The 72089-nt window shown below is 37.1% G+C and overlaps 1 protein-coding gene across 1 annotated transcript; it reads left to right on the top strand.

Moving 5' to 3' along the window:
* Positions 1-54375: 54375 nt before the first annotated feature.
* On the top strand, positions 54376-68863 carry LOC118572625 (vomeronasal type-2 receptor 116-like). Its single transcript, XM_036172350.1, has 6 exons — positions 54376-54575; positions 61853-62141; positions 62508-63314; positions 64058-64285; positions 65383-65506; positions 67935-68863. Exons 1-6 carry the CDS (start codon positions 54376-54378, stop codon positions 68861-68863), a joined length of 2577 nt encoding a protein of 858 aa, XP_036028243.1.
* Positions 68864-72089: the final 3226 nt, after the last annotated feature.

Genomic DNA, 72089 nt, shown 5'->3' with positions numbered 1-72089 from the left:
CCCTATATTTTAAGCTAAGGTACTTCTTTAATAAGCAACTTTCTAGGTCAAGTATTCCAATATTCTGACAGAGTCAAACATATATATCAGTTCATATAAACAAGGACTGCAGTAACTTATAAACCAATGATTATTCATCATTTTTATTAGTTACTTCTAACTTCCCTAAGAAAAATTGACCTGAAACAAAAGTGGAATGGAAGATGAACTTATTTTGTTTCCTGGTATTTACAAGATATTATTATTATTAAATGAAAGACAGAGTAGGATTCAGGTGAGCTGCAGGTGGTGAGATTTGGGTGTCTCAACATTTCATAGTAGAGTACAAGGAACTTGAGACTGAAGGTCAGAGCTTGAGGTAGGTAGAACCTTTAAAAGTCTATGAATAATGACCTACTTTCAGTATATAGGCTCAAATGTTTTGCAATCCTACTTCTCCCTCTATTACCAGAAATCAGTATCATAAAAGAATGAAATACAGAAAGAACAGCATTCATCATTAAAATATTCAAAATTTAAAACCCACACCCAATATCTAAGTATAATATTGAGATACTTTGGGACATGCTGTAACATCCCATAAGATCAGGTCAGCTAGCTGTAACACACATTACCTCTGTGTGGGTTCAATTCTACAGCAGGCATATTACTGTCCTAAGCAAAAGTCACTCCAGATGCAAAATGGTCTTAGTCCTTCCCTCTTTACATGACTCTGGTCTTCCTTTAGACCATTGTCAGTGAATTCTGAAAATTTGATGGAACCTACCATGGACTACTCATGTTTAAAACTCTTATAACTTCCTGCTACAAAGAACCATTTTTTAAATGCCCCAATCCTGTAACATCTTAAACTGTATCTTGATTGCTTGGGTTATAGCTACAACATTCTTCTTGTGATAACCCTCAGCAATAAGTCTGTATTTTATCAGTTTATGTCGGATCCATTTGACCAGCATTTTCAATCAAATACATATCCAAAGACTCTCATTTGGAGTCTTCTATGGGTGCTGTTTTAAAGTGAGGGGAACCTAATTATTTTCACTGTACACAGCATAAGTGTTCTGTGTAGTGGTATTGGTGGTATTCCTCTCTTTGCCAATTCTAGGAGCTTTGTCACAAACTGAGCACAAATTTAAGTCACTGGGTTGGAACCAAGATTAAGGAGTTGATTATCCCTCTCTACTAGTTCTTTGAGAATTGTGTTCAGTGGTTACCATAGATTTTCTTCCCCTTTTCCACTTATATTAGATCTAACACTTATCTGTAGACCAAGAACTTTCCGCCATACTTTTTCTACAATCAAGGAAAATAAGTCCTATGCTTATAGTTTTGGATTGTATTCCACTGAAACATAATTGACTAACCCAGGGTACTACTCTGGAAAAATTATCATTTCTTCTCCCCATGGATGTGTCAAACTCCAGTAATTACTCAGCTAGTGATAGGTCTTCATAGCTACCACTAATCTCAATTGAGGGATTTGATCCTCTGTGTGGTTGCACAAGGTTTGTGCATGTTGTCACACTTAATGTTTTCTAGTATTAATTAACTATGTTTCTTACAAAATTACCACTCCGTTACAATGATTCCTGAGGCTGGTGAGGAGTGGATATGATGTTCCAAAGGCCTGAAAATTATCCACTCTTATTTCCTGTATGTTGGCCAATGTTTTGTCACCGTGTTAGTCACTATCTGCTCCAAATAGAAACATCTTTTTGAGTTAGTTAACTTTGAGTTCATTCTTTTCACAGTTTATAATATAAAACCCTTTTCATTGGAAATTAAATACGGAATTGTGACTTTGATCAAAATGTAAAAAGGACTCTGCAGATCAGCAGCCTAAAGACAATGGACAATAATGTTGGACTCACCTTTGTAGACTTAAGAAAATGAGAATAGAAAACAAGAGGTCTCAGGGTGAGATGGATGTGTAGACAGTATTTCCATGGTTCACTATGAGTAGAAAGTGTCAGAGTAACAAAGGAGAGAGTTCATTCCTTGCAGAGAATGAAAGGGCAGACACTGGAATACATAAAGAGGTGTCAAGACCCACATAATCAGAGAAACAGAAAGGCAAAGTAATGAGCTGAAGGAAACAGGCCACACTTCCAACAAGGAAACCAGGTAAGAGGAGAATGGAGGACCCATACAGGGTAAGGGATCTGGGCAAAGAGCTCTGTTTCTGAAAGACTGGCATTCCTTTACAAAAGAGAGATACATGATGCTGGTGTTAATCTAGTCAGATAATTTTCTGATATAGTATTTCTTTCTTCATGGCACACTAGATCTCTGAACACAGGGACTTCATTTTTTCACTATTAATGGAATACTATAATCAGGGGACCACTGAAACATGATCCTAATCAGTCAAAAATAAAGACGGCTGGGGGTCTCACTGAGTGAGCTTGTGTATGTCATGTGGCCACAATACGCAGTGATGGACAGTGGCCTTTTCAGATGAAGATATTCTGATTAAAGTCAAGGAGAAAGAGGCTTGAATTTTTTTATTTTTATGTCTCTTCCTCTGTGATGAGAAGTGAGCCTATTATTTTTAGCAATTGTGACAGTATAGGTATACTAAGCCTATAGTCAACAATTTTATTTTATTTTATTTTATTTTATTTTATTTTATTTTATTTTATTTTATTTTATTTATTGTTTTGGGTTTTTCAAGACAGGGTTTCTCTGTGTAACATTATACCTTTCCTGGAACTCACTTTGGATATCAGGCTGGCCTCAAAGTCGCAGAGATCCGCCTGCCTCTGCCTCCTGAGTGCTGGGATTAAAAGTGTGCACCACCACCACCCAGCAACAATTTTTATATTATCCATATTTTTTCTTTCTATACTTGGTCCACTGCACCATGGGACTAAGAATTCTAGGCTACCAGCTTCCTCCTAAAGTGGGCTCACTGCTCAATGGGCTATGAAAACACTGAGGTACTCATACTGAGGCTAATTTCCCAGTGAGGTACTCATACTGAGGCTAATTTCCCATAGTCCCACAACAAAAAGACTCCATTTGTCTTAGATTTCTGCCTTCCATCAGTGCAAAAATCTAGTGTGGTTTTTCTAGTGAGTATTGTGATGTATAACTCACAGCCTCTTAATGTTATTGAAGTCATCAATAGTACCTGTTATATAAACAAGTATGGTTTAATATTGAATGCTTCCTTGCTGATGATGAAAATTCCTGCATGAGCTCAGTCCATATCTAGCATAGAGCACATACCTGAAAGTATGGTGAGAACAGAGGACACTATTAGACATGACTTATACCACCAAACAAACCCAGATCATGCTAGGAGATTCCAGTATTAGTGGTTATTGATGGGAAAAAAAACTCCTGTTGTTTATTTTCTTTTTATGCAATGTTACTTCATTTTAAGTATGTTTTTACCATTGACACCAGCATGGTGTAGAATGCCCCAGCCAGCAGGGTTTCAAGGGGGCAACCCACCTGTGGGAGCGAATGAAAGGAACAAGGGACATGAGAGACGACAGCAAGACAGGATTCTGATCAAGCTGCAAACTTTATTTTCCTCAGCAAGGCTTATATAGCACAAGAGGGGAGGGGGCAGGAAGGAGGGAAGGGGAAGGGGTGCAAGACATGGGAGACGTGCAGAACGTGCAGCTGCAGGATATTAGCTAAGGTCATTGGTCAGGGCCCATTTGTTCTGTTGCTAGGCTACCTGACCATGGAATGGTCTTTATGTTTGGTTGTCATGGCACCTGACTGCGGAATGTTCTTATCTTTGGGAGCCTCTGGTTAGTAAATAGGTGTTACTGCTCTGGGAAAGGGCAGTGGTCATATGACTTGTTCTCTGGCATAGCTAGTACTTTTCCATGGTTCATGTTTGATTCCTGACATCTTGTTCCCTGACAGTAGAGGTTTCCAAAAGCCACCTGAGCAACAGGCACAGGCCTGATCTTATTGTAAGGAGGAGCTTTGCAAAGATACCAAGCTATACAACTGTCTCATACATTGAGAGAGCCTAGGTTTCCCAAGCCTATGTCCTAACTGTTGGTTGTGTCCATGAGCTCCCAAGGACTCAATTCAGCTTTCTCTGTATTTTATTCCATCATGAACTTCCAGCTTGTACAATCCCTGTACTCTTTCATCATAAGTGCATGGGGAGAGGATTAGATGGGAAGCTGGGAGTGGGGACAGGAGGAGAGGAGGGAAGGGAACTGCTGTCAATATATAAAATAAATGTAAAAATGGTATTTAAATTCATTAAAAAAGTGAGAATGTTTTCACTTTATTTAATATTTTGAAATATGGGGGAGGGGGCGACCCACCACCCACACTTCCCCTGGTGCTCTTGAGTGAGAGCAGCAGGAAATATTAGATAGAAGGATTTAGAGTGTTAAGATAAACAGAAGGAAAATATAGGATGGCCTCTAGAGGGCCTGGAACCTATTCCAACAGTCCCTGACCTTCTCTGCCTTAGGGTATCCATAGAAATGCCAAGGGGTGGAACAAAAGACCTTGCCCACAGCAAAGCCTAGTGCAAACCATCTCAGACACCTGCACTCAGGCCCATAGTCCAACAAGCCTCTCTATGCAGACCTGCTGTTTAAAGCCACTAGGAACCTGAAAATGGGCTTCCACAGGTCCATTTCTCTTAACATGTAAAAAATAACTCATTATTAAGAGCTCACAGAGATCTCCATAGATGTTACACCTCCCAGTATGGGAGCAGAGGATGATAAAGATGGCATTTCTTTTTTGAATTGGGTCCAAGTTGACTACAGCAGTCTTGAGCTGCATCCACCCTTTATAAACTAAAAACACTTAATCAATTGCAAACGTAAAGCATCCCTTAGCTTCAGATGTATACAGAAACTTAAATACTTTCTTAACTTCAAACCACAGTGCATTAGTATCAATAGGTTAGTATAATAATTTATACAAACATATTTTCAACCTTAATTCACACATAACTCTCCCTTTTCTTTATAAATCCTTATAAACAAAATATAAAACCTAGTTAGAAAAAGCCCAAACTTATACAATTCCTACAAATCCTTATTTAAAAGCAATATTCTCAATCTAACTATTAACAGTTTGAAAATCTTTAGCAAAACATCCAAAATCAGTTTCTTAATGAAAATTTACACTTTCAAGTAATCTCTTAGTATACCCATTTGCATTTCTTACTAACAGCACATAACATTAATGCACTCAAATAATGAGAAAATATCTTTTAAATTAAATAGACTAAGGAATATTGCTTCTCCCTTTTGTTTATAATTTTTTTATACAAAACCTCAAGCCTAGTTAGAAAACCCAAACTTTTCTGTTTAAACAGTTCCATTTGTAACATAAAACCAGTTCCATTAGTAATTTTATTTTTATATAAGGAGTTTCATAAAACAATTGCATTTTTCACACAAACAATTCATGAATCACCAGTTAATAAAGCATATATGCATACATAAAACTGCATCTTGAGTCTTGGTATAAACAATAAATTTCTTCATTTAAACAGTTCAATTTTTAACACAAATAATTTCAGAAATCAGTTCCTAGGTCATTACTATAAGTAAATTCAAAATTGTCCCATTTTAATGAATCCCTATTGTTCATTTCATTTCTTAAGTCTCAAAATTCAAGTAATAAATTCTGGTATCAGCCATCCAAATATAAAGGAATCCTTTACCAATCCTTTTTGTAGTTCTTGATCTCATTTTTTTTTCAATTTCAGAAAGTTCAAAAAATTCTGGTACTAGACTTCCATTTCCAAATATGAAGAAATGTTTTACAGCCAAAAACTTTTTGCAAGCATCTCTACAGCTTTTACTCTCAGGCCAAGGACATTTTTAGTTTCAGTAATATTTTACACTGGAATGATTTTGCTGCTGTCTCAGGCTTTTCTGTGTTGTGCTGATTTTCCAATGGGTATCAGTTGTGGATGCCTGTCTGTGGTTATTGTACTGGTTTTGGAATCCACAATTCTTAGCTAATTAGCAGCTTTTGGTGCTTTTGAAAACACCCATACTGCCTGCTTTGCAGTCTACTAGGACACTACCTTCTGTGTCTCAGGGTTCCTTAACCATATTCATTATTTATAGACTCACACTCACAATTACACTTTTTTACAAACTCACATATAACATATTAACATACACTTATATTTTTTTACTCTTAATTATTATCACTGTCTCTACTAGAAAGATTCTCTTAACAAGAAAAGAAGTACACAAATCATTTCTAAACTTCAGAGCTTATCATTCTGAAATTTCTTGAGCATTTGAAACAAGAGTCTGTTTTCTTAAACAAATCTCTCAATTCTGGGACTTAGAGAGTTCCTTTGCTAAACAATATTTTATGCATTCCAGATCTTCTACCAAAAACTCTATTAAGAGCTATCTCGGTTTACAGCAAAACCAAAAAGAAAAAAAAAATAGATGAGAAGAAAAATAATGTAAGGAACATTCTGTCTCTGAATTGCTTAGCTGGCAACTCAACAATTTTCCACTAGGAGAAGATAATTGTCTAAGATGGAATGGAGTTCCAGACATGCAGCTTTCAGGAGGTTTCCCTGGGTACCAAAAACATTGCTGAAACATTTTAAACTCCTCAGCAATCTGGAGGCCTCCTCATGCTCCTACTATCTCCAGAATTCAAGATAGAACCTCAATATCATGAAAATTGATTTAGCTGCTCTTCACACTCAGATTTTTATTAACCCAATATTTCTTAGCATGATTCAAGAACATGGATGTTCTGTCATGAAACATATCCTTCATTAACTTACCCTGAGGAAGAACATTTTCATGATTTAGTATTTTCACTTCATTACCTTTAACCCCTGATATTATTATTGTTAGTGGCTGTGATACTTAGCATTGCTTTCTCATAAGGAACTTTCATGTGAAGCAACTCTATTTTTCAAGACAGCTAGATTTTCTGAAGTTTTTTTTCCCAACAATTAAGCAGTCATTTATTTTTGTATGACTGTTTTCTTGTCTCCTTATTAGATTTCCAAAGGAACCATTCATTGTAGCCTTTTTGTCCAAGAGGTAAAGAACTTTTTAAATTTCTGATATGTTTATTCTAAAACAATGTTCAGTGTATGGACTGCTTTCCCTTGCTTTGTAAAAAGATTTTAAAATTGCATGTTAACAAATGGTTTCTAGTTAGAAGCTGTCCCTGTATCCAAATTCATAACATCTTCTCTGTGCCATAATTCAGACAAACTTTTCCATTGTAGCAGAACTTTCAGTTTGCTCTACAAAAAGCTTCACTTCAGGATGAGGGTGAAATTCCCATTGAACTAACTTAAAGAACTTAGAAAAATAATTGCACAGCTATTGGAGAAATTACGGTAATTTCTCAAGAAACCAAAAACCGTGAAATTTGGAGTTCCCATATTCTTACAATTTTTCCTTGGAACTGACATTCAAAAAATTCTGAGACAATATTGCTCCTTCTAAATCTTTTTAAAGCTGCATTTAACATTTACTATGAACATCTTTTCAAGCAGATAAGCTTTTCAGGGCAATGTTGCCATTTTTACGGGAATAAAAACTGCATTTCCCAGAATGCATTTCTCTCATATTAGTCTGTTGTTAACAAGCTACCTTATGGACTTCATTCCCCAAAGTTCTTTTCGGGTCTGAATGTCAAAATTTGGTTCTCTTTTACAGAGCTTTCTTTCTTATTGAAAGGTCAACTTTCTGCTTTCAGCCTGGGATATTTGAACCAAGCATTTTATGTTTTCAACTATGAGACATCAGGAGATTTCTGTTCTCTTTTCCTGGGTTTGTTTGCAAAGTTTTTGTCTAGGAGGTTTGAACAAAGTGTTTTATGTTTTCAATTAAGGGACATCAGGAGATTTCTGTTCTCCAGAGCTGGCCTTAACAAGTGTATCTCCTTCATCTGACACTGGCCCAAATCAGAATTGCACCTGCATCAAATGTGGCATTTTAGGTAGTCACTCCTGATCCTCGGGGCACTGTGCATTTTCCTTAGCCAGTCAATGAAAAAGGCACTTAAGACAGAGCTCTCCCACAGTTATTTCAGAGAGTCTTTCTCCCAGACAGTTCCCACTTTGGTCTCAGTTTATTCCCTCTGCCCCAGAAACAGTTTCCAAGGCTGCAATGGCAGCTTTCTCTCCTACTGAAATTAGGGGCTTTTTCTCCATTTCTGTTTTCATGTTCTGTGAGGTTTGTGTTCATAAATCAAGCTTAGCAAAGAAGGTTTTTGTTCCCTAAGCTCCCATTAGGACAGATGTTTTGCCTTATCAAGTCTTTACATGACCCAGTCCCCCACTGGGTTGCATTCCTTTGTCCAGGCCCTCAGACAAAGCTTATAGCCTGAGGCAACTTTTTATGGATTCACACCCTATCTTACCAGGAGTCAGAAAGCTTTCCCAGAAAGGTACTTTCTTTGATAGGAAAGAGCTCTTCTCAGAGAGATTTCTTTTTGCAGCAGTGGACACTCTGTAGCTCCACCTATACAACCGGGACTTGCAAGAAGCCTGGCAACTGTGCCTTTCCAACTGGCTCTGGACTTACTTTTATGACAGTAATTTTCTCCAAGGTCCTGCACCTTTCTGTCTCAGTGCCAAGCTTGAGAAAGCTGTTCACAACTGTAGGAACTCTAGTATCATGGAATGCACTCAAACTTGGAGATACTGGCTAGTTGCTTGTCAGTTGTTAGTTAGAAGCAAGGATATAATGTAGACAGAGGGGGTTTGCATTGCTTCAGGTGATTTTGCACTAGGGTGATTAGGATCACCTTTTAATTCTGATTGACCCACACTTAGAAACAAAACCCTTGATGCCTCAGCTCAGCTGCAGCTAAAAGGCTTGACTTTTTGCTTTTCCCACATAGTATCCTGCCCTATTGGGCTGTTTGTGGCTCTTTACTTGCACTCTCCCAAGCATTTCCTCAGGGGACTCTGACCTGCTGCCTTTTACTACCTTGAAGAGACAGAGCTTAGAAGGGAGGTTTTTGGGAACTGAAACACTGCCTCCCTCAATGCCAGGAGGATTTCTAAAGCTTAATAAAGGTTTTGCTATTCTGCGAGGTTTGTTGTTTTCCCTTAGAGTGAATCACAGGTGATTCTAATACTTGTGGTGATATTTTAATTGTGCTAAAAAATGATTTTATTTGTATGTTAATAAATGCAGTTTGCCTGGATATCAGAAGTCATAGTGAGCCAGGAACAGAAGTCATGTTGTTGTAGCCCATACACTTAATCTGAGCACATGGCAGGCAGAGTCTCTGTGTGGTCAAGGACACAGCCAAGTGTGGTGACTTGAGATTTTCATCCCAGTACCAACCATAGAGACCTGGAGGTCTATATAGACAGGCAGTGATGAGGAAGTCATGTGGCTGGGCTTATGAGAGCCAATGAGAAGGAAGAACAAGAAAGCAATAAAAGCACAGGTTAGGCAGGAAGAAGCTCTCTCTTGTGTGAAACTATGGCTTGGTGGTAAGCAAAAGGGTAATTAGTGGCTCTTCACTAATTCTCTGATCTCAGCTAATACCACTGTATTTGACTCTGTGTATCTTATTTACTAATACTGTTTAGAATTTCATCTACATTTGACACCGATGTGTCAAGAATCCATTAAAAAATTGGTGACCTTACAGGACAGGGGTTGCAGACCCTAGGCCTGGCTGGAGCTACAGTGGTCCAGCTGCAAGCAGTCAGACCTACACTGGACCTTAGCTATAAATGGTTACAAGGAACTTGTGGCCAACTCACATGGTTGGAGCTTAAAGAAGGTGGAGCTATAAGTGGCTCAGGCCTGAAATGTTTCAAGCTGGAGCATGTGGCTGGACTTTAGCATTTAGCTTTTGTCTCTTCTCTTCCCTTCCCTTCCCTTCCCTTCCCTTCCCTTCTCTTCTCTTCTCTTCTCTCTCTCTCTCTCTCTCTCTCTCTCTCTCTCTCTCTCTCTTTCTCTTTGGATTTCCATCTCAGACTGCAACCACACTAGGTAGCTGTGTGGAAATTCCCATGGACTTCTACTGTTCTATGCAGACTTGGTAAGTCAATTAACATATCAGATATCATAGAGGGAGAATCTACTTAAAAGAGAAAATTTTTCCCACATTGAAAAATGGGAAATATCTTTACAATGGAAGGAAATTGTCTTTGTTTGATAAAACATTAGGCAGTCTGAAAACAGAACAATTACACAAGAGAATTAATGTTGACATGATGTATGTGACATCAATTATACATATTTGTTTATCCTTCTTTTACTATTTAAAAAGAGTCTATATTAGTGCCAAGATAAAAGCTTTAGAAAAACCTGTTAAAATGAATTATAGAGAAATTCAGACTCAGAAGAATTTAAGGGTGGAATTATTTCAACATTGGATTATAAGGTTACAGAAAGACAGCCTGTTTTCAAACAATCAAAATTAATTTATCTGGTAACCCTACAGAAACTACCTGATCAAGGGTGTGTATAAAATAATTGAACTCCAGTTGAAATGTTAGACTTAAGGAGGTTTAATGAAGCTATAATATCCAATGCACACATTCTGCATTTGTGAAACAAATGTTAGACTCTGGGTCAACTTATAATAGGATTACTCCTCAGGACTGGACAGAATTAGTAAACTGCTGTCCTGGAACCTGGAGCACAATTGCAGTGGTGCATGTGGTACAGAGATGAGGCTAAGCCCATAGAAAGTCAATGGAGAGCTAGAGGTATGGAAATTTCCCAGGATCAGCTGATTGGAGAAGGCCAATATGCTGAAATACAAAGACAATATTTATATGACAACCAAACCTTAATTCTATGCTGCATGGCAGCCATGAATGCATGGGGCCAAATTGAGGAAGCAAAAAAGAAGGTTGAGTCATTTATGAACGTTGTACAGGGCTCCAAAGAATCCTTCACACATTTCTTACAAAGGCTTTCTTCAGCAATAAATCAAATGGTCCCAAATTCAGAAGCTAGACTGATAACTATTGAATCTTTGGCTTTTGTGAATGCAAATGCTACATTCAAAAGAATAATCAGGCTGTTAAAGGCAAAATGTGCACACTTGGAGGCCTGGATCAGAGACAAAATTAATGTTGAGTCTCACGACCATGATGACATGTTGATAGGGGAAGCAAATTCAAAAGGTTTGAGAAATATCAGATGTTTTGGGTGTGGAAAGCAAGGTCATTTGAAAAGGGAATGTAAACAGGGAATTTCTAGAAAGGATTTTTTTTTTTCAGGAACAAGGGCTACAAAATGCCCCTCCATTCTTGAGTATGCTGAATATGTGGAAAGGGTAAACACTGAAACAATGAATATAGATCAAGAAGGGACAAAGTAATCCTTTGCCTCTGGCCACAGGAAACATCCAGAGAGGCCTCATGCAGGCTCCCACACCAAATCCAGTTCAGACCTTTCCTGCCCTCATGGAAAATACCCCTACTCAGAGCAACTAAATAATCAAATGCCTATTGGAATAAACCAGGCTGCTCAGAGTAATCTGAGGCAGAGAGAATAGAGAATTCAGGAGAAGCCATAAATCAAAAAATTTTTGGCAAACTTCCATAAATGAACAAAGACCATAATTAACAATACAAATAAATATTGTTTTGTTGTATGGTTTAGTAGACACAGGTGCAGATGTGACAATAATTTCACCAGAATTTTGGGATCCAAATTGACCTCTTTAGGAAGTAAATGTTCAGCTGTTAGAGATTGGAGCATTATCTCAAGTGAAACAGAGTGCAAGATGGTGCAAATGTATAGGACCAGAAGGACAGAGAGGAAAATTAAAGCCATATTTGACTAACATGACTATGAACTTATGTTGCCATGATCTTTTACAACAGAAGAACAGTTAAATGCTCAGCATATTGAAGAATCAACCAGCCCTTGGAATTATCCTGTAATTGATATTAAAAAGAAATCTGTTAAATGGGGAATGTTAATGGACCTAAGAGTAATTAACCAAGTAATTCAGCCAATGGGCTCTCTACAATCTGGAAGTCATTTGCCTACTCTATTACCTAAAGGATTGCCTCTTATATTATTGACTTAAAAGGCTGTTTCTTTTCAACACCTCTACAAGAAAAAGATGGGGAAAGATTTCCCTTCATGGTACTTATTTATAATAATTCTCAAGCAGTTAAGAGATATCAATGGAGGGTTCTTCCAAAGGGAATGTTGAATAGCCCAACCCTGTAGAAATATTTCATAAATCACCATTGGAAGTGATACATAAAAATTTCCTAAATCTATAAACTATATCATTATATGGATGATATTTAACTATCTGACTCAAATGCACATGCTTTAGAAAGAATGTTTGAAGAAGTAAAGGAAATTGGATATTACACATTGATCCTGAAATGATATGAAGAGGAGATTCTATTTATTATTTAGGATATAAAATAGGTCTGCAAAAAATTTGACCCCAAAAGGTGCAAATTAGGAGAGATTAATCATGGACTCTTAATGACTTTCAAAGATTATTTGGAGATATTTCCCATCTATGAACTATTGCTGGGGTGAAAAAAAATAATGAACTGAGTAACTTGTTCAAAACCTTACAAGGTGGCAAGGATTTAAATAGCCCAAGAGAATTATCAGCTGAAGCTTAGAAAGAATTGGCCTTGGTAGAAAAGAAAGCACAAGAAGGAAATGTGGATTGTGTAGATTGAAAGCTTTTTTGCATTTTGGTTAGTTTACGCTCTAGGCAATCTCCTACAGGATTTTAATGCAGAGGGAAAATCTTATATTGGAATGGATATTTCTACCAAGTAAACAGAGCAAAAAATTAAAACTAGTGTAGAAAAGTTCTATGATTTAATTTAAAAGCGAAAATTGAAATTTTGTCAGAGGGCAGAAATAGGCCCAAGAAAAACTGCCATACCTTTAACTAAGGAGGATATGAAAAATTGTGGGCAGAAAGTGAACCTTGGCAAAGAGCTTGAAGTAATTCTTTAGGAGAGATTAACAGCAAATATCTCAAAAGCAATAGAATTGTTCTTATAAAGAGAGCTGATTGGATTTTGCCTCAAATTGTTTGGGAAGCCCCCATATCTGGAGCTCATACATTTTATACATATGCAAACAAACAAGGAAAGCAGGTTACAAATCAGAAAATTTAAGTAAAGTGGCCCAAAGTCCTTATAATTCAGTTCAAACATCAAAATTGTATGCTATTCTGTTGGTATTAATGCATTTTTCAGAACCTCTCAACATTGTTTCTGACTCTCAGTATGCTGAAAGTGAGGTATTACATATTGAGACTGCAGAATTTATCCCTGATGAGTCAGAATTAACTTCACTATTTATTCAGTTACAAGATACAATCAGGAATGGAAAGCATCCCTTATATGTAACTCACATCCAATCCCATATGGGTCTGCCAGGCCCTCTAGCACAAGGTAATGTTGAGATTGATAAATTATTGATAGGAAATGTGCTGGAGCCCTCAGAATTTCATAAAAATAATCATGTCAATATGAAAATAGGATTTTTTAATAATGTGACAACAAGTCAAGGAAACTGTAAGGAAATGTTCTTCTTGTTCCTTTTACAACCAAACTCCATTAACAGCAGGATGTAACCCAAAGAGTAATCATAGGAATGAAATCTGGCAGATGGATGTGTTTCACTTTGTAGAATTTGGAAAATTGAAATATGTATACCATACTATTGATATTTATTCAGGATTTCAATGGGTAACTGCTTTAAGTTCTGAAAAAGCTGATTCTGTAATCACACATCTGCTATAAGTTATGGCCATCACGGGTATACCTGCACAAATTAAAACTGACAATATTCCAGCATATGTCTCTGGTAATATGAAACAATTCTTTGCTTATTACAATATAAAGCATATTGCAGATATGCCTCATAATCCTACAGGCCAAGCAGTTTTATAAAGATCAAACAGAACTCTAAAGGATATGCTAAATAAACAGAAAGGGTAACAACCCCCCCCAGAAACAGATTACATAATGCTCTATTAAATTTGCATTTTCTCAATGCTAATGAGAAAGGAACAACATCTTCTGTGAGACATTAGATTGTAGAAAAAACTACAGACTTAAATCAGCCAATGTACTTTAAAGATGTGCTGACCTCAGAATGCAAACCAGAATATGTGTGACATTGGGGACCATGTTTTGCTTTGTTTCTACAGGAGAAGATAAGCTGGGGATACCATCAAATTTGATAAAGGTTAAATTTGAACAAGAGAGTCCTCTTAATTAGAAGACGTGATAGTTCATCAATCAGAATGACCATCCAATCTAAACTAACTTATACCACTAATGAATGTTTTTCATTTTAATCAGATATAATTTGCCAAAAGGGGACCTCCCCAAAGTTAGTCTTGTAGAAAGGTTTTTGTTTTTGTCTTTCAGGAGAATGAAGACTAAAAAATCTGAAGAACACTGGTCAAATTAGACATCTGAAGAAAAAGGACAAATCATCTAGAAAAAAATGTTCCCAAAAAAGAGTAAAATGGCCTATTGGTATATCATCTATACAATTTTATGTCTTCTAAATGTTTGTTTCTGCTTTTCTCTACAGACACTTAACACAAATGGTCTTCTTGTATCCCCAGTTCAATTAAACATTAAAGCTAGCTTTGGCGATGGAGCATGGCTCTCTTCTTCTTAAATCCAAGCATGTTGTTAAAAGGAAAATGCAAAGTCTCTGTATCTTGTCAGAAAAAAAGAGCCATTTCCTGATATGGGGCAGAAGAAAACAAAGCAAAAAATAAGGGACTGTTCTATTGCTACTAACGTAAGTTCTTTGATTCTATTCTGAATCTTTAAACTTTTCTTAAGGTATAAATTTTATATCAAAATTTATAAGATACATATATATTAAACTGTTGTTATGATATTTATGGTCATATAGAGTATTAACTAATTCTAGAAAATAAAAAAGCCTTCAATTAGCTGCCTGTGCATGTGATTATTTTTGAGTTTCTATCAGTTTTCTACAGGGAATCATGACCAGGCCTAATATCAAATTTGAAGTCTCCAGAAGGATGATGGGGCCTCACAACAAGAATTCCACATGGGCAGTAATAATGACACTAAGCAGACAAAAATTACCCACAGATCAGCTTTGAACTATAGACTGCTCAGAACAATTTCAAGATGGCTAGCTGAGATGATCTAGTTTCACAGACTACTTGAACAAGAACTTGAGATAAGCCCTAAATCTTGGCATTATGCAGAGACTGGACAACAAATGATAAGGCTACCTATCTTAGAACTTGACAATTAACCCCACAATTTTTTTTTCAGAATCCCCTAAGATACCTTCGCCCACAAGCAGCAGGTGTTATGGAGCAGATGGATTTTGGTCTTTTAATGGGTTTGAGGTCTGGGATAATTTTCATTATTTAGGAGTTGTGTTGTTTGGAAAAGGGCTAAACAAATGAGATTAGATTTAAGGTTCTTGTTTGGAAAAAACATATAAAAATGATAGATTATAGAGTATCGAATCTACTCTGAAAAGAAAGGAGAAGATATAGATATATTATAGTTAAACAGGTAGCTTATTGAATCTACTTTTAAAAGACAATTACCAGTTTTAAATACTTTACATTGAATTGGACTTTTATATATTGTATTTATATATTATTAGAAAATGCTGTATGTAGTTTTTCCAATCTTTTTCAGGATATTGTACTTATACAGTTCATTTAACACTGTTATTCAATTTGCTAATCCTTGAATGTTATTAACACTATTAGGATATAACAACATGAAAGTTAGCAGTTAGACATTGCATTCAAACTTGTAGTCACATTAGGTATGTTTTCAAGGCTAAGCAGAGATATATGTCAGATAGACAGGCCATCTTCAAACTTTTCAGAGAATATGGCATTTAAAATGTGTTAGTTACTTAATTTTTTTTCTTTTTTTTTTAATGACTATGAGACATGTTGGCTCCTGGCAGTAGCAATCTACTTCAGAGAAGATATGGCCATTAAAGAAAACTGCATATGAAGTTAACTTTCATTGTGGCAAAAGTTAGCCACTGAGCATCAAAATGCCCTCACAACCACTACTGAAACACAGGACAAAAATGAACATACAGGATGTAAAACAAGACTACTGATTCTTGCCAAGACAAATATGGTTGTAGCTTTAGCAACAGACATCCTCTGAGGCCAGGACAATATAGCACCAACACAGAAGTGCCATTTTCATTCCAGAAAAGTCACAATACCACTTTCTTTGCAGGCAGGTGAACAAGCAATGGACTGATGGCATCTGGTGTGCAGTGGAACAGTATCTGAAACAGTTATTCATAAAAGAGTAACTAGGTTGATGGAGTCTAAACTCTCAATTGTAGACAAGCATTTAGTAAAAGAGATTGAGCCACCCACAAGCCAAAAAAATGGACAGCTGAATTATAAAAACATCAATAATTTCCAGAATTTAATATCCTGAATCATGACAGGACACTGGTGGAATTCAGTTGTTTCTGATACAAGGACTACTATAACTGAATGTGAGGTCAACCTGTAGGCCTTGTGTACATCCTACTTCACAAATGAGTTTGTCAAATATGATAAGCCTATAGGCTGAAGATGATGCCCCAACGATGCAGAGAAACTTTAGGTGACTGTTCAGGCAGCTGGCTGTTTCTATTAATTCACATTTTTTTTGGAAGTTGCATGTTTCCACTTTCTATTTTATTAGATAATTCTTCTTGGGTCTCAGAGGGAGTTGAAGATTAGATATTTATATTTAGTTGAATGCTAGTTAGTTAGTTGAATATTCAATATTTATATTCATATTTAGTTGAATATTAGATAGTTATAGATATATTTTTCCTTGTTAAAAATTTCAGAAAAGCAACTCACTAAAGAGGTATAAACTGTATAAATTTGAAAGATATTATAAGATAATTTACTGTTGGTAATACAAGTTAGGATAAAGAGTGAATCAGGTACATTTGGACCTACCAAAATAAGATAGATAATGGAATATTTTTAATGAGTTTGTCAAATGTAAATGGACTAGACATTGTAGAGGTATTTATTGCTTGTATATATTGTCTTTTTAAAGGTCTATTTATTTATTATTTATAAAGTATTCTGTCTGTATATGTCCTTGTAGGCCAGAGGATGGCACAAGATCTTAATACAGGTGGTTGTAAGCCGCCATGTGGTTGCTGGGAATTGAACTCAGGACCTCTGGAAGAGTATTATATGCTCTTAACCGCTGAGCCATCTCTTCAGCCTGTATATATTGTATATAGTTATTGTACTTATTGTATATAGTTTTTCTTATATTAGGTATAACTTTTTCTTTCATTTTTCTTTTTATTAGTATAAAAGGGGAAATGTGTCGTGCCCGCCTCAACCAGCAAGGATGACATAACACCAGAGCTCTTCTTTAAGCAGTTTATTCAGGACCTTGTTACAAGCGATGTCTCTCTCCCAGCGAGCCTCTCCCTGCCCTTAAGTAGGCATGGGCTGCCAACCCTGAGCAGCCATGTGGGCGCTGTCCATTGGTCCATGCAAACGCAAGCAACACTCGATTCCAGCCACAGCCAAATAAGGATTTGTTTACCACTTCAAGCACTCACTGTCAGGAGGGCGGAGGGCGGAAGCCAGCACCATCTTTAAGGTGCGGCTGCACACAGCTCTCTACAGAAATGTGGTGATATATTAATTGTGCTGAAAATGATTTTATTTGTATGTTAATAAATACAGTTTACCTGGACATCAGAGGTCATACCAAGCCAGGAACAGAAGTCAGGTGGTGGTCGTTCATGCTCTTAATGCCATCACATGACAGGCAGAGTCTCAGTGTGGGCAATGACACAGACAATCATGGTGACACATGCCTTTAATCACAGTACCAACACTAGATTCCTGACCTTTTAAATTTTTCCTTCACTTCAACTTCACTTCCCCCTGGAAGCATCTCACTTTCATTTTCTCCAAACACTCTGTAATAAATCTAAATATTACTACTAATTAGTATTATTTTCCTTTGCCTTTGGTCCCTGTTCAGGTGCCAACCCTCCACTCCCACATTTCTTCAGAGTGCTCTTGAGTGAGAGCAGCAAAAAATATTAGATAGAAAATTTTAGAGTGTGGCAATAAAGAGATAGAAAACATAGGATTGCCTTAAGAGGTCCTTGAACCTATTACAACAGGCCCTGATTGTCTTTGCCCTAGGGTATTATAGAAATGCTCAGATGTAGAAAAAAGGACCTCCCCCAAGCAAAACCAAGTGCAGGCCATCACAGACACCTGCACTCACCCTCATATTCCAATAATCCTCTGTATGTAGAGCTTCTGGATAAAGACACAAGGAAACCTCAAAATGAGCTTCTGCAGAAATATTTCATGTGTTCAATTTTCTTCCTCTTTGAAATTGTGTAGTTTTTATATTTTGCTTCTATATTTAGTCATATATGCCACATGGGCAGTTATAACTAACTACCATATAGCTACCAAAAGCAATCAGATGTCAATATTTTAAATAAAAAAAAATTGTTCTTTCACTGTGCTAATCAAAAGTACCTGAATATATGCTCTATTTTTTACAACAGCATAATAAACCAATACTGAAATAATTGTAGCCTATTCAATAAAACATTGCTACACACATATAGAAGAATGGAAGTAGATTGTTTATCTTTACCCTGCCTAAGGATGGGTTCAAGTAATTTTAAAACTCTTGCTCCAGGTAGCCAACTGTCGAGAAAGAGGAGGGACTGCAAGAGAGTGAATTGTTGAGACCAAGATTGGAAAAAGCACAGGGACAAATAGCCAAAGGAATGGAAGCACATGAATTATGAACCAAAGGCTGTGGAGCCCTCAGCTGGATCAGACCCTCTGGATAAGTGAGACAATTGAATAGCTTGAACTGTTTGGGAGTCACCCAGTCTGTGGGATGGGGACTTTTCCTTAGTTCATGAGCTGGCTGTTTGGAACCTTGGGCTTATGCAGGGACACTTTGCTCTGCGTGGAAGGAGGGGTCTGGACCTGCCTGTACTGAATCCACCAGGTTTAAATGAATCCTCAGGGGTGTCTTGTCCCTGGAAGATATGGGAAAAGAGGGGAGGGCATGGGGGAAAAGTAGGGGTGGGAGGTGGGAGGGGGGAGGACAGGGGAACCCATGGCTGATGTGTAAAATTAAAACATATATATGATAATAACAATAAAAAGAAATTCTCATTACAATGTGAAGATCCTGACTCCAAGAAGAGAAGCTTAAAGAAAACCCTTCTGTATATAGGTATCTGTGTGAATTTTTAATAGATTTCTGAAATTCTGAGGACCAAGCTCCCAAACTGAAAATGTTATTGTATGATATTACACAACAAGACAAGCTGTCAACAAGTGAACACAAGCTCATTCTGCACAATGGGAATAAACTTGTACTTCTCTCCTATAGAATAGTTAATGTGAAACATGTAAAGAACAGTTAAAACTGGACATCAAAACAAAAAGTAAGTTAAAACCATCCCAAAAACATTAAGCAGAAGTGGGTATAAACCTGAAAGGACAGTGTTTTCAAAAGAATTCAAATGTCCGGCAAATACGTTCTATACCCAACATTATAATGCAAACAAAACTACAAGAAGAAGTGGGTGACCACGTGTATAAGAGCATTATGTGTACAATACAAAGAGATGATTCAAATCTCCAGCCTCCCTAATAGTCTCACTAGGTTTTGTGGGGCCACAATCCTAGCATATTGAACATTGTATTCAGGAGGATAAACTAGGTTTCAGCTGAACACCTGAGTGATAGTTGTGTTATCAATGGTATAATGTGCAGTGCTTCAGGAGGGTGTCCTCTGGCTTTTACAAGTGCATGAATGTACCCTGTATATCCTCTGCACCTTGGAACTTGGGAGCTACACTATGGCCTTTCTGTCTAGGAACCTGCCTGACACATTCAATGAAGCCAAGATCCCGAGATTCAGCTTGCTGGTGTTCTTCAATGTGTGGATAACTTTGCTCCATGTCTAACACAGCACGAATGACAAATTCTTGCTGTCCATGGAAGTCTTCTCCACCTTGGCTTCCATCACAGAGCATCTCAGTTGTCCCTTAGAGCTTCATTTTTCTGTTATTCCCAGCGAAGAACTCACTTCATTGCATCAATGCCTACACCATGTGTAACATCCTTCTTAACACTTGGGTCATTTCAATTTTAATTTAATAAAAGGCTTGAAACCAGTTCAGCACCATTTCAAAAATTAGACATAGGGTCAGAATATGGGAGTTGATTATACATGCTAGCATTTCATGATTTAGTATTATTTGAATCTCTTTGTTTTACATCCACCAATAATTTTTTGTTTGTTTTTTGAGCCAGGGTTTCTCTGTGTAGCTTTGTGCCTTTCTTGGATGTCACTCTGTAGACCAGGCTAGCCTCGAACTCACATACATCCACCAACTTTTTTTTATTATGTGTTTTAATTTTATACATCAGCCATGGGTTCCCCTGTCCTCCCCCCTCCCGCCCCCACCCCTACCTTTCCCCTAGCCCCTCCTCTCCAATCCCATGTCCTCCAGGACAAAGACACACCTGGGGATACATTTAAACTTGATGGATTCAGTACAGCCAGGTCCTGTCCCCTCCTTCCAGGCTAAGCATGTGTCCCTGTGTAAGCTCAAGGTTCCACACAGCCTGGGTGCCTCCCAAACAGATCAAGCTATTCAATTGTCTCACTTATCTAGAGGGCCTGATCTAGCTGGGGGCTCCACAGCCTTTGGTTCATAATTCATGTGCTTTCTTTTGATTGGCTATTTGTCCCTGTGCTTTTTGCAATCTTGGATTCAACAATTCACACTCTTGCAGTCCCTCCTCTTTCTCAGCAGTTGGATACCTGGAGCTCCACCTGGGGCCTGGCTGAGGATTTCTGCATCCACTTCCATCAGTTATTGGATGAGAGTTCCAAGACAACTGTTAGGGTGTTTAGTCACCTGATCACCAGATTAGGACAGATCAGGCTTTCTCTCGACCATTGCCAGCAGTCTACAGAGGATGTATCATTGTGGATTTCTGGGGACCTCTCCAGCACTCTGCCTATTCCTGTTCTCATGTGGTCTTCATTTATCATGGTCTGTTATTCCTCATTCTCCCTTTCTGTTCTTGATCCAGCTGGGATCTCCTGCTCCCCTAAGCTTTCTTTCCCTCAAATCTTGCCCTTCATTACTCCCACTGTCGTCCAGGTTGTTCATGTAGATCTCATCCATTTCTCTGTCATTGGGTGATCCCTGGGTCCACCAATTTTTAAAGTTCTGAACTCATGTTGAATTTATATAATCTCTGATTATGTTACCGTTGCTTTAGTTTTATTCATGTAAAATGTTTATGCAATCTATTTTATACTCTACTTTCTTAGATCATTTATATATTGTTTTTTTATAATCTGGAAAGTGTATTTCAATAGATTAATTTCTTCTTTTCTTTTTAATTATTCTTCTCTTATATATTACCTCCTGACTGAAATTTCTCCTCCCTCCTCTCAGTCTAGTTCTTCTCTCCAAAATACTTCCCTACTCCTCATATCCATTTCTCCCATTTTCCTTCTGAAAAGAGCAGGCCTCCAAGTGATTTCAATCAAACAAAGCATAACAAGTTATATTAAGACTAGACACATGCCCTCATACCAAACCTGGACAAGGCACTCCAGAGGTAGGGAGAGGTTTCCAAGAGCAGGCAAAATAATCAGAGACAGTCTCCAGTCCCATTGATAGGATTCCCACAAGAACACCATGTTACACAACTGTAACATACATGCAGAAGTCCTAGGTCAGAGCCATATGGGCTCCTTGATTGTTGCTTCAGTCTCTTTGGGCCTCTAAGACCCATGGTTAGTAGATTTTAGAGCAATGTGCTTGTGATGTATTTTTCCCCTCTGGCTCTTTCATCCTTGCTCCCAATCTTCTGGAGGATTCTCCTAGCTCTGCCTAATATTTCATTGTGACTCTCTACATATGCTCCTATTTCTTGCTGGATGAATTTGCTCTGGTAATAATTATGCCATGCTCTGGTCTATGAGTATAGCAGAAGTTTTATTTCTTATATCAAGGAGTTTCAACAAAAACAGTCTATTTCATATAGGTACTCTGTATATTTTAAGCATTTTATAACAGTCTTTAATATATAATGTGTATATTTGTATAGATATATGCATACATACAAATCTGATAGTAGATGTCACTAATTCATCATGCTTCTCTTTGGATTATTCTTTCATTCTTAATAGTACTGTATTTTTAATGGAATATTACCATTTTCTGATAATATTGTGCCAAATCACATAGTTCTACTTTGGCTGTTGTTATATAGGCCAACTTATGTCCTATTTTATGAAAAGAATCAAATGATAATTAACCAGATGAAATAATATACATGTAACTACATAAAGCATTTGTTATTACTGGGAAAGTATATGTTAAATGTGAAACTGTAACCAGTTGTCTTACTGCTCTCCTATCACTCTTTTCCACACATAAAATACTTTATCTAATCACTCCTTTAACTTTCTTCCCCTTCGTTAAATTAGCAAATGTTATTTCACAGGAAATCATGTTTTAGGAAATCCTACAGTGTTATCACTACCTATTTCTTAATCACTTATCACCATTACATAAAATACATCCACTTCATTGAGAATGAAAATTTTTCTGATTTCCCTTTCTGTTGAGTACTGTACTATACAAGTGTGAAAGTATGTGAGAACTTTACTAGTGTGAGCATCTACTCAAGTAATCTTTCTCTCCTCATAGTTCCTTTTGATAGGTGAGGAGCCATAAACATTCGAGAACAGGGAGACAGGAAATAAATACTATATTGAATTTTACAATTAGGTTATAAATCATTCAAACCAGATTCTGACTAGATTTGGCTTAGACAGTAACTAATTTTTTGTTATTGTGTGCAGCAATTTCTTTTATTCAGATGTTCTAATGAAGCTTCTGTCAATATCCTCTTAATATTTTGTACATGGAAGGAAATCAGCCCCTCACTGTGGAGAACTGTAACAGATAGAAGACAGATTTGAAATATCTTGATAAACATAAGAGACCTACAAACAGGATGTGAATGCCTGATGCAATGTTATAAAGAATAATGTTAAAAATAAATTACATTTCTAGCAGAGCCATAAAGTTTGAGTGGAGTTGTGTAAACCATACTAGGAAGACAGATTTAAAACCTACAGCAGAGACTAGTATAAAAAATCTAAGTACGTCTGAGTTCTGGAAAATTTTAATTGGTGGTCACAAAGCAGTCGAAGTCATGGATAATGAAAAAGAAAGAATTGAAAATTCTTTGCAAGATACTTATATTATTTTTTGAAACTCATAAATACTCATGATCAAAACAATCCTGGATACTAAATCTTTGTGGAAATAAATTCTAGGCTATGCATGCATTTTTATTTTTAAAAAATCAATGTTAAAATTAAATTACTAATAAAAAATGACTCATTAATTTTTCTGAGACTTTTTTTCACATAGTTTTGACATGTTTATTCTCTTAAATGGTTTTGTGCATGAGACTTATTTGTCTAGGTAATTCCAGGGAGGCTGCCTAGAAAACAGGACCCTAAGAAAGACACAGGGATTGCCCAATGACAGAGAAATGGATGAGATCTACATGAGCAAACTGGACACAAGAGGGGTAATGAAGGGCAAGGGTTGAGGGAAAGAAAGTTTAGGGGAGCAGGAGATCCCAGCTGGATCAAGAATAGAGAGGGAGAACAAGGAAAAAGAGACCATGATAAATGATGACCACATGAGAACAGGAATAGGCAGAGTGCTGGAAAGGTCCCCAGAAATCCACAAAGATACCTCCACAATGGACTACTGGCAATGGTTGAGAGAATGCCTGAACTGATCTACTCGGATCGGATGGTCAAACACCCAATTGTTGTGCCAAAACTCTCATCCAATGACTGATGGAAGCAGATGCAGAGATCCACAGTCACAGACCAGGTGGAGCTCTGGGAGTCCAATGGGAGAAAAAGAGGAGGGATTGTGTAAGTAAGAATTGTTGAGACCATGATTGGGGAAAGCACAGGGACAAAGAGCAAAACTAGTGGAAGCACATGGACTATGAACCAGTAGCTAAGGAGCCTCCAACTGGATCAGGCCCTCTGGATAAGTGATACAGTTGATTAACTTGAATGGTTTGAGAGGTCCCCAGGCAGTGGGACCAGAACCTGTCTTAGCTCATGAGCTGGCTGTTTTGAACCTAGGGCCTATGCAGGGACACTTTGCTCAGCCTGGGAGAAGGAAGAGAGAACTGGAGCTGCCTTGATTGAATCTACCAGGCTGAGCTGAATCCCCAGGGGAGTCCTTGCCCTGGAGAAGACATGGAAAGGAGGTGGGCTAGGGGGAGGGAATGGGGGCACTGGAGGAGGGAGGACAGGGGAATCTGTGTCTGACATGTAAAATTAAATTAAATTATAAAAAAGTTTGAGGTGTTGGTCATTAATACCAAGCAAAGACTAAGAGATATTTAGAGATATTTACTGAACTTTTCCATCACTTGTCTACCTAAGTCTCACTATTATCTAATATACTTTTTCTTTTAATTTCTCTCATTTTTGTTATGTATGTGTATGTCTCCCTTTGTGCATTTGTGTGTGTGTGTGTGTGATAGTATCTGACATTTTCTTTCTGACTGTGTATGTTTCTATGTCTTTGTGTGTTTCCTTCTGTATCTCTCTCTCTCTCTCTCTCTCTCTCTCTCTCTCTCTCTCTCTCTCTCGCTGTGTGTGTGTGAGTGTGTGTGTGTGTGTGTGTGTGTGTGTGTGTATGTATGCTAGAAAGGAGAATACAATAGCAGTAAGGATGCTTGAAATGCCCATATAGAAACATAGTGTTGGGTTGGGGATTTAGCTCAGTGGTAGAGCACTTGCTTAGCAAGCACAAGGCCCTAGGTTCAATCCTCAGCTCTGGAAAGAAAAAAAAAAGAAAGAGAAACATAGTGTTAAATATCTAGATGAAACATCTATACTACATGTAAATCAGCATAAAATATACTCAAACAGTTTAAATATTTTCTACCTGACAGTGGTCCCCTGAAAATCCAGAGGCCAAATTACAAAAACCCCAACACCTGCAATGAGGAGTACCTTGTAGAGTAGTAGGTCAGTCAGGGTTGTAAAAGACTCCCATAAGAGGCTGAATGCAAATCCCTATGACTGAAAACACCATTCAATTCTGGAAATAGAGTCCTGAGACACCTGAGTTGGAACTATGTTGAAAACCTCCTCCTTTAGGGCTAACTTTCCGGGTAAGAGATGTTAGTATGCAAGGTGCTGAGAGTGAAATGGAGTAAGGAATGCTGAGATCAGAAAAAATAGTCTCCCTTAAGGAAGAACATAGCTCTTTAAGAGGGAACTGAAATAGAACACATGGAAATGAGGTAGGTTTAATGAGGATGGATGTGAAGGGAGCCTTGTTCCAAACTGATCCTATAACCTGGGACAGATGTATGAAGTAGGTGCCTATGACAGCCTGTTTCAAACAAGTGGCCCTGAATAGCCTGGGCTGTCATCATTTATACAGATTCAATAGTTTGCATGAACAGTATTACAATCAAATGTGTTTCCTTATGTTTCTAAGAATGATTACAATAATTACTAGTTTGTTCCTTTACCTCACTCCTCTTTAGTCCGGCAACTTCCTCACAGGTAACGATTACCTACTTGATCTATAGCTCTAATGTTAGAAGTATAAGCAGTATTAAAAGCAAGAAGGTAAGTTCTCTATAGGTAACTAGGCACATCTATATAAAACAGTGTGCCCTTGTTGGCAGCATATGCATTGACAGTGTTGTACAAAGGGAAAGACAGTTTTAACACTAGTCAATTCAAATTTCTCAAAATGAAGACATCAGCCAAGGCTGAATCAATTTATTCTCATTCTGTACTACTCTATCTCCTATTGGGGATACAATGGGTTTTTTTTTTCTTATCATTCTGTAAACAACATAATGTAAAAGCTTACCCTTAATACTTGGCGCTGATTATCCTTTTTTCTCATATCCCTTTCCTCTCAGCTTCCTACCGTATTGGTAAAGCTATTAGAAATATGGGCATTGGGGATTTCAATAATTCTGCTTTATTCTCTGTTCCTACACTGTTACCATTAAGTCCTTTTTTTTGAGGGGGGGGTGTTGAGACAGGGTTTCTCTGTAGCTTTGGAGGCTGTCCTGGAACTCACTTTGTAGACCAGGCTGGCCTTGAACTCACAGAGATCCACCTGCCTCTGTCTATCTAGTGCTGGGATTACAGGTGTGTGCCACCACTGCCTGGCCCCATTAAATCCTGATATCATATATTCCTTAGCATTCTTCCTAGATTTGTATGGTTATACTCATTCTCTCCAGAAAAGGTATAAAAATTTTAATGTCATGAACTACTGTCACTCTGTCATGCTAGTCACAAGTCTTGTTGGAAAGGCAATAACCTATTTCTGATAATCCCAAATTAATGGTCACACCTGAAACATCAAAGGTTCCAGGGGCAGAATAAGGTACACTGTATATTTTAAACAAAATCCACTCTGTCTCACCCAGAAGAGAGTCATCAGGGGGTGTTTTCTCTTGTAAGAGAAATTTTATCCGATGTTCTGACAAAGTGAAACTAGAGGCATTCATTAATTTGTTTTGTGTAAAATAAGCATGGAGAGTAGTTAGCATGTAGGCTCTTAACATCATGCCTAGAATTATGCAGTGGATAACCCTTTGACTTTGCCAAAATGGGTCAGAGTCTCAAGGGTCTTGCCACAGGGAGAATTTGTTTCTGCTATTATCAGGCTTTGTCCTCCAAAGAAGTCACATGGTTCCTGGCATACATTGAGGGGTAGAAAATGAGGTAGAGAAACAATAAATGTAAGCTTAGGTGAATGCACAGTAAACAAACCCATTATTTAATAGGCTAATCAGGAATAAATACAATTAATGCTAAGTCAGAGACAGACTAAATCAATATCTTGGTTTTTTGTTGATTTTTTTATTATGTGTTTTAATTTTATACATCAGCCATGGGATCCACTGTCCTTCCCCCTCCCGCACCTACCCCCACCTTCCCCCAGGCCCTCCCCTCCATTCCCATGTCCTCCAGGACCAAGACACCAATGGGGATTCATTTAAACCTGGTGGATTCAGTACAGATAGGTCCTGTCCCCTCATTGCAGGCTGAGCACATATCCCTGTGTAAGCCCAAGGTGTCACACAGCCAGCTAATGCACTAAGAACAGGTCCTGGTCCCATAGACTGGGTGCCTCCCAAACAGATCAAGCTATTCAATTGTCTCACATATCCAGAGGGCCTGATTCAGCTGGGGGTTCCACAGCCTTTGGTTCATAATTCATGTGCTTTCTTTTGATTGGCTATTTGTCCCTGTGATTTTTGCAATCTTGAATTCAACAATTCACGCTCTTGCAGTCCCTCCTCTTTCTCCACAATTGGACAGCTGGAGCTCCACCTGGGTCCAGGCTGAGGATCTCTGCATCCACTTCCATCAGTTATTGGATGAGAGTTCCAAGATGAGTGTTAGGGTGTTTAGTCATCTGATCACCAGACTAGGTCACATCAGGCTTTCTCTCCACCATTACCAGCAGTCTACAGAGGATGTATCATTGTGGAATTCTGGGGACCTCTTCAGCACTCTGCCTATTCCTATTCTCATGTGGTCTTCATTAATCATGGTCTGTTATTCCTAATTCTCCCTTTCTGTTCTTGATCCAGCTGGGATCTCCTGCTCCCCTAGGCTTTCTTTCCCTTAAATCTTGCCCTTCATTACTTCCACTGTCGTCCAGGTTATTCATGTAGATCTCATCCATTTCTCTGTCATTGGCTGATCCCTGTGTCTTTCCTAGGGTCCCATTTTCTAGGTATCCTCCCTGAAGTTGTGTAGCCGTCCAGTCATCTTTGTTTTACATCTAATATCCTCCTATGAGTGAGTACATACCATGTTTGTCCTTCTGAGTCTGGGTTACCTCACTCAGGATGATTTTTTCTAGATCCATCCATTTGCCTGCAAACCTCATGATATCATTGTCTTTCTCTGCTGAGAGTACTCCATTGTGTGTATGTACTATATTTTCTATATCCATTCTTCAGTTGAAGGGCATCTAGATTGTTTCCAGGTTCTGGCTATTACAAACAATGCTGATATGAACATAGCTGAGCAAATGCCCTTGTGGTATGATTGAACATTCCTTGGGTATATGCCCAAGAGTGCTATAGCTGGGTCTTGGGGGAGATGGATTCCCAATTTTCTAAGGAAGCACCATATTGATTTCCAAAGTGGCTGTACAATCTTGCATTCCCACCAGCAGTGGAGGAGAGTTCCCCTTGCTCCACAAACTCTCCAGTATAAGCTGTCTTCTGTGTTTTTGATCTTAGCCATTCTGACAGGTGTAATGTGGTGTCTCAGAGTCGTTTTGATTTGCATTTCCAAGCTAATTAGGGATGTTGAGCATTTCCCTAAATGCCTTTCAGCCATTTGAACTTCCTCTGTGGAGAATTCTCTGTTTAGTTCTATGGCCCATTTCTTAATTGGAGTGTTGGGCATTTTGATGTCTTATTTCTTGAGTTCTTTATATATTCTGGATATCAGCCCTCTGTCAGATGTGGGGTTGGTGAAGAACTTTTCCTTTCTGTAGGCTGTCGCTTTGCCTTGTTGACCATGTCCTTTGCTCTACAAAAGCTTCTCAGTTTCAACAGATCCCATTGGTTGATTGTTTCTCTCAGTGTCTGTGCCACTGCTGTTATATAAAGTTTACAACAGTAACAATGTGTTCAAGAGTACTTCCTACTTTCTCTTCTATCAGGTTCAAAGTAACTGGATTTATGTTGAGGTCTTTGATCCACTTGGACTTTTTGTGCACAGTGACAGATATGGATCTATCTGCAGCCTTCTACACATTGACATCCAGTTATGCCAGCACCATTTGTTGAAGATGCTTTCTCTTTTCCATTGTACATTTTTGGCTTCTTTGTCAAAAATTATATGTTCATAGGTGTGTGGGTTAATGTCAGGGTCTTCAATTTGATTCCATTGGTCCACATGACTGTTTTTATGCCAGTACCAAGGTGTTTTTATTACAGTAGCTCTATAATTGAGGTCGGGGATTGTGATGCCTCCAGAGGTTGTTTTATTGTACAGGATTCTTTTGGCTATCCTGGGTTTTTGTTTTTCCATATGAAGTTGAGTATTATTCTTTCCAGATCTGTGAAGAATTGTCTTGGTAATTTGAGGTGAATTGCACTGAATCTATAGATTGCTTTTGGTAAGATCGCCATTTTTACTATGTTAATCCTGCCTATCCAGGAGCATAGGAGATCTTTCCATTTTCTGACATCTTCTTCAATTTCTTTTTTCAGGGACTTAAAGTTCTTGTCATATAGGTCCTTCACATGCTTAGTTAGTGTAACCCCAAGGTATTTTATATCATTTGTGGCTATTGTAATGGGTGATGTATCTCTGATTTCCTTCTCAGCCTGTTTGTCTACTGTATATAGAAGGGCTGCTGATTTTTTTTTTTGAGTTAATCTTGTGTCCTGCAATGTTGCTGAAGGTTTTTATTAGCTGTATCAGTTCCTTGGTTGAATTTTTTGGGTCACTCATATATACTATCATGTCATCTGCAAATAGGGAGAGCTTGACTTCTTCCTTTCCAATTTGTATCCCCTTAATTTCTTAATGTTGTCTTATAGCTCTGGCTAGAACTTCAAGTACTATATTGAATAAGTGTGGGGAGAGGGGACAGTCTTGCCTTGTTCCTGAGTTTAGTGGTATTGCTTTGATTTTCTCTCCGTTTAATTTGATGTTGGCTGTTGGCTTGCTGTAGATTGCCTTTATCATGTTTAGGTATGTTCCCTGTATTCCTGATCAATCCAAGACCTTTATCATGAAGGGGTATTGGATTTTGCCAAATGCCTTTTCTGCATCTAGTGAGAGATCATGTGTTTTTTTTTCTTTGACTTTGTTTATATGGTGTATTACATTGATGGACTTTTGTATGGTGAACCACTTTTGCATCCCTTGGGATGAAGCCTACTTGATCATGGTGGATAATTGTTTTGATGTGTTCTTGGAGTCTCTTCGCCAGAATTTCGTTGAGTATTTTTGCATCAATGTTTATGAGAGAGATCGGTCTCTAGTTCTCTTTCTCTGTTGCATCTTTGTTTGGTTTAGGAATCAGGGTAATTGTAGCCTCATAGAAGGAGTTTGGTAATATGCCTTCTGCTTCTATTGTGTGGAACAATTTAAAGAGTATTGGTATTAAGTCTTCTTTGAAGATCTGGTAGAATTCTGCAGTGAAACCATCTTGTCCAGGGCTTTTTTTGGTTGGGAGACTTTTAGTGACTGATTCTATTTCCTTAGTGGTTATTGGACTATTTAAATGGTTTATCTGGTCTTGATTTAACTTAGGTATGTGGCACCTATCCTGAAAATTATCCATTTCTTTTAGATTTTCCAGTTTTGTGGAGTAGAGGTTTTTGAAGTATGACCTGATGATTCTCTGGATTTCCTAATTGTCTGTTGTTATGTCCCCCCTTTCATTTCTGATTTTATGAATTTGGATGCTCTCTCTCTGTCCTTTGGTTAGTTTGGATAAGGGCTTGTCTATCTTGTTGATCTTCTCAAAGAACCAACTCTTTGTTTCATTAATTTTTTGTATTGTTCTCTTTATTTCTATTTTAATAATTTCAGCTCTCAATTTTTATAATTTCCTGGCATCTGTTCCTCCTGGGAGACTTTGCTTATTCTTGTTCAAGGGCTTTCAGGTGTGCTATCAAGTCACTAGCATGAGATTTCTCCAGCTTCTTTATGTGGGCATTCAGTGCTATGATTTTACCTCTTAGCACTGATTTCATAGTATCCCTTAAGTTTGGGTATGTGGTGTATTCATTTTCATTGATCTGTAGGAAGTCTTTAATTTCTTTCTTTTTTTCTTCTTTAACCCATTGGTAATTCAGTTGAGCATTATTCAGTTTCCATGAGATTGTAGGATTTTGGTATTTTTTTCTGTTATTGAAATCTAACTTTAAACCATGGTGGTCTGATAGAACACAGGAGGTTATTCCAATTGTTTTGTATCTGTTGAGATTTGCATTGTGGCCAAGTATGTCGTTGATTTTAGAGAAGGTTCCATTGGGTGCTGAGAAGAATGTATATTCTTTTTTGTTTGGGTGGAATGTTCTGTAGATCTCGATTAAGTCCAATTGAGCCATAACATGTTAAGTCCATTATGTCTCTGTTAAGTTTCAATTTGGCTGATCTGTCCAGAGGTGAAAGTGGGGTGTTGAAGTCTCCCACTATTAATGTGTGGGGTTTTATATATGATTTGAGCTTTAGTAATGTCTCTTTTACATATATGGGTGCCGTTGTGTTTGGGGCATAAATGTTCAGAATTGAGACTTCATCTTGGTGGATCTTTCCTGCGATGAGTATGTAATGTCCTTCATCATCACTTTTAATTGAGTTTAGTTTGAAGTCTCTTTTGCTGGATATTAGGATGGCTACACCACCTTGCTTCTTAAGACCATTTGATTGGAGTGTCTTTCCCCAGCCTTTTATTCTTAGGAAGTGTCTGTCTTTGAGTTTGAGGTGTGTTTCTTGTATGCAGCAGAATGATCAGTCCTGTTTTATTATCCATTCTGTTAGTCTGTGTCTTTTTATAGGTGTATTATGTCCATTGATGTTAAGGGATATTAATGACCAATGAGTGTTCATTCCTGTTGTTATTTGTATTTTTTGGTGGTAGCGTGTGTGTACTTCTCTTCTTTGGGGTTTACTGCTGTGGTGTTATCTATTGCCTGTGTTTTCATGGGTGTGTGTGCCTTCCTTTGGTTGGAATTTTCCTTCTAGTGCTTTCTGTAGGGCTGGGTTTGTGGATAAGTATTGTTTAAATCTGGTTTTGACTTAGAAGGTCTTGTTCACTCCATTTATGATGACTGAAAGTTTTGTTGGGTATATTAGTCTGGGCTGGCATCCATGGTCTCTTAGTGTCTGCATTATATCTGTCCAGGTCCTTCTGGCTTTCAAAGTCTCCATTGAGAAATCAGGTGTTGTTCTGATGGGTTTGCCTTTATAAGTGACTTGGCCTTTTCCTTTGCTGCCTTAATTCTTTCTTTATTTTGTAAGTTTTGTTGTTTAATTATTATGTGGCAAGGGGACTTATTTTGGGGGTCTATTCTGTTTGATGTTCTTTAGGCTTTTTGTATCTTCATAGGCATTTCCTTCTTTAAGTTGGGAAAGTTTTCTTCTATGATCTTGTTAAATATATTTTTGGTGCCTTTGAATTGGTATTTTTCTCCTTCCTCTATTCCTATTGTACGTAGGTTTGGTCTTTTCATGGTGTCCCAAATTTCTTGGACATTTTGGGTCATGACTTTGTTGGTTTTAGTATTTTCTTTGATTGATGCATCTATTTCTTCTAATGTAGCTTCAACACCAGAGATCTTCTCTTCCATCTCTTGCATTCTGTTGGTTGTACTTGTATCTGAAGTTCCTGTTTATTTACTCAGATTTTCTATTTCCAACATTCTTTCTACTAGTGTCTTCTTCATTTTTTCTATATCCCTCTTCAGGTATTGGACTGTCTCCCTTGCTTTTCATGATTTTCTTTCAAGGACTTATTGTTTTCTTCTGCTTTAATTCTCATTTCCTGTAGTTTTTTATAGCATTCTTCCCATTTTTTCTTTGTCCGTTCCTCTACTTTATTTTTGATTCTTCTATATAAGGCTCTAGCCTCTTCATGTTGTTACTTATAAGGTTGTTTTCTTCTTCTTCTTCCCTTCTGTGATATTCAGGTCTAGCTTTTGGAGAAGGGCTAGGTCCTGGTGATGCTGTATTTCTCTTTATTTTGTTGTATGTACTTCTGCCTTGACATGTGCCCATCTCCTCTTGTGTTTGTTCTTGGTCTTATCAGTGTACTTGGTCCAGAGAGAGCTGACAGATTTAAGGAGCCTCTGTCTTGTCCAGATGGAAGCTCTGGGCCAGATGGGAGCGCTGGTCCAGATGAGAGTTTTGGCTGGATAGGAGCTGGGAGCTAGACTCTGAGTCCCAGGAAGTCTCCTTATTTTGTCCAGATGGGAGCTCCTCTTGTCCAGATTGCAGTTCCTCTGGTCTCTGTTCCAGATTGGAGTTCCAGGGCAGGATGGAAGCTGGGGGCTGGTCTCTGAGTCTCAGAAGTGGCTGGGGTCTCAGGCAGATGGCTGTGGGGCAGGGTGTGGAGACTGCAGGGTTTGCCTGTAGTCTCTGGTCCAGATGTGAGTTCCAGGGCAGGATGGAAGCTGGGGGCTGCTCTCTGATTCTCAGGAAGTGGCTGGGGTCTCTGGCAGATGGGTGTGGGGGTAGGGTGTGGAGACTGCAGTGTCTGCCTGCAGTCTTGGAAAAGAGGAGCCTTCCACAGTGTCTGCTGATTGGCTGGAAACTGGGACCAAGTTGGTCAGGTCCTCCCAGGATGGCCTGTGTCCAATGGTGGGATCCAGGGGAAGTTGCCTCTCTGGCTATAACCCCAGGCACTCACCTCTGGTCCAGATGGGAGTTCCTGGGCTGAAGGGAGCTGGGTGTTATTCTCTGAGTCTCTGGAAGTGGCTGGGGTCTCTCTGGATCAGATGGGAGTTTCAGGGTTGACTGGAGCTGGGGGTTATTCTCTGAGTCTCAGGAAGTGGCTGGGGTCTCTGACAGATGGGTGTGGGGGCAGGGTGTTGAGACTGCAGTGTCTTCCTGCAGTCTTAGAAAAGGGGAGCCTTCCCGTAGGACCCACCAATTGGCTGGAAACTGGGGCCAAGTTGGTCAGGTCCTCCCAGGATGGCCTGTGTCCAGTGGTGGGACTGAGGGGCAGTTGCCTCTCTGACTATAACCCCAGGCACTCACCTCTGGACCAGATGGGAGTTGTGGGGTGTATAGGACCTGGGGGTTGGTCTCTAAGTCTCAGGAAATCAAGATCTTGGTTTTTTATCACAGTTTCTAAAATCTCCTTATATCCCCGTCCATTTTCGTCCAATTGCCAACATTTTCAACAAATTACAATGAAAATATAAAGGCTTTGGCTGTCTATTCTCATGATGACAGATGAACTGTAAGTTAAGCATACGCATGGTACATATCATGAGGATATGAGAAATCCTTAGTGATGATATGAATTTCCAAAGTTTCAGATACTTGTATAAAAATAAAAAACAATGTCAGGAATCCCATGCTTCATGCTGAATTACACAGTTCATTATACTTAAAATGATTCCCACCAGCTTACCTGTATATAAACTGGTAATGTAACAATTAAATAAAGAACCAAACCTGAGTCTTTAAAACATGATGTATCTTTTGTTGCACAACTCTGGAACACAGAAATTCAAACTCAGGGTTTACCTAGGCCTGCTTGCAGTCTGAGACTTTGTCAAAATAAAAGTCTCTGAAAATATGACATCCATGTTCTTCTTCTTGCTCATGCCATGGGAGGTTGTGTATGTTATAGAGTTCCAAGCACATCAGGTCCACTATAGTGACTTTATCCACTTTGATCATCTCAGAAAACACACCATTTCCCACCAGAAGTCACATGGTATTGGGACATAGGTGTTCAACAGAGCCTTTGGGGGGATACCAGTATAGAGTTATCTATAACTTTGTTAAAGATAAAGGAAGTACAGCTCAATATGGCAGTTAGTAAATGCCTTTGTTTTTTTCAGAAGGGAGTACCTATGTATAGTGGACATGTGTGTGCATGCTAAGGTTAGGTACTACCTGGTATATTCAGCTTTATCACTTGGGTTGTATAAACAAATAGAAATAAAACATTTCATTATACCATGGAATCTAAATAAGTTGTGACTAAGATGTTAAGCATGCTAGTTAGGGTGAAATCCTGCAAACTCTGGATAATTCACTCTCCATAAGTTTCTGTTCATATAAACTTCATTTCAAATATCCAGAATTAACTTCTGAGAGTTTGAAAACTTAGCATTTTTGGTTTTATGAAATAAAGATGTTGTGTTTTTAAGAGAAGTATCAAGGTAAAGAAAAATAAAACAATTTGGAGAGAAAATTCTAGTTCACATGCCATATATAATGTCTGTATTTCCTCCTGTATGTACTCTTGCATTATCAGGGAATATGGTACAACTGATCAAGAAATTTTGATGAACCATTTTAAGGGAAGGTCCTCTTTTATGTAATTATTGACACTTTTTGTTTGACATTATTTTTTTTACATTTAATTTATTGTGAATAAAATTATACTAAATTTAAGTTGATTGCTGCAGGATAGCATACACTATTTTCCATGCTTTAAATTCATCTTGCTATAGAAATTTTTAGGATGAATTGGTTGAATGTTTTGTATAACAAGATACATTGAGATTCTTCTCAGATACCATGTTTTATAGAGGCATGTGAGAGGTTTCTCACAATACCACATATTCAAGGAAAAGCCTAAAAGTTAATGGAGCCTACACTCTGGTTTGGGGAGAAATCAGAAATCTTATGAATGAAGGATTCACTGAGGAAAGATGACAAAATTGCAAAGATGGTCAAAGTTCAGACTGTTCATAGTAAGACTAATCTCAGCATTGATGCTATGCACTGATATGAAATTATGAATTCAGCATGACTACTGATATCCCCAGGATTGAGATAGACACTTTTGTGGAGTAAGGGGTCAAGGATGAAATATTGTTATACAGACATGTATGATTCAGAGAAAGAGGGATTAAAAGCTCTTCTGGGTCCTGGGAAAGTTAGATTTGCATAGACAATGTGGTGGTATTATGTTCCCAGAAATATTGTATGTTCCCCGAAATAAACTTCTCTGGGGTCAGAAGAGGACAGCCACAATATTAAACATGAGGATAGGCAGTTGTAGCACATGCCTTGAATCCCAGCACTCAGAAGGCAGAACCAGGCAGATCTCTGTGAGTTCAAGGCCACGTTGGAAACAGCCAGGCATAGTGAATCACACCTTTAATCCCAGAAAGAGAACCTTTAATCCTAGGGAGTGATGACAGAGAACAGAAAGATATATAAGGTGTGAAAACCAGGCATTTGGCTGGTTAAGCATTTGGCTGGGTAAGCTTTTAGGCTTTGGAGCAGCACAGTTCATCTGAGATTGATTTGGATAAGGACTCAGAAGCTTGCATTCTGAGGAAACAAGACCAGCTGAGGAACTGGCTAGGTGAGGAAGCTGTAGCTTGTTCTGTCTCTCTGTTCTTCCAGCATTCACCCCAATAACTGGCCTCAGGTTTGATTTTATTAATAAGACATTTTAAGATTCCTTCTACATAGACACTACTCATTTATCGAGATTAGGTTGTCCATTTATTTTGACTGGGTCATCCCTGGATTTTTGATTTTTCTGACCCTTTCATCTTTAGCCTAGCATGTCATTTTCTGATGTATCACTCTACCACAGCATCTTCATTTTACTGTACCATTTTAACACACACATTTAAAGTACCACTATTCATGTTTTTGGACCCATACTTCCTCATTATTTTGGACACAATTATAGACAGAATCTATACATCCATACTTTCATGATTCCCAGCAAGGTTCATGATTCACTAAAATTGATCAGAAAGGTTGGATTTGATTTCCCCCATGCATGTCTATCTGATGTGCAAAAAAAAACAAAGCTCAACATTCTTCTCTCATTAGGTTTTCTTTCCTGTTTTCCTGCAGACTATGTGAGTGCAAGAGACACCATGTCGCACAGAAAGTCATATAAAAGTGTTATCTGTACCATAGACATCCAAAGACCCAAAGGACACCATGGACAATGTAATTATGGGAGGAACTACCTATGTTTCAAAATACACAAGCATAGATCAGAAAATGTTGAAAAGTCAATATTTGCCCATGATTTTCTGAAGTGGAATTTACACATGTTTCACTTTTGACATTTTTATGATGACCTTTGAGCTACATTGGAGATAAAGAATTTGATAAATATTGTTACATCATTAATACATACATCATAAACACCTCATAAAACTTATGAGTTAGCATTTTGCATCTAAAATGGAATGATTGTGAGATAATATCTTTTTCTTTTCTTTTTTTTTTACTTTTTTAAAAATTATATATGTGTTTTAATTTTATATATCAGCCATGGGTTCCCCTGTCCTCCCCCTTCCCACCCCACCCTCAAATTCCCCCCAGCCCCTGTCCCTCATTCCCATCTCCTTCAGGGCCAAGACTCCCCTAGAGATTCAGCTAAACCTGGTAGATTCATTACAAGCAGGTCCAGTCCCCTTCTTCCAGGTTGAGCAAAATGTCCCTGCATAAGCCCAAGGTTCCAAACAGCCAGCTCATAAATTAAGGACAGATCCAGGTTCCACTGCCTGGGTGCCTCCCAAACAGTTCAAGCTGTTCAATTGGCTCACTTACCCAGAATGACTGATCCATTTGGGGGCTCCACAGCTTTTGGTTCATAATTCATGTGTTTCCATGGGAGTAATGAAGGGCAAGGTTCAATGGAAAGAGAGGTTAGGGGAGCAGGAGAACCTAGCTGGATCAAGAACATAAAGGGAGAACAAGGAATAACAGACCATGATAAATGATGACCACATGAGAACAGGAAGAAGCAAAGTGCTAGAGAGGTCCCCAGAAATCCACAATGATACATTCACTGTAGGCTACTGGCAATGGTCAGGAGAAAGCCTGAACTGACCTAGTCTGGTGATCAGATGACCAAACACCCTAACTGTCATGCTGGAACTCTCATCCAATACCTTATGGAAGTGGATGCAGACATCCTTGGCCAGGCTCCAGGTGGTGCTCCAGGACTCCAATTGTCAAGAAAGTGGAGGGACTGTAAGAGTGTGAATTGTTGAGACCAAGATTGGAAAAAGCACAAGGACAAATAGAGATAATATCTTTTGAGAAGTAGAGGATGTTGCAGTTTCCATTCTAGCAATATTAGGGAAGTGTAAAGTTCTCCACACTTGTGTTCACGTCATATCTGGAAGTGGAGGGAGCATTATTTCCAGGAAAAGGGGTGCAAGTTAGAGGAAACCTATGTCAAAATACATTCAAGGAACATAAATAATCACAGGGTAACTAAAGCCATGGAGTGTGATAATGTACATAGAAACAAAATGCTGAACAGGATAGAACCAAAGATGATTCCTCATCAGTAATATTTATGTGATGAATGAGATTAATTATGTAATCCTTTGAATATTTTAAATAGCAATTGTATTTTTGAACATATCCATGATTTTAAGTAGCTCATCATTTATTTGTGATGGACAATTAGCCTGACACACAACATGCAAAATGTGATTTCAATATTTGTTTTTTTTAATATGTTGAGTTGGAAAATTCAGACCAGGAAAGAATTACCTAGGATATGGATGCTTTGTATGCAATAGGTACATTGATAAGTCAATTCACATATTAAGTATGGCCACCACAGGAAATCTGAAGAATTAAAATAAAACCATGCAAGATTCTAATTTACAAAGACTACTATACAACAGCAGTATGGTCAAACAAGAGACTAAAACATACCTGGATAAAACTGAAATATTACACATAAACTTGTTGAGAATGTACTACAACAATCTTTAGACATAAATATTAATTCTATATATAATAGTTATTGTAGCCTATACATATTATGATTTTAATGATTTGCAGATGAAGATGTTTACAGTGGGCATTCAGTACATGGAGGGGAAATATGATGGCACATTGGGAAGAAACATTTTCAAATTTCCTTTTAGTACTGAATTAACAGTTGTATAAAAATTGAACTGTTTCAGAAGGTGGTGATGATTTTAGCAAGTTAGGTATTTTCACAGTAATTTATACATTTATAGCTAAATGATAAATATAAAGACTGGAAAAGAACAAACTTGCTAATTTATGTCCCAATAAAGAAGATGAGCTATATTCATAAGCAATAATTAATGACAGAGCATTTGGAATTGTTAGCTATGTAGTGTTGACTTATTAGTATCTAAAACAACAAAGGAGCTTGTAAGGTTAAAGTTCTAAGGAGCTTGGAGCTGGTTTGGCATAAAGAATAAACCTTAGCATTGACTTGTGACAACTCACTTCTATTCAGATATGGGGAAGTGTGTGAAGTGTTCAGAAAGTCAGTATGTAGACTCCCAGCAGAACCACTGCCTCCAGAAAGGTGTGGCCTTTCTATCCTATGAAGATCCATTGGGCTGATACTCATCCCTGTGGCTCAGGTCTTCTTGTACTCTACTGTTTTTGTTCTTTGTGTTTTTAAAAAGCACCAAAATGCTCCCAATGCCAAGGCTAATAATCAGGCTCTCACTTATATCCTGCTCATCACTCTGACTTCCTGTTTGCTTTGTCCCTTGCTCTTCATTGGTCATCCCAACACAGACATCTTCATCCTACAGCAAAGCACATTTGGACCTCGGTTCAATGTGGCTCACTCTACTTTCTTGGCCAAAAGGCTTACTATAGTCCTTCAAGTCACTGTACTAGGGAGAATGAAGAAGTTTATAGTGATATCAAGGGCCTGTAACTTAGTCATTTCCATTTGCACCCATATCAAACTATTTTTCTGTGAAATTTGGCTGACCACATCTCTCTGTATTGAATCAGATTCTCAGTTTGATCTTGGGCACATCGTCATTGTGTACAACATGGGCACAGTTGTTGTCTTCAACTGTGTTCTGGGATACCTCTGCTTTTTGGCAATTAGGAAGTACTTTCTAGCTTTATTGTCTAGGATCTTACCTGACACATTTAGTGAAGCCAAGTATACATCACTCAGCTTGCCTTCATCCCTCCATTATTGGGTCATTGTCCTTTCTGTCTTTCATAGCACAAAGGGAAAAGTTATGGTGACCATGGAGGTCTTCTCCTTCTTCCCCTCAGTTTTGGGCTCATTGGCTGCATTTTTGTCACCAGATGCTACATTCTTTTTTCTTTTTTCTCTTGGTTTCATAGTGGAATTTATTGGAAAAATTAGTGTTAAAAAACAGTTAGATTCACAAAATTTGAATAAGACATTAAACTTTTACCTTGTAGTTATGGTAATTGCTCTAGTAATCACAAAGAAGGTGGAGTCTAAATTATTGCCTAAGCAAAACCTATTCTGTCAGAATTCCTTGACAGCTCAAGGCAGGAAACACTGCCGTTATTAGAAGTGAGATCAAGGATGAATTTGCATTTGACTCTGGACTAACAGGGGGAAGCATGTTCTGATCACTGCATCACATCTTTCTAGCCTAAAAAAGCAAGTCTATTAATGTCCTGCAGCAGAGCACACTAGTAACTGTGGCCATGCATTATAATTCCCACTTTGTTTCATAAAGAAAGCAATCAATTTCCTACACAATACATTGTTTCATTGTTTCCTATGGTTTATTCTTCAGAAGAGGATCCTTCTCCAGACTGTTTCTTAGGATGTTCAGTGGCTTACCCTGGGTCACGCTTGGTCATTAAATTACATACTGCTCAATGGTAGGGCTGAAAGCAACCTCTCTCCTCTGGCCCTCACCCCTACCTAGAAAGCAGCATTATTTTCTTAAGAAAACATAGTTACTTGCTTTCAAATCAGGTAAGAAGCTCATTCTGTAAGAAATGTCCATCTTAAATCTTAGTTCATGTGTTTCTTAATTACAATGAGGTTTTTATGGTAGTTTAGTACCATTCCGACACTCAGAAATAATGTTGCAATTTAGGATTTTATATTTAGTGGTTTCATGTGTTGATAAAATCCATCTTTATGATACCTCCACAATAGACTACTGGCAATGGTTGAGAGAAAGCCTGAACTGACCTACTCTGGTGATTGGTGGCTCAACACACTAACTGTCGTGACAGAACTGTCATCCAGTGACTGATGGAAGCAGATGCAGAGATCCATGACAAAGCCCCAGGTGGAGCTTCAGGAGTCCAATCAGCAAGAGAGAGGATGGATTATATGAGCAAGAGATATTAAGACCATGATTGAAAAAGCACAGGGACAAAATAGCCAAACTAGTGGAAACATATAAACTATGAACCAATAGCTGAGGAGCCCCCATAAAACTGGGCCAGACCCTCTGGATAAGTGAGACAGTTGATTAGCTTGAACTATTTAGGAGGCCTTCAGGCAGTAGGACTGGGACCTGTCCTTAGTACATGAGCTGGCTTTTTGGAACCTATGGTCTATGCTGGGACACTTTGCTCAGCCTAGGTGAAGGGAGGAGGGGATTGGACCAGACTCAACTGAATCTACCAGGCTGAGCTGAATCCCCAGGGGAGTCCTTGTCTTGGAGGAGGTGGGAATGGGGAGTGGATTGGGGGGAGGGAAGGAGAGGGTTGGAGGAGGGAGGGCAGGGGAATCTGTGGCTGATATGCAAAATTAAATTAATTATAAATTTTAAAACAAATAAAAATATTAAAAGGGAAAATATCCATCTTTATGCCCTCAACTTCTAATGTCATTTTTATATTTCTCTAGAAAATTCACTTCCATAAAAATTCATTCCCTGTCAATTAATATTAGAAAAATATATGGGCTTTTCTTCTTTGACATTTCTTTGCTTTGCATTTAATACATCAAATGTTTCCATGGATAAGCATGTGTTTTTAATGCTGTTGGTAAGTTTTATGAATGCTTTCTGCTTTCATTTTTTTCATCCTTTCACTCTGAAGAAAAGCTCATTTTAAAAAGTGAAAACAATTGTGGATTTAACATGAAGTTAATACTGAACCAAGTGCATGCCTACTGAAATGCATACAGGAGTAGAATGAAGACCATTTAAATCTGTATTTTTAACTCCATTTTTCCTGTCAGTTAAACAGGTACTCTCAGTAAGGGATAATTATATGAAGCTTTCATATATCAGTGAAAAATGTGAAAAGACCTTCTCACCAGTTCAGTAAAACCTGTGCTCGAAACTCTCTTTGGATATTGATTCTTAAATAGTTGTTTCTTGCCCACTTGCTCACAGTGCTTCACTTTTGCTAAACTGATCTATATTACTTACACTGGTACTGTTTATTGGGTGCATCTAGTATATTTATAAATACCTGTTTCTCAATGACATACCACCACTTCATGAAAGGTAATTAATATTTTGGAACAACATTAATAGGTTCATCTAATTTCTTGTGTACTGTGCATTTGCACAAATATCTATGACTTTAATTGCTATGTGCCTTGTACCTTGTCTTCTGTATCTAATCAGTCTTTTTATAAACTACTGGCTGCTAACTTTCACAAATAATGGAGTGTATAAATTAGGTCGAAGTCTATGGTTAATTGGAAAACAAGCCAGTTTCTCCCATTGAAATTTGTTTATAATTTTGACATTTTAAAATAAAATTGTTATGCAATGTGTTCTGATCATGGTTTTTCCACCCTCATCCTCTCTCATATTCTTCATACTTTCCATACATCTAACCCTCTGTCATTTTTCAGAAAAAAATACAGAAAAAAATAAAAAATAATAATTCAAAAGAAAAATATTTTTTGCATTTATTTTTTCAGTTTTTTAAATTATAATTGTGTTTTAATTTTACACATCAGCCATGGGTTCCCCTATCCTCCCCCCTCCCGCCCCCACCCCCACTTTCCCCTCCCCCCTCCCCGTCCCCTTCCCTCCGTTCCTATCTCTTCCAGGGCTAAGACTCCCCTGGGGATTCATTTAAACCTGATGGATATAGTACAGATGGGTCCAGTCCCCTCCTTCCAGGCTGAGCATGTGTCCCTGTGTAAGCCCAAGGTTCCAAAGAGCCAGCTCATGCACTAAGGACAGGTCCTGGTCCCACAGTCTGGGTGCCTACGAAGTAGTTGAAGCAATTCAATTGTCTCACTTATCCAGAGGGCCTGATCCAGCTGGAGGCTTCACAGCCTTTGGTTCATAATTCATGTTCTTCCATTCATTTGGCTATTTAAGAACTTCAGTATAAAGTATGAGAAACACATACAATGTCAAAGACAGACAGACAGACAGGCAGACACACATACACACACACACACACACATGCACATAAGAATCCAGCCTACAAGTGGAGATAGTGCAATAGTAGCATAAATCTTGGGCAGAGTAACTGACCCACATCTGGTTGGACTTAAGGTCCACTCCATGAAATGGGAAATATAACTAGCACTGTTTTGTGATTAAGCACCTGAGAAGAGGCAACCCAAAGACCTAGGTAAAACCAAATACTACTGTTATAATGAAGGAATAAAATGACACTAAGGATATTATGGTATATATCAATGCCTTGCCCAGCCATTGTCAGAAAACTTTCCTCCTGAAACAGCTAGAAACCATAAACAGACCCACAGCAGACTTTATGCAAAAACTTGGAACACTCAGTCTTCAGTGGGATGTCTCAATCAAATCCTGCTTCTCAGAGCACAAGGAACCCTGTGGCAGGTATGGTTGAAAAAGTGTCATAATCAGAGGGGATAGAAGACACCAAGAAAACAAGGCCTTTTAAATCAACAGGGTAGATGCACACATGAAATCACAGAGGCTGACATAACATTTCCAAGGCCTTCATGAGTTTCAACCACATTGGGTCTTTGACTGAAATGAGAAATGGACATATGACTCAATTCCTAATCCTGTAGATACCTCCAATTGGTAACCATTTGCAAATGAAAATTTTAACTTTAGGCTGCAAAACCAAAACTGGATGGCAAAAAAAGCCAAAATCAATGGCATATTTAGGGGTTCCTTCTAACATAATATCCTGTCAAGGCTCTTCATTTTTAATTTTATGTTTTATAATATATATTAATATGTATTACAAAGTATATAATTCACATTTATATGTTATATAAATGAAGAAATAAATGATAAAGGAAAAGATATGATTAGTGTTGAATATGCTGCACGAGAAAGTTTAAAATAGATATGGGGTAGAGCATAGCCAGAGGTAGAGACATCTGGGAGAGTCCACAATGAACATGACCAGACAAAGCCATGTGAGAAGAATTGGGAGAGGAGTGGGGAGATGAGGGGAACTCGGTACAGCAGCAAGGGTCCAATGTTTGTATACTCAGTGAGATTTCAGTGAAGAAAATTTTTTTCTCCTTTCCTTTCTTTTCCTAAGCTGTCCTAAGTCTCTGTGGTGATCACCAAAAATGTTGTAAATTACTTCTTAAAAGCATCTGGTGTTTTAAAATAAAAATAAATAAATAAATAAAGCTTAAATAAATAAACACTTAAACTTTAAAAAAATAAACAAATGTTATGAAAAGGTGATCATAAGATAAGTGGATTTTTTTAAACATTTTTTTAAACATTTTCGCTGTTCAGCAGCTGTTTCCCAAAGGCTTATTTTACAAATGCATGCCATTAGCTCAGGCTTATTACTAAATTACTCTTATATTTTAAATTAACCCATATTCTCTACCACATGGCAGTACTTTTATTAACACAACATGTTCATCCGCACACTCTGCATCTGCTTGGTGACTCCTCTGTCTCTTCCCTCTTCTTCCCAGAATTCACTTATTCTGGCTTTTGCAACTAACTCTACCTTGTTCTGCTATTGGTCAATCAGCTTCTTTATTAATCAATGAGAGTAATATACATTCACATTGTACAGAAGGATTGTTCCTCAGCATTTATTCCTTTTTGTCTAATTAAAAAGAAAGTTTCTAATGGCAACATAGAAAGATTATATACAACAAAGAAAGTTATCAAGAATTACAGTTTCATATCCCATCCATTTGAATTTGTCAAAATTAAAGAAAATACTCAATTATCTATACTGTCTTGGTGAGTCTAAAACTTTGTAACTAATTCACTTTCTATCTTAACTAGGAAAATCTACAACTATGACTATCTAGTCTTCAACTCCATCAAAGACCCCAAAAGAAATGTGAAATGTTACCTAATGACAGGGACATCTCACTGTCTGGACAGTCTCCTTAAGTTCTTCTGTAATATTGGATGATCCAACTTTTGCCCATAAACTTACTATGTCTGAGAGACTTTCCTGTGAAGCAAGGAATTCAGAAGTAACGTCCTAACTTGTCTTGGCAAAGTTCAGCAGACACTTTTCTTGTATAATCCTTGTCTAGTTTGGACAGCATATCATCAGCAATTGATGCCATGATAGTTTCTGTGCTCACATGTCTATTTTTTGCCATAAAGTAAAGAAACTCCATACAAAGTATCTTCGAAGCCCATCTTCTTTGAAGTAGACTGGTGCTGCCAGGAGCAGATGTCTCTCACTGTCATGAAAAGCCTTAGGTTATTAAACATATTAAATGTCATATTTTATAATTTGTTGAAGATTTAAGATGATCTATTGAAATATATCTGCATATGATCTTGAAAAAATACCTAACATGACTATAAGTTTGCCTGTTATAGATGACTATTAATATGTATTTCTTAATTATTTTACATTAAATTTTAAATGAACTTCCAGAGTACAATATCCCAAATAAGAGTAGAAACATACGTGCAGTATAACATAAATAATATTAAATTTATATTAATAAACAAAAATCCATACCAATGTAAAGTATTTTGAGATTAAAAGCTGTTTTTTTATTGAAGTAGATTCAATAATCTATCCTTTTGTCCTATCATTTCTATATCATATCCCCTCTCCTTCCTTTAGAAAGAGTTCTCTGAATTTAACTGTCATTTAACTTTTTTGATGCTATGTCCAATAACAACTTGTAATCAACTCCAATTGTATGAAAACAAGTATCCAAAACCAATCTTTTGGGAATATGAGTGTAGTTCTCTGGACAACTTCCTGTTGTTTGGGGCCACTGGTAATCTTTGTGGGATCTGAGAGAATTCAGAATGTTGGTCAAGTCCTGCTTTGAGTATTCTGTTTGATATATAATCTAAGCCAGCAGCCTTGAAGCTGTTCTGGATGCAAAACTCTGAGTAAACTCCAACAGAGGAACTTTAAGGTTCTGGGACAAGTAGGCCATTCTTTTTTCATTGGTGTCTGGTCCACTTTTTCTGAAAATATATACTTTTAAAGGTAACATGCATAGCTGTATTAATACAAGGAAAGAGTGTGCATTGTACACAGTTAATCTAAGATGATTTTTTATTTTGTGTTAGAACATATAAGATATACAACACATGTCTTACAGTTCTTTTAGGTATATTTCTGTGTTCATGTAATCAGGATTTTCAGGGGTTCTTTCTTGATCAAACCTGATTTTCTTTAAAATTAAATGAATCCATAGAATTTTATTTTCTGTTTAAATAAAAGCAGAACCTCTTTTTCAAAATAATGTATCTTTTGATTTCCACTAAGCAGTCAAGATCTTTTTAAAATATATAGGTTGTGTTAATCTAGCATCATATATACGCAATATCTCTTAGCAGCTATTGTTCGATATTTAGCAGTCAAAAACTTCAAAGAGAACACAATAACATACAGTATCCAGACACTTTTTGTATTTCCCATCTTTATATGGCTTAGTTTTTATATTACTTTACTCCCTTTTTAAGAATTTAATGATTTCTATACTAATTTTATATATCCTTTCTCTTTTCTCTTTCTTGTCTCTGACATTTTAAAACACACTGTAACCCATTTAGACATTTCTGCCCTCTGAATCTTTCTTCACTGCATAACCTCAACATTTTTCTGACTGCATGAGACTTTAAATTGCTAGGGATAATGGCTGGACATGGATAGGACCTCCAACTCTGCCCTGGCAGTTGGCTTTATCCTGCCTGGTTCCCTAAAATCTCAGCTTTTTTTTACGGAAGCATCAGCAAGGATCAAATTCAACACCCCAACTCTGGGGAGCTTCTGGGACCATGATACCTCTCAGTACCATGTCCACTGCTCATAAATCCTACCTAACTGTTTGGTAGCATTACTTCTCAAAAGAGCCATCCATGCCACTTACATGAATGAGGAAGCCTGAGTCTTATGGGGGCCCTGAAAGGAAATGTATGTCTCTAGATAAAGTAAGCAATGTTGAAATTTATTCCTCTAGTAACAGTGTATGCAACTACTTTGGTGAGAAACATCAGCTACAACAGTATTTGTACTCTAAGTTGGCAAACATAAAGTTAAGGAACTCTTTTTCCATGCACCTCTCCAATTCAAATATTTTTATTTTCTTAATGAATCCCACATATACATCAGTTCAAGAGTGAAAGGATTATGTTGACTTATGACCAAAAAATTGTTCATTTGTATTAGTTACTTCTCTCTTCCCTATACAAAAAGATACCTGAATTTAAAAATAATGTAATGGAAGATAGGCATATTTTACTTCCATTTTAGGAGAGATATCATTATTGTTTCAAGGCAGACACAGCAAGATGCAGGAGAGCTCTCAGTGGTGAAAGTTTGAGTTTTCATCTCTTTACATAGAAGAAGACAAGAAAGCTGATACTGAAAGCCAAAATCTGAGGTCAGTATAGCTGTCAAACACTTGTGACTAATAATCTATTTGCATTTTATAGGCTCAGAATCTTAACAGCCCTGCAGCCTCCACATATCACCTGAAACTGGGTAACACAAAAGACAAATAAATTTAAAAAAAAAGAATCAAGCAAAGACCCTGAATTTCAGACCTTCATGCAACATGTAAGAGTACTATTGAGATGATTTAGTTCACACTAGATGTCTCCTAACTTCAGATCACCTTATGTATCCACATTTCCCAAGGCTTGGATGAGTACCATGCATTCTTATAGATTTTTCTCAGAAGACTTTCAGATACAATATCATTTTAGGGCCACCTTACAGGACAAGGGGCATGCCTCATACCACTTGCCATTGAATTATGAATCCTGATGCAAGCATCTTTGGAGTCCTCATGTTTGTAAGACTTTTTAATTCCTGTAATAGAGAACCATTTCTGAAATTCTGACATGTCCTAACATCATCTGAAAATATACACTTGTGAATGGGTCAATGTTACAGCAATGTCTTTGTGATAATCCTTGAGAATATGTCCAAATTTGATTATTCTCTGCCATGGTTCTATTTGACCAGCATTTCAGTTGAACATATTTCAAAGGAATTGTCATTTTCTCTTTGTGAGTCTTCTATAGGTGCTGTTTTACTCCATGGAGATGCTAAATATTTTCACTGTCCAGAGCATGTTTTCTGTATAATGATGTTAATCTCTACGAATTACAGGAGCTCTGCAAGATTTTTGCCAGCAACTTTAACTCAACAAGTTTGACTAAAGTCAAGAAATTCCTTATTTATTATTAGTAGTTCTGACTAAATTTTGTTTAGTGAGTTTTGATGATTATTTTGTCTCACTCTAGGGACTCTTGTTCTAACCTCTGTCTTCATCAGCTTAACCTTCTGCCCTATGTTTCAAACATGAAGTAAATAATACTTGTCCATTTATGTCTGGATTCTTTGTTAATGCCCTGGAATACAATAAAAATATCAGGGATATTTTTCTTAAGCAGGAGATCCCAGCTGGATCAAGAACAGAAAGGGAGAACAAGGAATAACAGACCATGATAAATGATGACCACATGAGAACAGGAATAGGCAGAGTGCTGGAGAGGTCCCCAGAAATCCATAATGATACATCCTCTGTAGACTGCTGGCAATGGTTGAGAGAAAGCCTTATCTGACCTAGTCTGGTGATCAGATGGCCAAACACCCTAATGGTTGTGCTGGAACTCTCATCCAATAACTGATAGAAGTGGATGCAGAGATCCTCAGCCAGGCTCCAGGTGGAGCTCCAGGAGTCCAATTGTCAAGAAAGAGGAGGGACTGTAAGAGAGTGAATTGTTGAGACCAAGATTGGAGAGGCACAGGGAAAAATAGCCAAATGAATGGAGGCACATGAATTATGAATCAAAGGCTGTGGAGCCCCCAGCTGGATCAGGCCCTCTAGATAAGTGAGGCAATTGAATAGCTTGAACTGTTTGGGAGGCATCCATGCTGTGGGACCGGGACCTGTCCTTAGTGCATGAGCTGGCTGTTTGGAACCTTGGGCTTACACAGGGACACATGCTCAGCCTGGAAGAAGGGGACTGGACCTGTCTGTACTGAATCCACTAGGTTTAAATGAATCCCCAGGGATGTCTTGGTCCTGGAGGACATGGGAATGGTGGGGAGGGGCTGGGGGGGAAGGTGGGGGTTGGAGGGGGAGGACGGGGGAACCCATGGCGGATGTATAAAATTAAAACACATTTAAAAAAAACAGGAAGTGCTAATATGACCACAGATTTGCCCAGGATTGAACAGAGACTACATTGTTGATAAGGAGACAGTGATGAGATGCTGTGCAGACATGCATGATTCATAGAGAGAGGGATTTAAAACACTTCCAGGTCCAGGGAAAGTCGGATTTACAAGACAGTACACATTTATAGACTGTAAGTTGTCCCATTTATTTTGAGTGGGCCATGCCTGGATTTGGGCTTTTCTATCCCTTTCATCTTTAGCCAAGCATGGCATTTTCTGATATATCATTCCAACACAGCATCTTCATATTATATTATCATTGAATTCACATAATTTATCACACTTCATGTTTTAAGCCCATACTTCAACATCATTTTGTACATACTTCTCAGTACTAATATAAAGAATCTTATATCATACTTAACATACCGATATAAAGAATCTTTATATCAGTACGTTAATGTTTTCCAGTAAAATTTTTGATTCAACAAAGTTGATCGGAAATGTTGAATGTGATATGATTTCGGTGCCCGCATCCCATTTGTATACCTGATGTCCAACATAAATAAAGCTCAGCACTCTTCATTCAGGTTTTCTCCCCTGTATTCCTCTAGACCTTTTGAGTGCAAGAAACACCATGCTGCATAGGAAATATTTAAGGGTTAGTCTCTACCATAGTCCTCAAAAGACTTAAAGGACACCACAGGCAATAGAATTTAGTGGAGAATGTCATACACATTTGAGAAATAAGCATTGTTCAGAACATACTGAAAAACAAATAATTGCCTATGATGTTCTGAAGTTGATTTTCACAGTTGTGTCACTATTGACATTTTTCTGATGAACTTGAAATACATTGGAGATTAAAAATTTGCTAAAATCATTACATCATTATACCTTCAAAATAAATAATTCATAAAACTGAAACAAATAATTTTATGAATAAAAGCTTTTTTTACATAGATGGATTGATTGTGGCATAATTTCTTGTAAGAACTAGAGGATGTGGCAGTTACAGTTCTAGCAATATTAGGGGAGTATAAAGTTATCCACAATTGTGCTCACTGCAACAGTGGGTACTGAAGTGGAGGGAGCATTATTTTAAGGTCAAGAGGTGCACATTAGAGGACATAGTACAGGACAAGAAACCTGAGACTGAAGGCCAGAGCCTGAGGTCAATAGACTCTCCAAATGTCTGTGAATAATTAACCCACTTGCATTACACAGGTCCAAACTTTCAAAAGTCCTAGAGCCTCCATATATCTCCAGAACCTAGGTTCCACAAAAAATTGAATTAAAGCCAGGAAAATCACCACTGAGCAAAGACCCTGAAGTCCAGATCTACATCCAACATTCAAAAGTAGTATTGAGATAATATAGTCCCCACTAGTGTGTGTCAGAACCTCAGATAAACTTCTGTATCACACATTATCCCAATTTTGGATCAGCACCACACCATTCATATTGTTTTCCTCAACAAAAGGCATCCCAGAGGCAATATCACTTCAGGGCCTCATTACACGACTATGGCATTCCTCACACCACTTGTCAGTGAATTATGAACCGTTGCTGCGAGCTTCCTTGGATCCCTCATGTTTACAACTCCTTTTGCTTCCTGTAACACAAAACCATTTCTAAAATTCTGACATGTACTGCTACAATATTCAAATGAGGCCTGGTGCATAGGTCAAAGTTACAGTAATCTCTCTGTGATAATCCTTGAGAATATGTCTATATTTTTTCACTCTCTTGCAAGGATCTACCTATATCATAAAAAATTTCAGTCAAATATATTTTAAAGAAATTGTCTTTTTTTCATTTTGTGTCTTTTATACGTGCTGTTTTTTGTTTTGTTTTGTTTTTTTGTATTTCGAGACAGGGTTACTCTGTCATGACCCTAAATATTTTAAATATTATCATTGTGCAGAGTATAAGTTTTCTGTTTAATGATGTTAATCTCTTTACCAATGACAGTAGCTTTGTAAAAAAATGTGACTGCATCTTTAACTCACCAGGTTTGACCTAAAATCAAGAAATTCCAAGCTGGACATTGGTGGCACATGCCTTTAATCCCAGTACTTGGGAGGCAGAGGCAGGAGGATCTTTGTGAGTTCGAGGCCAACCTGATCTCCAAAGTGAGTTCCAGGAAAGGCACAAAGCTACACGGAGAAACTCTGTCGCGAAAAACAAAAACAAACAAACAAATAAACAAACAAAAAATCCTTATTTATTTTTATTTTACCTTTGTGAATTTAGTCAGTGATTTTTTTTAAATTTTTATCCTCTCAATCTAGGGACTCTAGATCAAACCCTCTTTATGAGACTAACTTTATGCCCTATTTTTCAAACATCAAATAAATAAGTCTTGTCCATTTATGTCTGGGTTGCTTGGTAATCACATGGAAAATAGTTGAGGTACTGTGGATATCAAACCTAAGAAAATCCATACTACTTCTCCCTGAGCAAGTATCAAAAGACAGTAGTTCCTGAGCTAGTGGTAGGACTTTATTACTACCTCCTTCTCAATACAGGGTTTGTTCACACCTGTGTTTATATAAGCCTTGTGCATGCTGTCACAATTAATGTGAATTCATATGCTCATCCAGGATGAGGGAGCTGTAGTTGGGATGGACAGGGGGGCAAATAGAGAAGGGGGTTGAAGAAGGCTAAATGACTTCTAGGATCTGTGCTAACTTCAAAAGAAAACATATTATTAAATACCTGTACAAAATATGCACAATGCATGTAAGTCAATGTATAAATATATAAAAGTAGTTCATATGGAAATTTTCCATTTGATGGAAGACTCCTCTAAAGAGTAACAGACCACCTAACAAAAACCATAATACCTGCCATGGGAAACACATTGCTGAGTTGTTGTTCAGTTTTGTATACAGACTTCCAAAATATCAGAATTTAAGCCCATGCTACTTGAAAGAGCATGCATTTGGGAAATAGTGTTAGAGATTCATAAGTTAAAAGTATTTTGAAAATCTCATTCCTGATGTCTTGCTTCAGTATAAAATTAGTTATATAAAGTTCAAAGGGGGAAATGGTAGGTAATTCTTATAGTACAAGAATAGTCTCCCCATGGAACATCACAAATCTTTAAGGAAAGTAGTGGAAAGAGAACAAATTTAAAATGGAAGAAGGTATGTATAATGGGGCAGAATAGTGTTCCAACAATGTGGATAGGGGTATAATATGTGGAGAGGAATCAGTGAAATCTAAGCTCCTGTGGAAATAGTCTAGGCAAACACATTACTTTATAAGCTAATAAAAAACTAATTATATTTTATAAAGTGTAACTAAAGATCTTTGTTCTCCATCACAGTTTCTAAGTCTTTCTCATCTCAGTGTCCATTTTGTTCAAATTTCCATATTTCTTTCCACCTGTAATGAAAATATAAGGTGTTTTGATTTCTATAATACTGACATATAAACTATAATATAAAAATATGTTGGCAGATCAAGGGAAGGGATATTAAGTACTAGTGCTAATATGAAATACCAAATATCAGATAATAAATTAATAAATGAGAATAAAAAATATATCAGTAATACAGAAGAATGATATGGCATGTTTTAAATTACTCAGGAGAATGTTTGCTGAAAATAATTTGCACCAGCCCAGTACCAAGCAAAACACGAGTGTTGTAAAATGTGAGCAATCTATTCTCCCACAGCTCAGGAATACAGAAATTCAAACTGGCATGCTATACTCTGAACCTCTGAATAAAAGTGATTATGTTTTTCTGTGAGTCAGGTCATGAAGTATCAGTAGTCCTATACTCCTTGTTCTCTTTCTCGCCTGTTGGTCTTTCCATCCACATCAAGGCCAACAATAATGGCCTTATACACACTGATCACCTCATAAAATAAACAATTTTAATCAGGAGTCTTAGGTATAGGTGCTTAGAGGCTTAACCGAGCCTTCTGGGAAATACAAGTCTAGCGTCATTTATAACCTTTTTTAATATAATGAAACTTCAGGTCTCTGTGACAGTCACAAATGACATTGTTGCATCCAGAGCTTGTTCTTTAACACATAGCAGATGTATAGTGGAGGTGTGAGGCATTGCTCAGGTTAGAAGCTAGATGATACATTCAACTTTGCCACTTAGGGTCTGTAAACTGGTAGAAAGGAACCCATGTGAAGCTATGCATGAGATGTTAGGTTTATGTGTGCATGATAATTTTTTCAGACTTTATAGTCACAATTATTTACCTTTCTGCTCTTCAGATAAACCTCATTTTAAGTATTCTGAATAAGCATTTTATACATGTTGTATGTAGTATATAATCTATCATTTAATTAATTAATTTATTTATTATGGAAAGTTGGGGAGGCTTTGTTTTCAGGACTCCACATTCAAAGAAAAAAATAGTTGCTGAATGTCTTTCTCTGGATGTAGCGGGTATCAGGATTTTATATTAAATGAATGATTCAACACTGGAAAGAATACACAATAGCCCAGTAGATCAGAGTTCAAACAGTAAACAGAATACCTAATCACAGCATTGACTGAAGCATTGATGTGGAATTCATGAATTCAGCCTGTCAGTTTCCCAGGATTGAGACAAAAAACATTTTAGAGTATAGGAAGACATAAAAGAAATATTGGTATGTAGTCATGCAAGATTTATAGAAAAAAATGGTTTGAGATTCCTCCAGGATATTGGCAAAAGTTAGGCTGGAAATTTTAAAAGTTTTTTTTTTGATTGTTTGTTTTTTGAGCTGAGGAGTGAACCCAGGGCCTTACACTTAAGCACTCTACCACTGAGCTAAATCCCCAACCCAATTTTAAAAGTTTTAAAGAGCAGGATGAACTACTAATTTTCACTGGGCCAGTCTGTTTGGCACATATTTTTAGGATGTTTCCCCCTCATCTCCCTTGACATCCTCCCTTACATGGTCTTTGCATCATCCTGAGTCACTTTCTCATGTAACTTTTGTGGTAGAGAGCTCTGGGAATGTCTATTCACGAAGCCTCATCCCCGGGGTCTTGATGTCTGTCCTCTTAGATGAAATCATGGGGCCTGTGGCTAAAGAAGATCCCAAATGTCTTTTGAAGTTTGTTTTTATCTTGGATGCCAGGTCTCAGATGGAAAGTCTCAGAGAAGAAAGGTTTTCAAATTCTCCATGGAGTGTAGATGGAACATGTCAAAAAGTGTATGTGATTAGAATGATGACTTCAGACACCAACAGTATTGCAAACTTTTGTTTTCCCAATAATATGAGCATTATATATAGCTGCTGAACACATTGGGAGCCCTGTACCCCATGCTTACAGTGTGGTAGACACTTCTATTTTATAATGGTCTCTTTGATTTTTCTTCTCTGGCTCCTGCAGTCTCTTGTTCCTTTGTCCTCCTTCGATGCTACTCAGTGCCATTCAAAAGTACAACGTCATTTATATCATGATGGAAATGTGCTGATTGCTGCCCTTGTTCCACTTTTTTATGTCTTTGACATCACACCAAGTGATTTTAGTCCTCAAAAACAGATTATGGTCCAGTAAGTACTTTTAAAATGTATGTCTTTTCATTATTCAGATTTTATCATCCTCAAGTAAGTTTGAATTCACAAGATTTTAATTTTTTCCAATTCTGTCATTTTCACTTTTGTACTCATAAAACTCTTTTTCAGGTGTGTCTTCATGTTTCCTTTTATCTTCTCTCAAAGAAAAAGAGATTGTTTTAATTATTTTTTTTTTATTTTATCCATTTGATACTCTGAATCTCTGTATGTTGCTCTACTTTGCTTTTATCTGTCCAATGGTGGGACATTATCATGGCTTTCAATGCAGATGGAATATCATACAACTTGACTCATTGTTTTGGGCCACTTACAAGGGTAGTTGTTCTCCTTTGAGAAGACATGAAGGCATTCTTTGAAGTGAATACAGAGTCTTTGTGTGATGGTGAAGTGACAGGGCCTGCCTGTGGCAGATACTGATGATTAGCAAGTCAGAATATGAGAATTTGAAACTTGGTCTTCTTCTTTTTAAATGTGTTCAAAATGAATTACAATTTTTTATTTATAATTTTGATTAGTATGCTTTTTAGATTCTGTTAATTTGTACCATTTCATACATTTCATTCCTATGTTTATAATTATTTACAACTGGTACAGATATATTCTGGAGGTCACATAGATGCTGATACTCAGTGGGTAGTGTCTAAGTTAGTTTTGTAAAGAGCAGAAGACAGTGGCGGAAAGGTTAAAAGAAGTTCTTGGACTCTGCTGAAGGGAAATGCCTACACATAATTCTTTGTGAAGGAAGTAAGATCCATTTTATTCCATGCATATTTTTCTGTGGTTGTAAGATTCATAGGATCTAACATGGAGGACGATGTCTTATACTAATTTGTAACACAATACTGTAAAATGGAAATGCAGAGCAAAGTTCAGGTAGAGTCAGAATCAGAATATAGACAATTAGGAGTGACAATGAATTTCAGTCCTTGTGATATGACTGTGTTTTTATTGAAAGCTAGATGAATTGCTTAGTCTTCAGCATGGGGAATATAGCATAGGAGACATAATCAGAGGGGAAATATTGGTAGATATTAGTATATTTTGACAACTCTTCTGAAACAGATAAAGCAATTATGGTGACTGATATCCATTCATAAGTGTGTATCTATGTGACTACATGAAGAAAGTATTATTATTTTGGTTTACCCTCTAGTTTAATTTTCCTCATATTTTAATAGGATGCACATGTTCATGTTCTTCCTGATAAGCATAAGAAAATAACATAGAATGTGTGGCCAGGAATATAACTCATTACAGTAATTTTTGTGAATTATTCTCTAAATTTATTTTACTTTTATATGGTTCTAGTTTTAAAAATGATAAGCATATGGGATATATAAATATATATCCATATATTTGGATATATATTTATGGGTATGTAGACATACACTTATGTATATATTTCCAATTTTTTATACATTTATATATGTATTTCAAAAAAATATTTATCCTTTCAGATTAATTCTGCTTATGAATATGAGCAGGATGCCTAGATCCTGGTAAGGTGCATTTTAAAGTAATTTTGTGAATGGACAATAATATCCGCTCTACATGATTACAGACAGTCTCTAGTCATGTGTGACATCATTTTTTCACATTTACCTCAGTGTACAATTGACATGACAAGTCAAATGCCATTTTAACTATATGAGTGTATTTGTTGTGTTCAGAATATGAAACAAATGCATGTTTCTCACCCTCACCCTTGAACCTACTTATTACTTATCTTCTCTGTGTCTGTGGCTTGAAGCATGGTTATCCTTTATGATTAATATACACTTATAAGTGAACACAAACCATGATTGTTTTCTAGGGTCCAGGTTACCACATCCAGGATGATCTTCTCTAGTTCCACCTAACTGTCAGCAAATTTCATGATGTTTCTGTTTCTAAGAACCAAAAATACTCCATTATGTTAATGTACCTCATTTTCTTAATCTGTTGTTCAGGTTAAGGGCATCTATGTTGTTTCAATTCATAGCTATGATGAATTAAGCTTCTGAGAACATAGTTATCCAAGTTTCCTTGTCATATGGTGTAGGGCCTTTGGGTGTATTTCCAGGAGTGTTATAGTTGAGTCTTGGGGTAGATCTATTCCCAGTTTTTGAGAAACCACCATAGCGATTTCCAAAATGGTTGTACAAATTTGCACTCCAACAAGCAATGGAGAAATTCCCTTTGCTCCACATCCTCACCATCTTGAGCTGTCAGTTGAGGTTTTTTATCTTAGCCATTCAGAAAAGTTAAGATAGAATTCTAGTGTTTTTTGATATGCGGTTCCATAATGGCTAAGAAGGTTGCACATTTCTTTAAGTGATTCCCAACCATTTGAGATTCATCTGTTGAGAATTTTCTATTTAGACTGTATGCGATTTTAATTGAATATTTATTTTTTATATTTAGTTTTCTGAGTTTTTTTTAAATATAATTTGGATATCAGCCCTCTATGACAAAATGCTTACTCTGTCTCCTTTGTGAAAAGAAATATGGTTGTTTCTTTAGTGTTTAAAGGAAACCACAACTATTAGGTTTAAGTACCATCTTACATCAATATAGTGGTTATCATGAATAAATCTAACCATAAGCATTTGTAAGTCTGTTGGCAAAGACAAAAATTATTTTCTGCACATAGGCATGAAAATGCATAGAGATGTTATGGAAATCATTTTTGAGTCCCATGAAATTTTTTAAATGGAAATAAAATGGCATATGGAACATTTGTTCTGCTTCTGACCTCATTTAAAGAAGTATTCATTCTGTTTTAGGGATTTTCTTTCACTATGAATGAGGTTCTTACCTTTTTTTGTTTGTTTTTTGTTGTAACTCTAATGTTTCATAATTTTAAATCACTTTTAAATTTTATTTTTCAGTATACATTTATTTATATTTATTTCAACATGAATACATAACTAGATATACATTTCTTCAAAATATTAGCCATTTCTTTATGATGAGAAAATGCTAATTTCTTTTCTAGCTCTTCAAAGGCATGAGTTTGTGTGTTTGTATGTATGTGTGTTGAATTTGAATTATATAATGTACTTTAAGTTTCAGAAAACAGCTTTCAAATCCTATGAATGATATTGTATTTTTCTATTTACATATATTATCTGTAACATTATCATTCTATATATTAAAGTTTATTTTACCAGGATTGCCTTATAGTTACTATTTGTTAATTATTGCTCAATGAATTTTTTTTACATTTTACTTTACACATGTTAGCATATATACATATACTTCTGTGATTACCTGTTGTAAAGGATCAATATAAGTGTCACAGTTAAGTAAATAAAAGCCACATATCTTGATATATTTTCTGGAATCCAGCCAAAGAAGGTTCTAATTCAAGTAAAAGAATGGACTTATTCGTGGGGTGATAGCAAGCAGACAAAGCAAAAGCTTCCTTTCCCCTTTTCCTTGTACAGGTGTCCATCAGAATTAGATCTTCACTAAAGGTATGTCTTTCTGTCTCAAGATCTTGATTATGAAATATCTACAATATCTGCATTAAAAGGATGCTTCCTGACCTCTAAAATTGAGATTATATTTAGTCAAGTTGGTAAGCAAGAAAAGTCATCACAACTCCATTCCTTGGCAAATTGACTTACAATCATATTTCCTTTTGCTCTGATTCATTTCCAAATGAAAACCCCATGGGAAATAGGAAGTTACCAAATAAATTTGCTATCTATTGTGAGAATATTCTTTCAATGGAGAGGTCTAACGTAATGTCTATCCCTTCTTTTTAAATTCCCATTGACACCAAGTTTCATTTACATCAATGTTCACCACACAGAATCCATTAATTCAAAATACTTATTTACAGAAAATGAAGATTGTCTTTCTGATAAGATAGTGGGTGACCCAGATACAGTCACACTGAAAATTCTCTACTCACTACGTATTAAGGTACTTTATCATTACATAGATAGATATCCTCATCCCAAGTTTTAAATTTACCATCAAGTCATCTCATTTTTAAAGGTATATTAACATTTAAAAAGTCTTGGTGTGCTCATTCTGGTATAACAGAATTGAAAGTGGTAGTTTGTTGTATTTTACTTAATAGGATAAAATCACCATGTTGGACCTTCAAACACATATTTGTTCATTTATTTTTAATCAAGTTTACTGTTGAAAAAATCCACATAATCATTAAAGTAATTATTACTGCAGATGCATTCATAAACTCTCTCTCTCTCTCTATGTATATATATATATGTATATGTATATATATCACATTTTCCTTTAAATTACTATTACTATTATTATTATTATTATTATTATTATTATTATTATATATTTCAATTTTATACATCAGCCATGGGTTTCCCTGTCCTCCCCCCTCCTGCCCCCAACCCGACCTTCCCCCTGGCCCCTCCCCTCCATTCCCATGCATGTCCTCCAGGACCAGGACACCCTTGGGGATTCATTTAAACCTGGTGGATTCAGTACAGGCAGGTCCTGTCCCCTCCTTCAAGGCTGAGCATGTGTCCCTGTGTAAGCTCAAGGTTCCAAAGAGCCAGCTCATGCACTAAGGTCAGGTCCTGGTCCCACAGCCTGGATGCCTCCCAAACCCTTCAAGCTGTTCAATTGTCTCACTTATCCAGAGGGCCTGATCCAGCTGGGGGCTCCACAGCCTTTGGTTCATAATTCATGTGCTTTCTTTCGATTGGCTATTTGTCCCTGAGCTTTTTGCAATCTTGCATTCAACAATTCACACTCTTGCAGTCCCTCTGCTTTCTCGACAGTTGGAGACCTGGAGCTCCACCTGGGGCCTGGCTGAGGATCTCTGCATCCACTTCCATCAGTTATTGGATGAGAGTTCCAAGACCACTGCTAGGGTGTTTAGTCATCTGATCACCAGACTAGGTCAGATCAGGCCCTCCCTCCACCACTGCCAACAGTCTACAGAGGATATATCATTGTGTATTTCTGGGGACATCTCCAGCACTCTGCCTATTCCTGTTCTCATGTGGTCTTCATTTATCATGGTCTGTTATTCCTCGTTCTCCCTTTCTGTTCTTGATCCACCTGAGATCTCCTTCTCCCCTAAGCTTTCTTTCCCTCAAATCTTGCCCTTTATTACTCCTACTGTCGTCCAGGTTGTTCATGTAGATCTCATCCATTTCTCTGTCATTGGGTGATCCTTGGGTCTTTCTGTCATTGGGTGATCCTTGGGTCTTTGTGTAGCAGTCTAGTCATCTTTATTTTACATCTAGTATCCTCCTATGAGTGAGTACATACCTTATTTGTCCTTCTGAGTCTGGGTTACCTCACTCAGGATTAATTTTTCTAGATCCATCCATCTGCCTGAAAACCTCATGATGTCATTGTTTTTCTCTGCTGAGTAGTACTCCATTGTGTATATGGACCATGTTTTCTTTATCCATTCTTCAGTTGAAGGGCATCTAGATTGTTTCCAGGTTCTGGCTATTACAAACAATGCTGATATGAACATAGCTGAGCAAATGCCCTTGTGGTATGATTGAGCATTCTTTGGGTATATGCCCAAGAGTGCTACAGCTGGGTCTTGGGAGAGATGGATTCCCAATTTTCAAAGGAAGTGCCATATTGATTTCCAAAGTGGCTGTACAAGCTTGCATTCCCACCAGCAGTGGAGGAGATTTCCCCTTGCTCCATATCCTCTCCAGAATAAACTATACAGAGAAACCCTATCTCGAAAAACAAATATATATATATATATATATATATATATATATATATATATATATATATACATTAAGTTTATATGTAAAACCTCAGGTTAAATGTTTAAAAGAACTGTTCAATAACATAGTCATTTTTAAATATTTTAGCTATGTGTTCATACTGATTAAATAAGTATTTGAATTTAATAGTAATTTGTAATTATAGTATTGCTATGAACAAAATGAATGAGGCCAAAGTCCTCAGTTTTAGTGACAAAAGCATTTACTTATAATCATTTTGCTATTAAATATATGATATGAACAACAAATGATAATTCCATATGAGTAATCTCTACATACATAACACAAAATGACAAATTCTAATGAACTAAGATTTTTGATTAAAGCATGTTGAGTTTAAATTTTTATCACTTTCATTGTAAAAGAGGAACAACATAGCAATCTTTAATAAACATGTTGTTAGTCTGGGCAGAAACAAAGGGAGACACTCAGAGAACAAAGCAGCATGAACATGAGAGGCCATTTTATCTTAGTTAGAGGAAAATTGGCTTGGACTTCCCAGTCAGAATTAGCAGTTAGACGCTGTTGAGCCTACTATAGTACCACTTTTCTAGATGAAGCTTGTCACTAATTGGCAATACCAATCTTTAGAGTGTCTGTTGGTATCTGTGAATTTCAATTATGTCTATTTAGAAGCCAGTAAATATATCAGGTAAAGCCTATTAATGTAAAAGCCAAACAAAAGAAAACAAAACATAAAGAATTACAAAATAAATACATTAGAGGTCTGATATTTTCTGAAGGTCCAAAATCTGCAAACAGGGTATTCAAGGTTCTAGTGTAATCCATTTTTCTTGGGAGGTAAGAACATAGTGAAGGGATAAAAAAAAGAGGCTGGCAGATGAGGTAAAATACAAAAATCTGAGAAAAACCCAGAGGGTTTGATTCATGACTGTAGGCTATTAAACCATAAGGAGCTCACTCACTCTCCTTGTCATTTTTTTTATTTGGTTCTCAGAAAAAGAAAAGGAGATGGCACTGGTAGAAATAAAAGTTGGTCAACAATATGTGCTTGCATGGGGGTATCTCAAACCCCTCCCAGGTTCAGACCTAAATGTTGCTTTGGGATGCATGCAAAACAGTTAGCAATACCATAAACATCATTGATTTTAACTACAACAAATGAAATGTTGCAGTCTCTCCCTCTAAAGACAGAGTGAATGTGTTGTGGGGTATCTGGGGTTTTATAGTACACATTAGGGTAGCCATAAAGGATGGAAGTTACCATCTGCTGGTGAAAGCATCAAAGAATTAGGGGTGTTTGTATGTGTCTTTACTTACCAGAAGATTGCACAGGTAATATGAGTTCAAATCAATTTTCCTGTCCTGAAATTTTAGACCCATATGAGACTTTTAGGTAATTAAATCACCACTTACTATATACCCTGGCATTTAAATTATAACCATTACCATGACAACGAAAATTGTTTGTAGATATATAACAAAGAAGTTATGAGATCATACTGGTAAATAGTATAATATGAGTTCCATTCATAAATAATGTTAATCCCTCCTTAGGTACAAGGTGAGGAACTACCAGTTTTCTTTGGCCTTCATATTCGCCATTGAGGAGATCAACAGAAACATTTACATTTTACCCAACACATCTCTAGGATTTCATCTCTATAATGTCAATAGCAATCAAGGGACTACTCTTTGGGAAGCTTTGGCTTGCCTCACAGGATTTGAAAAAGTACGTCCTAATTATGAATGTAGAAGTGAGAAGAGTGCTGCTTTACTTACAGGAACATCATGGGCAACATCTGCAATTATTGGGAGACTGCTGAATCTCTACAAGTATCCACAGGTGAGGGACATGGCTGTGAGGGAACAAGAAACTTGCATTAAACTGCACACATTTCAGATATTTTCAAATGTAAGGAAGTGAGGTTGTGTCATTCATCAATCAAAGAAAACAAATCAGGCATTTGGTAATGCAGCCCCATATACTTTGCCTGAGACAGAGAGGAGGAATAGGTTGGAGCCTGTAGAGGGTGTTTAGGAAATTCTGTCTTGTGAGGAATTCTTGATAATTGTCTTAGGAAAAAAGATGGGGGTTTATCACACCATGAGAATAAGTTAGACTATACCAATCCCAAGTGCCAACTTAACTTTAAGAGTGTGTTCTCTGTCAATGTCTTCACTCATGTTTCCTATCTGAAATTTCCTTCAGCTTACTTTTGGGCCATTTGACACTATCCTGAGTGACAGAAGCCAGTTCACTTCTCTCTATCAGACAGCACCCAGGGACACATCTCTCTCACATGGCATTGTCCTTTTGATGGTTCATTTCAGCTGGACCTGGGTGGGACTGGTTCTCATGGATGACCACACCGGAGCTGAGAGTCTATCAGAATTGAGAGAAGAGATGGACAGGAACAGAGTGTGTTTAGCTTTTGTAGAAATGATTCCAGACATCCCAATTACCTCCTACTATGAACCTTCCATAAAAACTCACCAGAAGATTGAGAAATCACCTGCAAATGTGGTTATCATTTATGGTGACCATGAATCCTTACATGGTGCAATTATGATTATAGCAGCACATCTATTAAACACAAAAGTCTGGGTCCTGAAGTCACAATGGGATGAAACTTCTCTTACTAAATCTCTCATATTTGATACATTCCATGGCAGTCTCATATTTGCACATCACAATACTGAGGTTTCTGAATTTAGGAAGTTTATCCAGACGTACAACCCTTCCAAGTACCCAGAAGACTATTTTCTTGCTAAGTTCTGGAACGCATACTTCAATTGTTCTTTTTCTGTGCCTGATTGTAAAATTTTGGGTAACTGTCTACCCAATGCTTCTTTGGAAATGTTGCCTAAAAATGTTTGGGAAATGGACATGAGTGAAGAGAGTTACAATTTATATAATTCTGTGTATGCTGTGGCTCACAGTCTCCATGGGATGATACTCAAACAAGTACAAAGTCAGCCTCATGGAAATGGGGAGGTATATACCTTCCCTTGGGAGGTAATTTCTCTTCCTGTATATTTTATCAAAATTGCTATGACATATTGATGTTTAATAAAAGCACTCAGGACATTACTGTACACTGTGGCATATTTTGCCAAAATGCACCTATGAGACTATATGTGATTTATCATCTAGACATCCTTACAAAAGCATGTGTCATTGTTCATGATGACTGGATGGCAATTTCATGGTTAAAATGTTTCTATGTCATATCTACTTTGTGTTACAATTAACCTCAGAATCTTCTCATGATAATATACTCAATTGAAACCCAAATACCTTTAAGTATATTTCATAATAGAAATAGGAGAACTCGATTCTAAATTTTAAAATGCTACTAGATCTTTATACATTACATTATGAAGCTAAGGTTATGTTACCTAACTGATCACTTGAATACATTTTGGACATAAAAAGTCCATTGACAAACTGAAAATTTGAGTAGATTACTTAAATTTTCAGATGTTACTATCATGTAAAACTGTGGACATTTTCTTGAATCAACATTCATTAATTAAATCTTTCTGTTTGTTTGTTTATGTGTATGTGTCAAATCTTTCTTTTGAAACTGTGGTATAGAAACATGATATATTCATTTTTGGTCTTCATTAAAATGTGGATAGCTTAATATAGCTTGTAATTCATGCTAGAGATTGAGATCAATGAGACCCATTGCTTAATCAAGTTCCATTGAAATTTTCTGAGAATTATTTCATCATCAGATTATGCATGTCTTTTAGCTTCATCCTTTTCTCAAGAATATACATTTCAAAAATGGTGCTGGAAACACTGTGGTTTTGGATTCACAAAGGAAATTAGATGCAGAATATGATATCATAAACATCTGGAATTTTCCAGAGAGCCTCAGAAAAAAGATGAAAGTTGGAACATTTTCTCCAAAAGCTCCAGAAGGGCAGGAACTGTTTTTGTCTGACCATATGATACAATGGGCGATAGTATTTACAGAGGTGGGCTGGATCTTATCTCATTGCTTTGATCTCTATGTCAATAAACATGTGTTTGTGGATGCAATGATTGTTGTTTCCTTACTCAGTGCCCTTCTCAATGTACAGAAATAGTGTCATCTGAGGAAGATTCTGTTTCCTTATTCTGGGTAATGGAATTGTTTATTTTTTCATACTTTATTCTATGGGCATTTATTTGCAGTTTTAATATGGTATTCATTTATTAAGATTTAATCCCTGCACTGAAACCAACTAACAAAAGCATTAATTAAACTGCCAGATTAGGAAATATGAGTGCATGGGTATTTTGATTCCAGGCACCTGGCAATACACATTAACATAGATAACACATATGCATTGTTTAATCACTTGTGTTGCTGCTGAAAAGGAAGCAATTTGTCTATGCATCACAAAATACCTTAAGAACATAGGTTTTGCTTGATTCACATTTGGGGTGAGCACTTGATAATGATTAAGGGAATCATGTTGGCAAGAGCCTGAGAAAGTGATTCATGTTGTACTTTTAGTCAGGAAGTAGGTATACATGATATCTGCTCTTCACTTTCCATTTCGTTTTTCTTTCAGTCCTTACCAACAGCCAATGAAATGTTGCTACCTAATTATAGACTATATCTTCCTACTTCAAGTGCCATAACAAGATCATCTTACATAGAAAGTCACAAAGATTTGTTTATATGATAATTGTGAATCCTGTCAAGTTGACAAATGTAAATTAAGCAACACCACTGCAAAACAAAGTTGCTCACTCCAGCTGTGAGGAACTACAGACTAGGATCAGTATGATATTACAATTGCCCCTATGATATGTCCTCATTAAACCAATGTCTCCTTTTTTCCTTCCATTTATAGTTCCACAATCCTTCAGGTTTCTGTTGTCTTTGAATCATTGTTGAAACAAATTGAACTTCATAGGGTACACTACATTGAAATGATAAGCAATGCATCAAAAAAGAATCTGCAACCTGCAAATAATAAATATAAAAACTTCCTATATGATTGTTCAATATGGAAAAACAACAGTTTTATTGTTTTAAAATAGTACATTCCTGAGTATGTTCTCTTCTATATATACTTCCTAGCTTCCCTGCTCTGCGTGCAGTAAGAGCTGTGTTCCAGGATTCAGAAAATCTCCCCAGGAGGGCAAGACTGTCTGCTGCTATGATTGCACTCCTTGTCCAGATAATGAGATTTCCAATGAGACAAGTAAGTGTCAGACTCACTGGGGAATTTCTCACTTCTAAACAATATTCTGCGAAGTCTTAGCAGATTGAAACGTTCTGTGAAGGAACATTTGAGATAAGTCCCCTTTTACTTTCAGTTAGAATAAAGATATTTTGGTTCATTTTATCTTCATTTTAATTGATGTTCTGGCCATTGAAACTCATACTTGGTGTATGTTATTGATCCGGCACAGCCATTGTTGTAGAGTTGTTTTAATAGAACAACTTTACCCATCACAGAGTAGTCTGCTGTATTTCAGCACAACATTTAACACACACACACACACACACACACACACACACACACACACACATATACAGGACACACTCCCATGCACATGCATAAACTTTGTAAATTACTGACATTTCTTGTATTTCAAATCATATTTATCTCATAGCTAACAAATCTTAAAGGGTTGGGGCCTTTAGTTACATAATTTCAGTCATGGTTATAGGTTCATTAAAGGTGTTAGAAATGTATTTAATTTACACATGGACATGTTTAGAAGTGTTTTATTTTTATGACTTTTTATTTTGTTTTATCTGTGACTGTGTTGTCTGCATTCATGTATGTGTACCATGTACTTACTTGTTGCAACTCAATGTTAAATGTGGCATCAGATCACCTGTAGGTTGAGTCACAGGTAACATGTACCACCCTGTAAGTGCTTGCAATGGAACCCAGGTCCTTCTCAAGAGTAACTGATATGCTGCTAATATCTTGTGAACCTAGTTGAAATGCCACATCAACACTTTCATTAATGATAGTGTTGTAAATAAGCCAGATATAGATACACACCCTTTTGCTTAGAACAAGTCACGACACTGAATATGAAGGACCATCTTTTCTAGGCAAAGGTGGATATAATAGAGGATTCTTATGTCAAGATATATCCAAGAAGCATAAAACAGGCATGAGACAATTGATAGCAGTGAATATAAAGAGTACATATACTCACAATGTTTAATATGGAGAAAAACATAAAGAGGATTCTTCAACTTTATCATATATATCAAATGAGTTGCTTTGTATAATAGTTGGGATTCTTTGAATGACATAATGGTTTTCCTGAACACTCAGATGTTTTAATATTAATTCATAAGTTTTAAAACATTCAAATTTTTGGTGACTTTAATTTGCCTAATTTTAAAATATGCATAATGAGACTGACTGTACAGGCCCTTCAAAAACTTAAATGTGCAAACAGGCTTTGTGTACATTGGAGACACCATTTGTTCATGCAGATGTTATTTATATTCATTGGAGGAAATTAAAAACATCAATATCAAGTACTGCATGACTGCAGTTTAATGAGACACTTTAGTAAGAAAGAGAAATACTAAAAAATATGTGCTAAATATTTCAAAACAGCGAATCCTGTAATTCAAAACCTATTTAATAAGGTGAATCTATCTTCAAAAGAATCATTTGGAATCTCTAAAAAAATTGTCATAATTTATACACCCTGTGCATTTACTAAAGAAGATATATTATTGTGCTTATAAAGCTTTCATGCTCAGTTACAAATGCATAGATGTAAGCACATGGGATATAGGAAAAACAGAGTACCTTGAGAGTGAGAAGGTAGAAGGTAGGCACATCTGAAACACTAGCAAATTAAATGATAATCAAATAAAAGCTATAGTAGGCAATAGAAAATGATAAATTGAATAGATTTTAATTTAAAAATCCACTTTGCAAAATTATTGAACATTTTATTAGAAAAATGTAATAGAAATATTTTAATGTAAATATGTATAAAATACAGTGATATTAGTATCATTTGAATTTAAGATGAAACTCACAAGTTATAAGTGATTAAAATATCCAAACATTATTCCATGACCAACTAAGACTGAAACTATAGTTTTATATCTATTTGTTAAGTAGATATTTTCTCCTTAGAAGTGATTAAAAAGATTCACACAGGGAGTTCTTCCAGCTTTCAAGAATCTAATAATTCTCATTCCACAAGCACTGTCAGAGAATGAACACATTGGGGTATTCAATAAACACATGGGAAACGGCTAAATTTGAGTCTGATGATGAGAACAACATTATAAGACAGACACTTCAGTGATCCTATTTAGTTAGTTTTATGTAATTTAATTCAATAGCAAGAGTATATGAATACATAAAAATGCATTTTATCACTTAAATGAAATATTTTAAGTATAACAATATAAAAATTAGACTTGTTCACTTTATGTGCAACAAAGAAGATAGGCAGTATCAACCTGGAATGGTTGATTAGAGCGCACTTGAGAATTTTCACTATGGAGGACTGATTTACTCGAGTGTGGAAGAACAAAGGGAAAGTGGGCAAATGCCAGACAAATGTTGCTGGGAAATGGCTTGAGATAAAAGGGGAACATGAGCAGAGACTCACTATAAATTAATTCCTGAGTAGATATGGATCATTGTGTGAGGTGTCCAGAAGACCATTATGCAAACACAGAGCAGAACCACTGCCTCCAGAAAGCAGTGACATTTCTGTCCTATGAAGACCCTTTGGGGATGGCCCTCACCTGTTTGTCCCTGATCTTCTCTGCACTGACATCTGGTGTTCTTGGTGTCTTTGTGAAATACCACCACACTCCCATTGTCAAGGCCAACAATCAGGCTCTCTCTTACATCCTGCTCATCACTCTGATCTTCTGTTTTCTCTGTTCATTGCTCTTCATTGGCCATCCCAACACAGCCACCTGTATCCTGCAGCAGAGTACATTTGCAGTACTGTTCCCAATGGCTCTCTCGACAGTCTTGGCCAAATCTATTACTGTGGTTCTGGCTTTCAGAATCACAGTTCCAGGAAGACAGATAAGGTGGAAAATGATCTCATGGGCCCCTAAATTCATCATTCCTGTCTGCACCCTTATCCAACTTGTGGTCTGTGGAATTTGGCTGAGCACCTCACCTCCATTTATTCAGTCAGATGCTTACACTGAACATGGCTACATAATTATTACATGCAACAAGGGCTCCACTATTGCCTTCCATTCTGTCCTGGCATACCTCTGCTCCATGGCATTTGGGAGCTACATTATGGCTTACTTGTCCAGGAACTTGCCTGATACATTCAATGAAGCTAAGTTCATAACTTTCAGCATGTTGGTGTTTTTCAGTGTATGGGTCACCTTCCTCCCTGTGTACCACAGCACCAAGGGGAAACTCATGGTAGCCATGGAAGTCTTCTCCATTTTGGCTTCCACTGCAGGACTCCTAGGTTGCATCTTTTTCCCCAAGTGCCATATTATTTTGTTCAGACCACATAGGAATGTGCTTCATCATGTCAGGAATAAAGGACATTCTAAAGGAAAAGGGAATTTTACAGCATAGTCCATGTTTTTCTTATTTATATGGAAGTCTTCCATCCTGTTTATAACCAATCTTTCAGCTGTCACAGATAAAATAGTGATTTAAGATTTTATGTGTATTATATTGATGATATCTGTCTTTATTCTCTCATCTTCTAATATTATTTACATAGTTCTCTAAATTAGAAATTTGAATTCATGAAAATATTATTGTGCTCTCAATATTAAATAAGAGATAAATGAAATGTGTAAGTATTCTTCACCTCTTCAACACTGTATAACGTTAACATTATAACACCACATTATTTCCTATATTTCCATATGTTTTCATGCCCTTGATAGGTTTCCTGGATTCATCAAGCTTACAGTTCATGAATGCCTTTTCTATAAAGAAAAGCACATATTAAAAAATGAATATGATTTTATCATGAAGGAATTGCACTCTTTAGTAATTGCTTGATGAGCTGTATACTAGAGTAGAAGAAAGACCAATACATTTTTTAATTATAGGCTAATGTCAGATTTTGCTTAATCAGATACTTATCCAAGCAGTCAATTACCTAAAGTTTATGTTAAATCTACAACATTTTCAGCTCTCTGCTGTAACTGGTTATGTACAACCTGTCCTCACATCTAATTTGACATACATACCTAAAGTGTTTCTGTACTCAGTCCTTCACAGTACTTCAATTTTGATAAACTGTCCTATATTCTTTCAGCTGAACCTCTGTATTGGGTGACTATTGCACATTTATGAGGACCATTCCTCTATATTTTATCAACATTTCATAACTGATAAATAATTCTTTGGGAACAATGTTTATGACTCTTCTTATTTCTAGTCTAATGTATATTTGTATAAATATGTAAGACATCACATGCTGCATGCCTTGTATGTTGTCATTTATCAGTAACTGGTCTTTTTACAGTTTACACAATGTAAACTATCAAGAATAAGATTGAGGATAAATTATATCAGTCACTATGTTTAAGATGAAAACAAACCAGATTCCATCTTTGAGAATTGGTTCATCAGGATAACATTTTTTATTATTATTATTTTTTTATTATGTGTTTTAATTTTAAACATCAGCCATGGGTTCCCCTGTCCTCCCCCTTCCCGCCCGCACCCCCACCTTCCCCCTAGCCCCTCCCCTACATTCCCATGTCCTCCAGGACCAAGACAGCCTGGGGACTCATTTAAATCTGGTGGATTCAGTACAGGCAGGTCCAGTCCCCTCCTTCCAGGCTGAGCATGTGTCCCTGTGTAACCCAAGGTTCCAAACAGCCAGCTCATGCACCAAGGACAGGTCCCGGTCTCAAAGCCTGGGAGCCTCCCAAACAGATCAAGCTATTCAATTGTCTCACTTATCCAGAGGGCCTGATCCAGCTGGGGGCTCCACAGCCTTTGGTTCATAATTCATGTGCTTTCTTTCGATTGGCTATTTGGCCCTGTGCTTTTTGCAATCTTGGATTCAACAATTCATGCTCTTGCAGTCCCTCCTTTCTCGACAGTTGGAGACCTGGAGCTCCACCTGGGGCCTGGCTGAGGATCTCTGCATCCACTTCCATCAGTTATTGGATGAGAGTTCCAAGACAACTGCTAGGGTGTTTAGTCATCTGATCACCAGACTAGGTCAGATCAGGCCCTCCCTCCACCACTGCCAGCAGTCTACAGAGGATATATCATTGTGGATTTCTGGGGACCTCTCGAGCACTCTGCTTATTCCTGTTCTCAGGTGGTCTTCATTTATCATGGTCCATCAGGGTAACATTTAAAAATATTCTTTCTTGTACAATATGTGGTGATCATAGTTTGTCCCCCAAGATACTCCTTAAATGTCCACTCACCCCAGTTCATTACCTCTTTTTTTCTCTGTTTTGAAAACAAACTAAGAAAAACATTCAACTGGAATAAAACAAAACAAAACAAAAAACAAACAATGACAGAGCAATCTAAAGTATGTTGAATATATGTTAAACTTAACATACACACACACACACACACACACACACACACACACACACACACACACACGTCCGGCTTGCAATATATGCTAGTGCTGAAGTGTCATAGAGGTACATGGAGCAACCAACCAACATCTGATTTGTCTTCAGATCCACGCCATGAAATGGAAAATGTCACTGTTTCATGACCATGTACCTGAAGTTAGACAACAAATGGACCTAGTATAATAACAAATTCTACAGTTCTGCTAAAGGAATATAGCAATAGAATGACTCCTAGTGACATTCTGATATATAACAGTGCTTTCCTCCACTATTATCATAGAGGATTCCTCCTGCAGCACATGAGAGCAAATACAGAGCTCCACAGCCAGACTTTATGATAAGAGTTAGAGACATTGGAATTCTCAGCCCTAAATTGTGTGCCTTCATCTAATCCTTCTCTTTAGGGTAGAGAGAACACTATGGCAGATGAGGCAAAAAGAATGTAGGAGGCAGAAGGAATAGAAGACACCAAGAGTAAAAACCCTCGACATCAACAAGGTAGATTCACATACGATCTAACAGAGACAGAAGCAACATCCACAGGACCTGCTCCTGTCTGTACCAGAGGAGGTCCTTGAGCTGAAAGGGGAAATGTACACATTCGTCTATTCCTAACACAGTATCTATTTCTAATTACTAACTCATTGTCAATGAAGGTCTATTTTTATCTATGAGAGTCTTACTGGTGAAACAAAAACTGTTTCTAAGTATAGACTGTAAAACTAGTATTAGATTGCCAATAGAAAACAAATTCATTGGTGTCTATGCTGGTTCCTTGTACCATAATGTCCTATCAGGGCTTTTCACTTTTTCTCATTTACTCTATATTATGTATTTTGTGTATTTACTATGGCTCTTAGATTATTGTTTTTATGAGGTTCCTGAGAATGTGAACAAGTGGGTCCCTGTGTCCATATCTATTTATTATGTGCTTTCTTGGGCAACATTCCTCTTGTGTGTTAGGATTGTACTAGTCTTATATGTTAGTTTTTATTTCATATACTATTAAATTATATTAAAATTTATAAGTATTTTAGAGGCCTGATTGTCTTCTAATGAGAATCCGTAAGGCTGTTGTTCTGAGGAAGGGTGATGGGGAGTATCATGGAACAAAAGAAAGTGAGGAAACATTAATATATCATGTAAGAAAAATATTTTTATATAAATTAAAAGAAAAGATACAAAAAGACATGAAACATATTTGGAAGGCATCATATCTAAGCAAATTATGAGTA

Source organism: Onychomys torridus, chromosome 22 (genome assembly GCF_903995425.1).
Source record: "Onychomys torridus chromosome 22, mOncTor1.1, whole genome shotgun sequence".
In the NCBI taxonomy this organism is placed as follows: domain Eukaryota; kingdom Metazoa; phylum Chordata; class Mammalia; order Rodentia; family Cricetidae; genus Onychomys; species Onychomys torridus.
This window is presented reverse-complemented; position numbering and strand designations above follow the sequence as displayed.

What these genes read in the sequence shown, in the direction of transcription:
- LOC118572625 (XM_036172350.1), top strand. Translation starts at nt 54,376, where the DNA reads ATGGTCTCTTTGATTTTTCTTCTCTGGCTCCTGCAGTCTCTTGTTCCT. An exon ending in TATATACCTTCCCTTGGGAG is followed by an intron (nt 63,315 to 64,057) that starts GTAATTTCTCTT and finishes CATGTCTTTTAG; the next exon opens with CTTCATCCTTTTCTCAAGAA. An exon ending in TGAGATTTCCAATGAGACAA is followed by an intron (nt 65,507 to 67,934) that starts GTAAGTGTCAGA and finishes ATTCCTGAGTAG; the next exon opens with ATATGGATCATTGTGTGAGG.